The 72,089-nt window shown below is 36.0% G+C and overlaps 6 protein-coding genes and 1 long non-coding RNA gene across 9 annotated transcripts; 6 read left to right on the top strand and 1 right to left on the bottom strand.

The window, feature by feature from the left end:
* Nucleotides 1-13,354: 13,354 nt before the first annotated feature.
* LOC117273879 (uncharacterized) lies at nt 13,355-16,195 on the top strand. Its single transcript, XR_004503899.2, has 2 exons — nt 13,355-15,815; nt 15,932-16,195. It is a non-coding gene; the product is annotated as an uncharacterized lncRNA (long non-coding RNA).
* A 5,053-nt stretch (nt 16,196-21,248) lies between these two features.
* LOC117273877 (vacuolar iron transporter homolog 4-like) lies at nt 21,249-28,839 on the top strand. Its single transcript, XM_070177817.1, has 2 exons — nt 21,249-21,450; nt 22,273-28,839. Exon 2 carries the CDS (start codon nt 28,029-28,031, stop codon nt 28,692-28,694), a length of 666 nt encoding a protein of 221 aa, XP_070033918.1. The 5' UTR covers nt 21,249-21,450; nt 22,273-28,028; the 3' UTR covers nt 28,695-28,839.
* A 1,940-nt stretch (nt 28,840-30,779) lies between these two features.
* LOC104084876 (vacuolar iron transporter homolog 4-like) lies at nt 30,780-31,709 on the top strand. The gene has a single exon (XM_009588834.4). The coding sequence runs from the start codon at nt 30,923-30,925 to the stop codon at nt 31,577-31,579; it is 657 nt and encodes a 218-aa protein (XP_009587129.1). The 5' UTR covers nt 30,780-30,922; the 3' UTR covers nt 31,580-31,709.
* Nucleotides 31,710-34,024: 2,315 nt separating this feature from the next.
* Nucleotides 34,025-34,687, top strand: LOC104084877 (vacuolar iron transporter homolog 4-like). The gene has a single exon (XM_009588835.4). It carries the CDS (start codon nt 34,025-34,027, stop codon nt 34,685-34,687), a length of 663 nt encoding a protein of 220 aa, XP_009587130.1.
* Nucleotides 34,688-37,976: 3,289 nt separating this feature from the next.
* Nucleotides 37,977-41,054, bottom strand: LOC104084874 (glycine-rich RNA-binding protein RZ1A-like). Of its 3 annotated transcripts, none has more exons than XM_009588828.4 (4): nt 40,896-41,054; nt 39,717-39,845; nt 38,323-38,852; nt 37,977-38,231 (listed from the first exon to the last, which is right to left on the bottom strand). In XM_009588828.4, the coding sequence occupies exons 2-3, from the start codon at nt 39,822-39,824 to the stop codon at nt 38,337-38,339; spliced, it is 624 nt and encodes a 207-aa protein (XP_009587123.1). In that variant the 5' UTR covers nt 39,825-39,845; nt 40,896-41,054; the 3' UTR covers nt 37,977-38,231; nt 38,323-38,336. The 3 variants fall into 3 exon arrangements, with proteins under 3 accessions (XP_009587123.1, XP_009587127.1, XP_009587125.1); XM_009588832.4 differs by having other exon boundaries at nt 39,717-39,826; nt 40,896-41,046; XM_009588830.4 differs by having other exon boundaries at nt 39,717-39,842; nt 40,896-41,042.
* An 850-nt stretch (nt 41,055-41,904) lies between these two features.
* LOC104084879 (uncharacterized) lies at nt 41,905-42,312 on the top strand. The gene has a single exon (XM_009588836.1). The coding sequence runs from the start codon at nt 41,905-41,907 to the stop codon at nt 42,310-42,312; it is 408 nt and encodes a 135-aa protein (XP_009587131.1).
* Nucleotides 42,313-63,358: 21,046 nt separating this feature from the next.
* Nucleotides 63,359-69,740, top strand: LOC104084502 (serine carboxypeptidase-like 42). Its single transcript, XM_009588385.4, has 9 exons — nt 63,359-63,741; nt 66,652-66,759; nt 66,875-66,967; nt 67,087-67,179; nt 67,299-67,384; nt 67,480-67,758; nt 68,024-68,157; nt 68,298-68,390; nt 69,188-69,740. Exons 1-9 carry the CDS (start codon nt 63,498-63,500, stop codon nt 69,468-69,470), a joined length of 1,413 nt encoding a protein of 470 aa, XP_009586680.1. The 5' UTR covers nt 63,359-63,497; the 3' UTR covers nt 69,471-69,740.
* The last annotated feature ends 2,349 nt before the right edge of the window (nt 69,741-72,089 follow it).

Raw genomic sequence — 72,089 nt, 5'->3', positions numbered from 1 at the left:
TTCATAACATCATCAAGCCTATGAGGGCTTCCCATCATATCATCTCGGCCACTGTGGGCAAAATCATCAACGTATACCAGCTGATCAGGTGGTGGTGCGTATATAAAGTCGTAACCTTTTCCCATATATATATATATATATATATATATATATATATATATATATATATATATAGGTCAATGTGCATGTATAAATGAATGAAATGCATAAGAAGTACGTTAATAAGATTTCTCATAATGTCACAAGATCAATATACCTTAGATTAATATCATGAAATAAACTTTATCAACTTACGTATTTTCTGAGACCCATGAACAGATGATAGAATAATAGGACACATGGTGAATCAAGAATGTAGGCACTTCTAGTACTTCCATGAATAGAGTCATTTATGAGAGTTATGTATTTGCTCGTTTCATTTATATCGTATGGATCATGACAAAATGAAATAAGGAATAGCCTTAATATACCTGAACCGATTCTCTTGACAATCCCTCTAACGCACGTTAATTGCGACAAAACACGCAACGGCGGATCGAAGTAGAGGAAAATCTGTATGATATTCTTGAGAAAGATTGCACCGTACTCCCTTAGAATAGCAAAATCCCGTTGCTATTATTCTAAGAAGTCTCGTAGTATAATCTTCGGATGAATTTTGCTGAATCTTTATTTGACATTGTAGAGATTCAAAATGAATTTAGAGAGGTTTCTTTAATCTTTTGGGTGTGGGCCCCACTTAGGATGACTAAGCCAAGGAATTCCCTAAATTTTACCACCTAGCCTCATAACTTACTTAGTCACATTAGGCTTGATTAAGCCTTCATGCTTGTTTCCACGTTGAAGGGGTGTCCCCCTGAAGCTTTACCGACAAAATTCAATTTACAAGTTAATCTCCCGCTTAAAAATTCATAATTACCCAATTATCCACACAATTAAAAATTATCTCAAATTACTTAAAATACTACTCACTTTTAACATACCTTATACACCTTACTATCATGGTCATGTGGTACCTTGTATGGCACTAGTCCATAAATATGGGGTATTATAGCTTGGACCGTATTTTATCTCAAAATGTCAAACTTCGACGAAACTCATTTTCGTCGATTCGCTTACCCTCTCACATTCACGAACTTGTTTGAAATAGCATAATACTTATAACCTCAAAAATAATCTCATTCCCGAGCTTACGTCGATTAACTTACGACAAAACTTTAACGTACGAAAATGCGGGTTGTAACATCTCATTTCCGAGCTTGTATCAATTTACTTATGGCATACTTTCATGTATGAAAACATGGGGTGTAACAAAACCATCTCCTGTGAGGCTTCGTATGAATAGTTTCATGCGGATTTGTTCATTCTTGCCTACTCCTACAAGCTTGTCGCAATACGTTCTCAGATGCACTCTCGGATCACCAGTTACATTGAACATTTCGAACTTGGGAGGCTTGTAACCCTCCGGCAGTTCCACATCCGGTTGAATACTGAGGTCCTTATAGTTTAGACCTTCAATGCCTTTACAGCCTTCAACACTCTAAACTCTACTAGTGAGCTTCTTGAGTTACTCCGCCATGTTCTTAATGAGCAGGTCTTTCTCGGTCGATTCAAGTATATATAGGGTTTGTTGCGGGGTATGGGGTAAAGTTTCCACATATATCAGATTACTTTGGTGGACACCGGGAACTTGGGTATAAAGGTGGTCATTGGTTGAGATTTGGGGTATGGGGTAAAGTTCCCTTTTCCTTTGCTTTTGCCTCTAGGATCGCTTGGTGGAGGAGGAGGTGGAGGACCTCAGGATCTAGTGTGATATGCTGACGATGCTAGTATGCACGAACCAACCTTGGTGAATGGGAATAATCAAAAGAAAAGAAAAGGAAAAGGGTAACCAAGTTAGTAAGGAATATTAAAAGAGTGTTTGCAATATTTAAACATATTGCACAAAGTCATGCAATGATTCGCATCCTAATTTGGGGACCTCGTTGTGCCCGAGGTAGGCCTAAGCGATACATAGACTTGGAGAAAATCAATGTTAACAATTGTGTCATTTCATTAATGCAAAAATGAATCAAACTTTTACTAAATCGATAATAATAATAATAAAGTTACTAATACCATTTAGCCTTATTACAATCGAAATCTAATGCTAAGCTAGAAAGCAGTAAAGAACATTATTTCTTAGTCTACTTGGTCCCTGAAGGACCTTCTCCGTGCTTGGATCTTTTGACCCCATCAATCAGGTTCCCTAGATCGCGCATATCCAGCAGTAAGTAGGCCTTTTCTAGATTCCCTCCTTCACTGTCATTCGTGCGTTGACAATCTGTGAGTCTCTTTCTCATCTTTCCCTCAAGCTCCATCAATCCTTGTTTCAAGTATTCCAATCTCTCTGTTGACTTAGTGGCAATCTCCTTCCATTCCTTTATCGCCTCCATGTTCACTTTGTGTTATTCCAGATGTTTAGCTTCAGACTCAAAAATCCTTTTGCGTAGCCTTCTATACTTAACATGTGCCTCAGCAGCGTCATCTACGATCATGTCCTTCAGATTAACTCCTGGCTTGACGTCTCCCGCTACATCATCCTCCAACCATGATAGATAGAAGTAGACATAACCGACATGATACCTGTCTTGATTAATGGTTTCTCTTTCCACAATGATCTTTTGGTTCCACATATGTTATGCCTCGAACTTGAATGGAATGACATCTCCTTTGAAATCTTCCTTGTACTAGACCATGTTGGAAACCTGAGGTATGACCTGTTTTCTTCTCGCTTGTCTCATTACCATTATAGGAGCATAAGGGTAGATGCCTCGCAACCCGATCAGTACCAGATGAGTAGTCTCTCTTGACCTGATGATGAACTCACTGCTAGGAAACCACTCAAACATCCAATGTACCTGCTCGTCCGTCAGATTGCTGAAGAATCGTACCTAACTTACAGCATTTCCAGGTTGTGCAAACCTGTCTAGGATAAACGTCATTTTCTTTGGGTGATGGTAATCTATGTAGTCATTCAACAGCCGTCGTAGAAGCTCTTGACGATACGCTCCCCTCTGAAAGTGTTCCAACAGCCAGACTTGTAGTAACAGATTACAACCTTCAAAGTGTCCAAATCCCTGCTTGCTCTGATCTAGAGCACGGTACATCTCATCTAAAGATCATATGGATAATGGTATAAGTTTGTCCCTCGATGAATTCCATCAAGGTCCTGGCGACCATGGCTAAGCAAGTGTGAATCCTTCCTCCTTTCATTGGAAATATCAATAATCCAAAGAAACAGATGATGAACACATAAACTCGGTGGTGCGTCCAACCCAAGGAAGTAATGGAAAGCTCATCATGATGAAGATGATACGACTTGTTGTGCCCATAACGCTCATAAAGAAATTCAAAAGGGATGTATGATTTCTTTAAATAGAGTAGCTCATCATTTTTCTTAATACCCAACATCTATAGAAAACCGCGGGGGGTGCGATTCTCTGGTACTAGTAATCCCGGACTATCCCATGGAAACTTAGCGAAGCCTCCTATTTCTTCTAGGAGAGGAGTCATTTCTATATCACCAAATCGGAAGATGACTCTTTTCTCATCCCAGAACATTGTAGCGGCCTCAATCAATGCCCTATTTAGTTGAATGTTAAACAAGGATGACATGTCACTAAGTACTTTTCTCACATGGTTCTTGTCGCAAGGTGCAAGATCTTTCCACCAGTCAAGTAGCAAAGGTGGGATGTTTTAGATCATACCGAACTTAGGGACTTCGTGCTTCATTTTCTGCAAACAAACAAAGGTTAGCCCTTTTCCCCTCCAGATTTGACTATTTATGCAATAATGATCAACACGTTGGCACATTTTCTCCAAGTAATGCACCTAATATGATAGTTTCCATTGGGATTGTGGAAATTCCATCGGACTTTGGACAAGGTTCATCTTAGCGGGTTGTTACGTTAATAACGCTCTAACCCGTACTAGGTTTAGCATGATGCATGTACATTTCAAGTTGGAGTAAGGTTTCTAGAATGGTCTAAACTGGTACTCCCAAGTGAACAACTTGAGAGGGAAAGGCACGGGACCATCGATTGCACCGCTGATCGACTAGTCTACCGCAAATAAGCCTTTCCGAATTAAAAAGGGTAATATTTTGGAAGAACGTGGATACTCATCAAGCGTCGCTATGTTGATAATTGGCATAAGTGGAATATGATGTAGAACATGCTTTATGCAGAAATAATAACATGTTGCCAAGTATTTGCATGATAAAATATGCAAAAGCAGTAAATAAGATAGCAAAAGTAAATATGGAAAGAATAGAGAAGAAAGACAAAAGGAAGAAGTCAGTTTAGTTCATAAAATATATGCGGGAATGTAATAACACAGGTAAGGAAGTAGGCATGATATAGCAGTTTTAGGCAAGATGAAGAGCGGTCATAGAAAATAAAGGTGAATAGGAGAAGGGATGTGCATGTCACAACAGATTTAAACAAATAGAGGTGAACAGGGGAAAGGATGGGCATGTAACAAAGAAAGTGATCCACATAAGCCAAGTTCATTATGGTAAGATCCTAAGTGTAAATCCCCAGCAGAGTCGTCATGCAATCGCGCCCCGTTTTCTCACAAAAACGGGTTTCGGCGTATGAAAACTCTTTTAAAGGAAGTATTAAAAGAGGAGACTCTCCACCTAATGATTTTTAAGGTGAGTTAGGGAACCTATTTGCAAATAACTCTGTTTGACTAGTCAACGCCACCAAAGATCGGGTAAGGGCTCAAATTACCTTAAAGAGAAGGTGTTAGGCACTCTTCGAGGTCCACAACTGCGGGTCCCGGCCGAACTTTAGACTATGTGGATTATGTAATTAGGCTAGGTGATCAAATAAAAAAAAATATAAAAGTCGTAGAGTCTTATTATAACACATGAGAATTGGTACAAATACTTAATGGTTACAACGGTCAGATACATTGGTCTATGTTAAATGACTAAGTTTAAATAGCAAGTATATAAAAGGAGGGAGTCCTAAGTTTTTTAGATTAAAGGATCACCTCGTGCAACATAAATAATACTTCGCAACTTCCTTTAGATAGGAGTTGCTCATATTATTCAGCGGGCACAGACTATCATCTCCTGCTACCCAATTACTATGTTGAAGTTGTTACTTAAAGGCGCTCTAATTCAATTCTAAATCGTATCTTATGCGTACACTACCTGTCCCATGCCTATGGTCCAGGAGGCTTTGGACCTCTATTTGGGTGGTTCTAGACTTACTTAGGTTGCTCACAAATGATAAAACTAATCGCGTATTCAAAATAAATAGGACTGCACATAATAGCAAAGAGTGGCTCATGTTAGCCTCCACACATAAACAAGGAAGCACGCAGACTGATTTCCGGTATTAGGTAGTAGAACATCTCAAAATTAAGACTTAGAGTCCTTTAGTCCTATAGGCATGATCTCTATATGATTCCAGTATCAAACAGGTAATGCTGCATTTTCTAGGCTAACGTATGGGCAGAATAAATCGTTATAAGTCCTATAGACATGGTTTCTAAGTGATTCTGATTTCCAGTATTATATGGACAGTGCATCAATTTCTGGATTAACACATAGGCAAATTGAATGTTGCAAGTCCTGTAGACATGATATTTAATCATTTTGCGTAAAAAGTTAGTGAAAACAATCATAGTTCTGAATTACTAATACTGGTTTTATAGGCATGCATCTTAAACAGGCGACAGTGTAATAGAAAACAACGGCAACAGTCGATTAGTGTATTAGAACCCTATAGCCATGATATCTAGATGAGCAGTACACTAAAAGTAATTGAAGCAATTGATAGATTGATTATTTGAAGTCCTATAGGCATGGTATCTAGGTAAGTAAAAATATTGCATTGATGCGCCTATAGACATGTTATCTAAGAGTGCACAGTAGTGGAAACATGTACAACAAATACTTGAAATAACATGTTTTGACAAGTTAAGTGATGTGTGTGCACGTGACTCCTATAGACATGCTTTCTACACATGAAATTAAAAGCGTGTAAAGCAAATAGCAAATAAACCACATAGGTCCTATAGGCATGCTTTCTACCCATTTATGTGAGAATTAGAGTACTCTACCCCCTTTTTACTAATTCCCTCATCTGTTTTGTTTGTAAATTATTACAGGCCCAAAATAATGAATACAAGTGCAAATATTACATATTGAAAGACTACATGCCCAATAAACAGAGCAGGCCCAAAAGAAGAAATAACCTAGTAACACCTGGGTCTTCACAAAGCTCCCTTTTCACACAAACAGTAGACCCAGATCCAAGCACACCTCAAGCGTGAGAGTGTATCAATTACACAACCCACCACACACGAACTCGCACTAGGTTAGAGGGAGGGACCATACATGGCAACAAATTGACAACTCTAAAGTCTATTAACAGTGATACCTCATAGGGGCATGATTACATAAACATATTATCATTCTTAGAAGCAAAGGGAAAATATTGGTCAAACAAGAGGGCTTGAACATGCCAACTAGGTGGACAGCTTTAACATAGAAAGTTTGACATAAAAAAACTAACACCATGTTGAGCAATCATTCAACAAAGGAAAGGGTGTAGCATGCTGAACACAGTCACACATTAAGAGGGCTTAAGAAACAGGTCTATTGAGTTAACAGGGTAAACACACACATGCTAAGTCTTTAGAAATCAAGTTTAGTGCAAGATATTAGCCAGAATTAGTCTGAAAAGCCTTTAAACGAGTGAGCCTTATTCAAGATAATTATAGTCAGAGGGATATCCAATTACACATGAAGATTTCTAACATGGGAGCCTAACAGTACTGCAACAACCTATTAGCATGGTCTACAACAGGCCACAACAGTGCCAAAACTCATCAGAATATGTACCACTTAAGAGGAATAGGACAGGCGAGCATAATCATTCATACTAATTACCTTGAAATAAGAGAAATTAACATGGAAATTTGCCCTAGGAGCAATCCTAAAGACATAAGATTAACAAATCAAACATATATTAGAACTTAAATGGCATGAAAATATACTTTAGCTAGTCAATACAGCCTCAGAAATTTATCATGTTGGGCAAGAATAACTCAATGTGGTCTGAAACACAGACATATAGATATAGGAAGAGGTAGGGAACACATATTAGTTTAGTAGCACTTAAGAAGACTGGAATCCATTCCCATAATGAAAGTATATTACCTGTACTGAAGCCTACTGAATTCAACTACTAATGAACATGGAACTACAAGGGATTGTTAAAACAATATAATAGCAGTAAAGAATACACCATCGGGGATCCATGAATAGCAAGAAAAACTGAATCATGCTTACAAGAGTTTAAACAACATTGGCACATAGAACACACATATCATAGACAAAGAGAAATGAAAATAGTTAAAATTGTAAGAGTCAAGGACACTAACCAGTAACAAAGTTAAACGAGCAAAAGAGTGAGGAGTTTAGAATATTGGTAATGATTCAGTAGCAGCAATTGAAAGAGAACCCTAAATCCCCGATGCTTCAGAGTTCACAAGAGCCTCGAGAAGAGCTCCGAGCAGTGCTTGCACTGAAGGAGGTCGTTTTAACAGTATTATAGCCTTGGCTTTCAGCCGGCCAAGAATTCAACGATTTCAGAAAGTATTCGGTGTATCAGAATAAGTGAACGAGTGAAAGAAGAGAATAGTGAGAGTAATAACAGTAATGAAGTTCGTTCAAAAGGGAAATTGGGAGAGGTTTATATAGTAGCCAAAATCAAACATCCAAACAAGGAAACATAATAAATCAAATACAAATAAGGAAAGAAAGTATGCAAAATCAATTCAAAATCAATTTAGGAGAAAACAATCGGGTAAACCCTAGTTCAAGAAGGAGAACACAAATAGTCAGAGATTTCACTGAATAGGAAGCATACAGCATGGTAATGAGTGTATATAGACGAAATGTTGTCTGGATCTAAATAAAATGGAGCTTGATTCCCTCGATTCGGACACTTGCCAAAAATAGGCGAGTACAATGTGATACCAAAATCGTGTAAGAAATAATGAGACAAAGCATAAATGGAAAGGGAATCATGGAGTGATTCCATGTTGAGGTCGGAGTTTGGACAGAATAAGAGAGGAAGCTGCTAGGGTTTGAGAGGAGAGGAGAAGAGAAGATTTAAGGGTGGCGGTCTTAGAGAAATGGTAGGATTTTGGGAGGGTTTGGTTAATTAAAGAGGGAGAGTGAACGGGGACCGTTGATCTTGAGAGATCAACGACCAGGATTTAAAAATGAACGGGCGGGGTCATAAAATGGGTGCCAACCGAGTATATTAAAGGGTCGTTTCGTTTGGACTGAGGGGCTATTGGGCTAAGGATTTGGGCCAAATTTGGTCCGAAAATTACTTAAAACTGGGCTATCTTTTAAATACACAAAAATTATCAAACAATAATTTATAAAAGCAATTAATAAATAATAAAATAGTATTTATGCAATAAAATGATTTAAAATAATAACTTAACATTATAAAAAATATGAAATGCTATTTTTGGCACAAATAATGTAATAAAAACATAATTATGCCTGAATATAGGCTATTAATGCAAAATTACGTAAATAGCTAAAAATACAAATGTAATTATATAAAATGAAGTAAAAATATTATTAAACATATATATGGACGTAAATAATAAATTTGGATGATTAAGTCATCACAAAAAAATTTAAAGGGATAATTAATAAATATTTAAGTAATTTAAATACAAGAAAATTAATTTTAAAGCTCTAAACATCGTAGAAAAATTATAAAAATATTTGTATAAATCTTGTAAATTAAGTAATGATGCAAAATGATATTTTGAAAATATATATACTATTTAGAAAAATATGAGGGCAAAATTGGGTATCAACACTTAATAGGTTAGTAGATTTTAACTCGTTTTCTTCCATTTTAATAAAATACCCATTGATTTCTAACCTTTAATCTAAGCTCTTTCATGGTAAAAATTAGGGATTTAGGTAGAAATTGGAGATTTTGAGAAAATGAGATTTAGACCTCAAATTCAGGTCGGATTTCGAAACTAATCATATAATCGGGCATCGGGGGTGAATGGGTAATTGAGTTTTAGTCCGAATCTTGGGTTTTGACCAAGCGGGCCCGGGATTGACTTTTGTTGACTTTTTTCAAAATCATTAAAGATTGAATCTTTTTCACTCGTGGGTAGTTTCTAAAGCTTTATTTGAATTCTTTGAACTATATTTGGTTAGATTTGATTGGTTTGGAGGCGAAATTTAGAGGAAAGGCCCCGATTGAGCTTTGATTTTATTGCAGAGTAAGGTAAATGTTGGATATAACCTTAACTTGAGGGAATTAGAAATTTTCGAACTATGTGTTGTGTGGATTATGTGACAAAATAGCGTATATGCGAGGTGACGAGTGTATATATGCCGTCAAAATATTTGTTTTCCATATTTTCTTGTTATTTCATGAATTATCCTATTCCATGCCTTAATTGTTACATGATTTAATTGCTTTCTGTGCCGTAATTTGCTATTTGTCATTTAGTTATTCTTGTATTGAATTGTCCATCCCTTCCATGACTCCGTGTTTATTTGCTATTTGCCTTAACTGTTTTACTTGCACACCTTAATTGTCACATGCTTTACTTGTCCTATTGCTTTTGTAATATTTGTTATATCCTTTGATTATTATATGGTCCCTTTATTGCCTTGCACTCATACTCTTTGATGTAGAAATCCCTGTAAATTGAGTTATTGGATTGTTTATGTTATCTGAAATTGATTGGGGATCAAGTTGCATGCCGCAACAGAAATTGAAAGATAGATGAATTGAAACGGTGGAATAAAGGAAGATACTTGATATTGATAAATGATGTTATGGTGGGGATCGGGTTGTGCACCGCAACAGATTGTATACGGGATATTTGATATTGATTAATGATACTATGGTAGAATAAAGGAGGATACTTGATATTGATAAATGATGATAAAGTGGATTAGATTGTGTGCTGCAATGGATTGTATATGTGGTACTTGATATTGATAAAGGATGTTACGGTGGGATCGGGTTGCGCGCCGCAACGGATTGTGTGTGTTGTATTTGTTGTTGTTGTTGTGTTAGTTTCAGTATTTTTATATGAGATTATGGGGTTTGTTATTCAGGGCTTTTTTTTATAATGAGGTTTGAATTCATTTTCATGAGCTTTACTTTCATTTCCTTTTTTTCCCTGTTATTATTATTACTACTGCGCATAGGTTATTGTAAGTAGCCGCTTAGCCTCGTTACTACTTCGTCGAGGTTAGGATCGACACTTACATAATATATGAATTGGTTGTACTCATACTATACTATACACTTCTTGTGCAGATATCAGAGTTGGTCCCGACAGCGTTCAATGAGGTCGCATGGATCTAGCTACTAAGGGAGACTTGAGGTATAGATGCACGGCGTTCGCAGCCCTGCAGTCCCTTTCTATATCATCTTAGTTATTTATTTTGATTCAAACAATTATGTTTTTAGTCAGACTATTGATTGTAGTACTCTAGATGCTCATATATTCGTGACAACAATTTTGAGATTGTATTTGAATTTTGTCGTTTATTAGTTTATCACCTTATTTCAGACTATTCAGTTTTATTGTGCTAAATTGAATTGGATTGTTAAAAATGGTTAGTAATTATATCTAACGTTGGCTTGCCTAGCAAGTGAAATGTTAGGCATCACGGTCCCGAGGGCAGAAATTTCAGGCCGTAACAAAAATATATAAAAAGAACGTCGGTTAGTTTAGCTGCGCTAGGGGTGTCAATAGTTCAGTTCAACCGGTTATTTTATAAAATTCATATCGTACCAATATTGATTATTCTACTATGTATAATCAAAATTAGACTTTTCGAAACCGCCGCAACCATGTCTATTTCTTTTCGTTATTAGTACGGTTCGGTTAATTTTAGGTATTTTTTTAAATGTCATGTAAAAGTCACTAGTAGAAGTAGAAAGCAATAACATATGTACTTTTATAGGACTTAGAAAAACTTTCTAGAAGTTTTTACTGTTTAAAGGATGTTGAATTAAGAAAACATGAAAGATGGTCAGAGTGTAGATTCACCAACTATTCAACAGCAGCGTAAAAGAAATTAAGCAAAGATAAGAAAAATATAATTCACACGAGTAGAAAGATATTAACCAAGCAAAGACTCAAAATAAAGTCTATAGAAGATTAAATATTTAAAAAGATAAATCTAAATCATACGAAAGGAAACATATCCAATATATCGTAGTTTGCTACTCATAATTGCTAGAATACCTTGTGTCTTGCTAGTGAATATGTTGTAATTAATTTAGTTTTAATAGGAGTAACATAATAAGTTTGATAATTAAGATTTTGAGTTTTAATTACTTGTTGGCTTGTAACCATTTTCATAATTCCAAGGCGCAAGGAAAAAATTAATGATTTATTATTTTTAACTTAGTATATAAATATATTTTGCACTGTAAATTTATTCGGTATGATTCAATATTTTTCGATTTATTTTTATAAAATAAAAAACCTAACTATCAGTACAATTATAAATTTATATAAAACATAGGATTTTATTTTTAAAATATCTAAAAATTGATTAAATGCGGTATGGTTTGTTCGGTTTAGTCCGTATTTAATAGCCTGTTTGTCCAAGCTTTTGGGAGGTCAAAAGTACTTTTTTTCTCCAAAAAAGTACTTTTGACCTCCAAGAGCTTGGCCAAACAGGCTCTTAAACACGGACTTAAGTACTTTTTAAAAAATTTAAGTTGTTTGGTCAAGACGAAGAAGTACTTTTGGCCAACAGCAGAAGCAGTTTTTTCTGCTTTTGGGAAGAAGCAGAAAATTCTAGCTTCTTCCAAGAAGCAGAAGCGGGAGCAGAAAATTAATTTATTCAAGAAAAACTATCCTCATCGTAAATTTATATTTTTCAAATTATCCCTAACTAATTTAATTTTTTTTCTTTTTATTTTGTTTATAATTTCTACCATTCTTTTAAAATTAGAGATATCATATATACTAATATATTGTAACTTTTCAAAATAAAATTGGCTTTTCTTGTTTTTGATTTTTTCTTTGTGTAATGTCTTGTAACTTTCTAAATTATCTTCTTCTTCTTTCACACTAAAGCAAATTATCTATATCCTTCTTTGGATTATCAATTCTCTTCCTACAAATACTCATTATAATTTCTTCTGTTATAGGCTATTAATTCTCGAATCTTTAAAACAATAAAAGTACCTACAAATAGGTAATAAAGTTACAATTACATCGCATAATCCATATATTATTAAAAGAAGAAGAAAAAGCCTCTACATCAAACCAAGTAATAGTCTCGCAATATGTCACTTGGCAATTTAAGACAAAGTTAGTTAGGTTGGGTAATTAGTTTCTTTTTTAATTTAAATTTTTAAAAATTAAATTATACATTATCTGTTGTTAATAATTAGTTACTCTTTTTGAATTTGAATTTAAACATACTTAACCTTTTTTTTTTACTAATACAATAATTTTTATATATTTAAAATTATTTCTATTTTACACCCAATGCAATCTTTCAAGTTTGACACTCAAAATCATCTTGTTGCAACTACCATGGCTATACATAATTTCATCCGATGACATTCTTCTATCGATAAGGAATTCAACTATTATGTTAATGAAGACATTACTGCAGAGATTGAGGAAAGAAATGGGTCTTCTGGTATTCCTTTAGAAATATAAAGCAAGTCTTCTACTAATATGGAGGCGTTGTGTGATAAAATTAGAGATGAAAGATGTTGATAAATATTATTGTGTGTGAGTGACTTTGCTTATTATTTCATGGTAGATTATCAATATATTGTAGTTTATGGAATAGGCTTTTAATTCATATCGAATGATGACAATAAGTAATTATACTAGATAATATTATATGCTTTGGTATAACTATATATGTTATATTGATTTAAATCTTTAATATGTTTATTTACTTTATGTTTAATATTTTAATTAAATAAAATAAAAAATAATAAAAGTCTTTTACGATAAATATTTAAGTTTATTTTTCTCTTTAAAATAATTATAAGACATTAGTACTATCCTTTTTGGTAATTTGACACTCAAAAGTACTTTTTAAAAAGATTATCCAAACACAATTTATTTATTAAATGTTATAAAAAGTACTTTTAAATGAGTTGACAAAATACAAACTATTTTTTTTCAAAAATACTTTTTCAAAAGTACTTTTAAAAAAAATACTTTTAAAAATAAACAGTTTTTAACACCTTGACCAAACAGACTCTAAATATCCATTGACACCCATAGCTGCACCTTTAAAAAAAAAAAAAAAAAAAAGGTTTTAAATTTCCCAACTTACCCCTTTGTTGGTAACTTGGGTTGTGAACGAAGGCCCAGCTGCCTCTTATATATGTGCGATAAGCGAGTGCGAGTAGTAGAAGCATAGAAAGAGAAAGAGAGAGAAAGAGAGAGGTTAGCAAAATGAGGTGTCACTATGTATTAGGGGAGTGGGCTGGGGAGAGATTGATGTCCCTAGGGTTCGGATTTGCGGATGTTCCTCATCTGATTAGTCTGCCTAAGAGTCCTGCAACACCTGCTGATCTTACACTTGAGTTTGTGAAACTGGGAATGTCGTTCCCATTCTCTTACTGTTAAGGCTGTTGGCTGAAGAAATGTTTGCTAGGGTTAGAGTTGAGTGCCGCTGCGGTTGCCGCGAAGAAGCTCTGGATTTTGAGCGAAGAGTGGCGGCCGCAAAGTTAAAGGAACGTAATTATGATGAAATCGAAGACGAAGAGGAAAGGCTGCAGAAGAGACTAGAAGATTTCTTCAGAGATGATGATTTAGAAGATGTGGACCCTGATTTTCTTAAGGCACTCAAAATATCTGGTTAATTAAGGGAGTCTCTATGTTTACTTATTCTCGTTGATTGGCTAGTTGTTTTCATGTTTAGCGCACCAGGACTCTAGAAGTATCTATGTCTGTTGCTTTTCTTTTAACTTGTTCTAAGTTATCTTCTCTCTGTCCTTTTTCTTAATCTCTTCTCAGTTCGTCATATTCCGTTGCTTCTTATTTTTCAAAGTTAGCATTTGGAGGAATTGGTTCTTTTTTAGGCAGAAGTCCTATGGTGAAATCTTGTGCTAGAGTTTTAATTGGTGGTTGGATAGCGATGACCATTTCCTTTGGCCTCACCAAGCTTATTACTGAATACTTATTTACGAAGGATATACTAGGCATCATCAACTGTATTAATTTAAACCTTTCATGAGCTAAATCAATCAACTATGCCTCAATCCTAATTAAAGTTGAGGTCTGATATATGAGTAGTCTCGTCTCTAACTATTCATCTCTATTCGATTCAACATCCCAACAAATTCACTAACAAAAAGATTTAACAGACTATTTTACACTTGCTGTCAACCTTGTTGTGTCTGCAAACTTAGATAAAAGCATAATTCATCAACTCTATTCATGAGAATCAGAGACAAGGTAAGGATAGTCAGCCTTGACTAGCTATTGCCTATCAGTTTTGAGTTTGTGTGCAACTGCCTGCATTGAAGGTAAAATCTCGATATATTAGCTTTCCACATAAATCACTTTCAGACAATTGTCCCAAAGCACTGCAGTCCCTGACAGAGTATGTCAAGTCTTTTGACTGGACATTGATCTTTTACTTCTATGTGTGACAAGCTAGGAGAATTACAATGATGGCAAGTCCATCACTTGTCGTTATATCTGATCATAAAGGTCCCAATTTCCTCATCCTGCAATAGCTTGAATTCTTACAGCCTTTGTATACACCTTTTTTGGTTAAACAGATATATTTGTATATAATTACATGGTTGGCAAAATTACAGATGTTGAGGCATTATTGCCCCCGATAGTGTTTGAAACTACAGTGTTGTTAGTAACACAGATGTCTGCCCCAACATGTATTTAAGCAGACATTGGAGGAACTGCCAAAACTACTGGATTCCCAAAAAGTTTTTGTTTTACCGCCTCCCTTGCCAATGCGTCGACTACTCTATTCTGCTCTCTGAAGGTGTGCCTAATCTTCGGATATCCCAGCTGCTAAATCAGTTGCCTGCATTAATAAACAACGGTTTCATACTTAAGCTTCCCTTACACAGCATATTAATTACCTCTGTTAAATCTGTTGCGATTTCTAGTGGTAAAGGTTTTGTTGGGCTGTATTTTTTGAGTCCCTGCATAAGAGCTGATAATTCTGCCTGGTTGTTAGTAACATGAGGTATAAACCCCATATAGCCAATGATCCAATCACCCTGACAGTTTTGCCACCTATGCCTCCAGTCCTTGGGTTCCCAATTGATGAACATGAACCATCAGTATTCAGTTCAAATGACCCCCCCTCCCAGGAGGATCCCATTTTAGTGTGATCTTGGTGATGGTTTGTTTATCTCAGCTGTTCTTGATGATATGTTGTGCTTCCATTACTTTGCCAATGGTGTTTGTAGCATATGTATTGTCATGCTTGTGATTGAACAAGTTAGTGTACCTGCCGCAGATGCCAAAAACAGTGTAGCAGAAGTATTTCCCAAGTCAGTGCATGATTGAAAGCCTTAAGTCTCAATCTTATTCCATGTTAAGTCTCAAGAATCAGAGTTAAAGACCAAGTGTTGTCTACAACTATCATTAGTGCATAATTGCTTTATTTTCTGTCAGAATAGGATGTCATTAGTGCACTCAAAGAAGATGTATGGTATAGATTCAGAGGCATTACCGCAGAAGGAGCATGATGGAGGGACGTTAAGGCCTGTACCATTAAGGTATTGCCCAGTAGGGAGCCTACCATGTTGAGATAGACATAAGAATGTTTTGATCTTATTGAGAAACTTTTTATTAGAATGGGAAACTAAATTGCTGGCATTGCTGTCCTCACTAGATGCAAGGAATTGATAGCATGAACTTGTAGAGAAGCTTCCATTACTGGTTAAGCCCCAAAGGAGTTTGTCCTGGTTAGGGAAGGAAAGTGGGATGAAGGTGTTATGCAGGATGTCCAACACATTCTGGGGAAGTGCAAAAGATAGAGTCCATATTAACGAGTGATTAATGCTTGTCATTGTAACGAGAAATTTGCCGTATCTAAGGTTCACAAAACACAATGCTAAAATACTTCTTTTCTTGCATGGAACAAATTTTAGACGAATTTCACTTTCCACCATGTATTTGTTCCAACTCTTATAAGACTTCCACATATATAATTTGTCCAATCTTGATTTGGCCTAAAAGCCTACCAGACTTGGGAAATCTTGATTTGGCCTAAAAGCCTACCAGACTTGGGAATAATCTCTGTTAGATTAGAAGGAAGAGTACAGAAACATTGTGAAGTTGGTATTTTACTAGTGGATTTCAAAGTACAGAAAAGGCCTATATTTGTCCCTGTACTATTAGACATTAGTTATATGAATCCTCTGCTATACTATTCAACACTTTCTACCCCTACCGTTAACCATTTAAGGCCTCATTTGTTTGCATTCAATGGAGGTTTGAATTTTAATCATTCAGATCTCAAACATTAAGTGCGTTTGTTTTCAAAGTCTGAATCTTAATTATTCAGATTTTAATCGTTAAGTGTGTTTGTTTTTTTTATTTCACAACCACTTAATGGGTCTGAATAGGTCTGAATAGGTCTGTATCATTAAGATCTATAACACAGACTTAATTTCATTAAGATGCTATCATCCATATTCATTATTAACTGCCGCCACCGCCTGCTATTATCAACTACCACCATGCCACCCACCACCACTATCATCCTCAATCATAGCCGCCACCATTGTCGACTACCACCACCTACCATCCACACCACTCCCACCACCATCATTAACGGCAACCAACACTCATTCACCTCAACTACCACAACTGACCACCCCATCACCATCAACACTATAACTGTCACTACCCATCATTACAAACTACCACCACCCACCACCATCTTTCTCAATCACAACAACCACCACCACCACCATCCTCAATCATAATAGTTACCACTACCAATCACCACTAGCTACTACCCTAAACTACCACTAACCACCGCTTTTAGTCGGCATTCACAAGCACTACCGATAGCCATCACCACCAGCAACTATCATATTTTAAAAAGTTATATATTTAGTGATGTAATATTAGATTAATTAGTATTTTATTTGAATTTTATGTTTTTTAATTTTCAAATAAACGTAAATTTTATACATTCAGATGTTAAAAATCAAACATTCTTAATCATTTAGTATTCAGATCTTAATACACATCTTGGCATTCAGATGTGTATTCAGATTCAGATGTCTTAATCTTAATACACATTTTGATATTAAGATGTGTATTCAGATTCAGACGTCTTAATCTTTTAAAAAAAACAAACGAGGCCTAAACATATTTACCCTCTAACCTAATGGACCCATTCCTCCACACACGTGGCTGCATTTTAAAACCCCAACCTATACATATAAGGATTTAGAGGGTGTTTGGCTAAACTTGTAAGCCGGTCAAATTGGCTTATAAACACCTTTTGATTTATTTACGCGTTTGGTAAATACCCAAAGTGCTTATAAGTCAAGTGCTTATAAGCTAATATTAGTCATAAGTCATTAGTTGGTCACCTCCAATTTATGGCCTTTTAGCTTATAAGCATTTTTAGTTTGACCAAAATTTTTACTAGTTTATCCTTAATAATATTTTCTAATTCACAAAATATTTTTCCCAAAATAAATTTTCTAACTTTCTTTTCATTCCATATTCATTGTTCATCTTTTTCTTTACAAATAAACTTTTTAATTTATAATCTTTTGTAAAGTTTTTAAGAATATTTTAGTCATTATAATAAAAAAATAATTTATCAACACTTTTTTACCAAACACATCAACGGCTTGTTTCAGCACGTCTATCCAAACACGTAAATGCTTATTTAAAATATCAGTTTTAGCGCTTAAAATGTTTTTCAGCAATTCGAGCTTATATCTATTTACAATTAGCTAATCCAAACGGGCTCTTAGAAATGCCATGGCAACCCTTCAAGCTTCAAGTTACTTGAGCTCATTTTGTTTTACTTACTCATCGTCATCTTTCCAAAAAGAAAACATTACATCAAAGATCACTGACGAGAACCCCACAAGTAGAGACAACACAAATAAACACCTCTTTTGGTTTTGATGAGAATGGATCTGAGGAGTACATCAGAGAATTTGGAATTGTGAATTTATCTTTTATTATGTCTTATGGAGTGACTGAGAATATATGGTGATGATGAAACTTAAAGGACATCATCTGTGGAGGAACTCGAAATTCGAGTAAAGCTCTGTAAAGGTTGCTCTGGGTGAGCACCCTCCACTTTCAACCAAGAGGTTGCGAGTTCGAGTCATTCCAAGCGCAATTTGAAAAGTTCTTGGAGGGAGGGAGCCGAGAGTCTATTGGAGTCACCCCAAGCGTAATGTGGAGAGTTCTTGGAGGGAGGAAGCCGAGAGTCTATTGGAGTCACCCAAGCGCAATGTAAAGAATTCTTGAAGGGAGGGAGCCGAGGGAATTCTTGAAGGGAGGGAGCCGAGGGTCTATTGGAAACTGTATCTCTATTCCAGAGTAGGGTAAGAGTTGTTGTTGCTGTTGTTGGTTCCAAGGAATAGTGCAAAGAAGAAGAAACTTTGATTAATTTCCAATAGAACCCAAAATATAGATACCCATGATTGTGTGTATCTTCTGTGAGCTTTGAATTATTTTTTTTTGTTTTAAAGTGAGTTGTGATTTTTTTTTTCAAGTGACGTGTGAATTGTAGAGTATGTATTGGTGAGGAAATTTTGAATTTTTTTTCAACAAAATCCAATCGGCCCTAGGTCTTTTGCGGGTGTCGGAATTGATGGAGGTAACCGGAGACTAGCAGGAAAAAATTAAGGGAATGGGTGACAAGATTTTCGCTGGTTCTTATCTGCCGGAAATCGAGAAGCTTTACGCAATCAAGGAGGCGATAGAGTGGAGATGCATAGGAATATTGGAGAACAAGAAGCCAATGGAGTAGTATGCTTTTGACATCCATTAATGGCATAACTCTGCAGTTGGTACCCTGTATTAGGGATTGAAAAAGAGAAATATGGGTTGGGGTTTTAAAATGCAACCACGCATAGGGATGAATGGGTCCGTTACATTACATATAACATATAAATATGTTATATGGGTAACGGTAGGGTAGAAAGCGTCAAATAGTATTACGGGGGTTTATATAACTAATACTCCTATCTAATAGTACAGGAACGGATATAGACCTTTTCCGTTCAAAGTAATCATGGTCTAATGAAAGTAACTTTAGATAAACAAACCAATAAATATTTGAAGGGCTTGTGGCCTTTGAGTGAGTGGCACACCTCTTTGGTATTATATTCTAATATATTTTGGGGTAACCTTATTGTCGAAAGCACACTTCACTCAATTTTAATTACTATTAAGAAATATATCCTACGTGGGTTCGAGCCCTGAAAGCGTCGTACGTGCATTAAGTTAAACTGTTTACATCAGATCTTCTGGGATGCAATCCTTCTTCGGACCTTTCATGAATACGGGATACTTTGTGCACTGAGCTATACTTTAAATATTTCCTATATATCTGTTCAAGCAATTTTAGTGCTTTCCTATACATCAATACATCCTCACAAGCTCCTTTTCCCAAGTTTAATTGGACTTTTAAAAATTCACACAAACTCAAATGTATTAATGTGTTGTTTTACTTTTTCACGCAAAAATAACGTTGAAATTTGTACTACATAAATAAAAAAAATATTATTTTTTTGTTGAAAAAGAAAGTACTTTTTCTACAACATGAAAAAATACTCATTTTGTTATGAGAGAAAATACTTTTTCTACATCTTGAAAAGAAAATAATCACTTTGTTGAAATAACAGAAAATATTTTTTACTATATCATTTTGTTGAAATAAAAAAAAAATTCTACATCATAAAAAGAAAGTACTTTTTTGGTTTAAATGAAAGAAAATACTTTTTTACATCATGAAAAGAAAATACTCATTTTGTTGAAATAAAAAATAATAATTTTTCTACATCATGAAAAGAAAGTACTTTTTTTTATTAAAATAAAAGAAAATACTTTTTTACATCATGAAAAGAAAATACTCATTTTGTTGAAATGAAGAAAATACTTTTTACTATCATTTTGTTGAAATGAAAGAAAATAATTTTTTCATACCATGAAAAAAAATTACTCACTTTGTTGAAATGAAAGAAAATACTTTTTCTACATCATGAAAAGAAAGAATTCTTTTTGTTAAAATGAATGAAAATATTTTTTTATATTATGAAAAAAATAATACTTATTTTGTTGAAATTAAAAAGAAAGTACTTACTCTGCAACATGAAAATAAAGTACTTTTAATAATATTTCTATTTAGGGCAGGGTTGGAGGAGGGGTGTGTAGGTATGGTGGGGTGGGGTAGGGTAGGAGGTTAGTGGGGATGGGGAATAGGACGAGGAAGGTTGAAGAAGAGTTTTGGAAAATATTTTCACTTCTTTTGATAGGGAAAAATATTTTTCTCTAATTAAAAAAAAATGAGTTCACGAGAAAAATATTTTTCAAAACATTTAATCCAACTAAACATGAGAAAATTAAAAAATTTCCTTCTTGCCAAACACAATCTCAGAAATTTAATGATATGTACCACCGAATTTGGATGAGATGAAAGCAAATAGAAATTGACAACATAGGAAGAAGATAAAAGCGATTTGTACAAGAAGGTATAAATGTGAAATTTTTTAATTTGTGCTTTCATACAAGTGATACTAGTTGTGTGAAGTCTCTTTTTTGGGGTGAAATTTAAAAATAGTCAGATTTATAAGTGGTAATTGAAAAATAGTAACAATTTCAAAAATAATTAAAATTTACCCATTTTTCATGTAAAGATAAATTTGAACAAAAACACTGTTCAAAATCAGAAAAATATTTCAGCTTAATATACTGGTCCAATATAATATGTTGTAAGTTCATACGCAAGTGCTCCAATCTCTAGTATATTATGCTGGAACTTTCCGTGTGTTGGAAATCTAGAAAAAGTGGCTATTTTTAATGACTTTGCAAACGCTAGCTATTTTTTAATTATCAGTTCGAAAACTAGGTAGCCCGTGCTATTTTCGCCTTTTTTTTGTCTCATAATTTTGTGGATCCAAAAAAGTAAGATTTTGAGTCCACAAATTTGTGAGAGAAAAAGAAGCCTGGATTAGAGTTGTGTGAGGGTTACAGTTGTGTCACACAACTAATGTCGCTTGTCTGAGGGCTAGAGTTGAGTGCCGCTGCGGCTGCCGCGAAGAAGCTCTGGATTTTGAGCGAGAAGTGGAGGCGACAAGGTTAAAGGAAGAGGAAAGGCTGCAGAAGAGACTAGAAGATTTCTTCAGAGATGATGATTTAGAAGAGGTCGACCCTGATTTTCTTAAGGCACTCAAAGTATCTGCTTAATCAAGGGAGTCTCTATGTTTGCTTATAGCTACTTGTTTTCATGTTTAGAAATATCTCTGTCTGTTGCTTTTCTTTTAACTTCTTCTCTCTGTCCTTTTTCTTAATCTGTAGCTAGTTCTTCATATTCCGTTGCTTCTTATTATTTTTTCAAGTTATCCTTGTCTCCATTGTGGTCTGCTATCTGTCATAAAGTTATAGATGAGAGAATTAGAGATAGGCAAACCAATCAAAAAAAAAAACGAAAAGAGAAAAGAATAAGAGGTATTAATTAGTACAGAATCATTTTCCCTTCCGATGGATTTCCCTTTTAATGTTTGATAGTGAGTTAAAGTTTGGGATTAAGTATGGATTCGCTAGGCTAGTTTCTACATCCAGAAACATCATAGCTGGAGAAACCTGGAACTTATTATGTTAACTAAATACCCACAAAATGGTAGAAAAGGGAGAAAACTGAACCAATATGCTTTGCCAAAGAAACAACAATCTCCTACCAGAACACTCAAAACCTCCAAGAGTATTACGATTAAAGGCAAATTGCCAGCAGTAGTAAATTGCAGTACTTAAAACTAGAGCAGAGAGGGCAGATATGAAGATGAAACAAGGCACTGTAAAAGGACCAAGTAAAAATTGGCAGCCAAAAAGAAGGGGAAATTAAATTCTGGAGAAAAAATGACAAGTTTTTCATACACGACTAAAGTTATAACCCTGTATCCTTCATGCCTCATCTCCTTTATAGAAGAGAGCAACACCTTATCCACCACATTTCTTTTCTTTTTGCAGAAAAAGAACAAACATGTGTGTATAAGCAATGGCACAGACAAGATCTAATATTACATAAGGCTGATTTATGAACTATAGACTATTAGACTGCATGCATAAGGGAAATGGATCAGAAGCTATAGTCAGATGAAGGAGTTCCCACCACAATATAGAGACTGCAAATCAAGGGGAAAAAAATATTCCCAGGTCCAAAACAATCTCTCGAATGTAAGGCAGCCAAGAATGTGCACAAGTAGAAAGAAAAAGAAATATTAAGACTCAAGACACATATCACTCTTCAATGCACTGGCGACTCAAAATAGGCAGAAGTCTCCAACTGGAGTTCAAAAGCAGAACTATCTGCCAAGTAGAAAGAAAAGATACTAAGAACCAGGAGCTTATTGGCAAATGAAGTCTTGCTGTATTGGTTTTGCACTCATTTGGATCTTGAAAACAGACACCAGAACCGTCCCCGCGAAATAGAAACACCAAAGCAGAACAAATTAGTGGACCCATATTGCTGAACCCTCCAAGAGTATCTAAACATGTCACCATCTAACAGGAAAACTAACTCTTCCACCAACGATATTTCCATGCAGAAGCATTCTCCCTCTTCAGAATGCTTTCTCAATTATGCACCAAAACTAGCAAGAGAGCCAATCATGTACCCAGAAAAGGACAAAGGAACAAAATAGCCTGCCAAAAGGTTAACAGCATTAATATAATTTAACACATTGTGCTTACTCTGTTTGAACTTTGAAATCATGTACCAAAACCTATGTGTTGCCATTTCAGTAAAGCATATGAAAACTTACGTGGGACAATATATTTTTGGTTATAGAATTAGCTAAACATAATTACATTCATCATTGTTTAAGAACTAACACTTTCCCTTTTTAATTTTTATTATAACTCACAATACATTTGTAATAACATTTATATCATTTAAAAAAATATATTATTCATGACACGTGTCACACGCGCATCGCGCGTATCCTTAAGACTAGTTACATGAAAAATATAAGAAAACTGATAGAAGATCCTAGGAAGAAAAAGGACTAATGGATGATGTGGTGTTGAGGTTGAATTAAAGGCGTGTCTGAAGTTAGAGGCGCAGGTTTGATTCCTACTTGACTTGTGACTAAAAATCTTTTTTGATTTTTTTCTTATTGCGTTCGAATAATTGTACACTTAAACTATCTACTTGATAGCAACTTTATACTATGTAGTTGCTAGCAACTTTATGTTAAAGGAAGTGAGCACCCACTATCTTAAAATTTTGGATCCGCCACTGGATACAAGGAAGAGTGCAGACACATTATGAAGCTGGTTCCTGGTGGATTTTAAAGTCATTATGGCCTAAAGAAAATAACTTTAGATAAAAAAAATTAAATAAATGAAGGGCTTGTGGCCTTTGTGTGAGTGGCACACTTATATATGCATGCTTAACCTTAGTGTTGAAAGAACACTGCACCCAATTTTATTTACTAATAAGAATTAAGAAATATCTCCAATATATCTATTCAAGCAATTAGTGCTTTCCTATACAGCAATCCATCCTCACAAGCTCCTTTTCCAAAGGTCAAAAAGCCATCTGAATTCCCTAGATTTCAAAATTAGGCCATTTAGAAGTAAAACACGCACACACAATGCACGAAATATAAAAGAAGAAAAGAGAAAAGCAGTAATCCAGTGATCCTTATCACTTTCAAATTTAAAGGCATTCTGTATATATGAGACATTTGCTCGAAGTTTTAGTGTAAGTAAGTGACCACGTGAGAATATAAGCAAACTGGTTTAAATCCCAGCGGTACAAATTAGCATGCAATATATGCCTAGTGTCACAACTCACACTTTGGAGTTGTGATTTCGGCCAAGAACTGGTGAGAAAAGGCTCTTCTGATTGATTGTCTGACGTAGAACTGTCTACTTGGGCAACTTGGGCGTTTTAATTTTAAGCATATATAAGGGGGTATAGGTGATGAAAGCTCCGACCTGCCTCCCCCATACGTGCTGCCACCAAGCCGTATCGAACGAGCTACCTTGGGGGCAACCTCAAAGGCCTGCCTAGATGACTCAAAGGAGTGTCAAAGGTATCTATACGAGTTTGGGAACTCTATGAACGGCGCAACGCCTTCGGGCTAGCGTTGGGCATCAAAGTGGCGCTGGAGGCTCGATGTGTGGGACGGCCAGCCCCACGGGCTGCCAAATGTTGGAACGAGACCTCTGTGCCGATTGGATACTTGACGCACCTGTCATAGGGGCATCATGTGTCGACTTGTGAGCATAGCTTGGGTTCAACCATGCAAGCAAGGGTCCGTTGGCCTAAAGGTGCAATTGAGGGGCGACACTGCACTATTCGGGATGGAAGCGTGTCGCGAGGGCAATGTATGGGCATGACACGAAAGACGCGCATGGCAATGGTCAAGGACTAAAGGTTGTCTTACTCGGACGGGGCACGAGCTAGTCGCGGATGCACTAGGCGAGTGTCAAGCTTGAGGATTGGGCTGTGCACGCGGGAGTGATGCTCAGTCTTAGGCGAAGGACAAAGACATGTCCTAAGCCAATCCCCCAGGGCGCGCATGAATTGTGATCCTAAGATGAAGCGCTACGACATGTCTAGGGCCAAGGGCCTAGACATCTTACGGGCGGCACAAGTTGGGGCGAGCCTACAGGCGAGTCCCACCAACAAGCACAGGATCGTGCTTGGAATCTTGGGAAAGGAAACAGGCTGGCCTGCAGCGAGGGAAATTGCAGGTGCCGCACGGGCGAGCAGGTGCCGCTACCCAATGTAAGAATTTGGGCCCGTGACACTTGGTATCAGAGCTGATTAAGGCCATACTATGCCATGGCATAACGTCAAGGCAAAGGGTGGATATGGCGAGCGCATTTTGGATGTCAGTGCAGAGATCACGTCAAAGCAGAGATTGATGTTCATATGCCACCAGAGATCGAGAACCCGATACTAATGGTCGAAGAAAGAAATGGGTGATTCCATTGTCTTTCGAGAGTCTAAGGTGCTACTGAATGAGGTGATATGCCGATGAGTTGGATGGTCAAGAGAAAGCCATGTTTGCCAGGTCGTGCAACCATATTGCGAAGAGTGGGAGCCATGGACAATAAACTTGGGCATGATCATAGCGGAGATCTTGCCAAGGATGCGTACAACGCATCGGTTGAGTGTCTTTCCTTCGGGATAGACTTGTGAACTGCCTGAGGGCATTGCCAAGGTGAGGAAACAGATTCGAGGGTATAGCGAAGCTTCAGAATTGGGCGAATTTCCAAGTTCGAAGGTGTCATTCTGGAAAGAAGTACGTCGAATGACCGGGGACCGTTGAGAGTCCAGGTGCGAGGCACACCGAACCGGGAAGTCGTGCTAGCAGGACCAAGAGGGTACCTGTCTATAGGGCGAGTATTGAAGTACTACCGGGAGCATTGGCTACTTGCTGAGGAAGTAACAGTTGGAAAACAAAGAGCTTTGTTCGGGAATGCGGCGATGCTATGACTTTGGGAATGTAGTACTCACCAAAGGTCGTCCCAAGAGCTGGCCGAATGCCAAGTGGGACGACAGAGCTAAGATGTATCCTCCACATTGAGTGTGGGAGGATCCCGCCTATGCAAGAGGCATATGGGCGAAGTTGTGAGTCCCGAAACCAACACATCTTCAAGGTAGTGAGGGCAAGGAAAAGCTACGGGAGCAGAAAGCTACGAGAGCTATGCCAGAGGCATTTGAAGGCTACGTGAGCGATTGAGCTACTAGAGTCGCGCTAAAGAGCACATTGATGTGCTAACCTGTGAAGGGAAAGCTTCAGACGGACATGAAGGCCGTAAGGGTCATGGTGTGATTGACTAGTGTGGGTCAATCACAAAGTGAGACACCAGAGGGTGCAAGTACGGAGGCACTTTCCAAGTGAACACCGGAAGGGGGTGAAGTGCAGAGGCACGCTTGGAAGATACTTGGGGGAGAAGTGCATGGGGCACGACTCCTTTTGAGAAAGGACTTCGAGAAAGTCCAACCCACAGGACAAAGGGAGCTGAAATGGGCATACCTGAGGGGGCAGACTCCGGAATGTCTTAGGCCATGATGTGTCATCGGGGACGATGACATTATGAGTGTGGGAGGATGTCACAACTCGCACTTTGGAGTTGTGATTTCGGCCAAGAACTGGTGAGAAAAGGCTCTTCTGATTGTCTGACGTAAAACTGTCTACTCGGGTAACTTAGGCTTTTTAATTTTAAGCATATATAAGGGGGTATAGGTGATGAAAGCTCCGACCTGCCTCCCCCATACGTGCTGCCACCAAGCCGTATCGAACGAGCTACCTTGGGGGTAACCTCAAGGGCCTGCCTAGATGACTCAAAGGAGTGTCAAAGGTATCCATACGAGTTTGGGAACTCTATGGAAGGCGCAACGCCTTCGAGCTAGCGTTGGGCATCAAAGTGGCGCTGGAGGCTCGATGTGTGGGACGGCCAGTCCCGCGGGCTGCCGAATGTTGGAACGAGACCTCTGTGCCGATTGGATACTTGACGCACCTGTCATAGGGGCATCATGTGTCGACTTGTGAGCATGGCTTGGGTTCAACCATACAAGCAAGGGTCCGTTGGCCTAAAGGTGCAGTTGTGGGGCGACACTGCACTATTCGGGATAGAAGCGTGTCGCGAGGGCAATGTATGGGCATGGCACGAAAGACGCGCATGGCAATGGCCAAGGGCTAAAGGTTGCCTTACTCGGGCGGGGCACGAGCTAGTCGCGGATGCACTAGGCGAGTGTCAAGCTTGAGGATTGGGCTGTGCATGCGAGAGCGATGCTCAGTCTTGGGTGAAGGACAAGACATGTCCTAAGCCAATCCCCAAGGGCGCGCATAGATTGTGATCCTAAGATGAAGCGCCACGACATGTCTAGGGCCAAGGGCCTAGACATCTTACGGGCGGCACAAGTTGGAGCGAGCCTACGGGCGAGTCCCACCAACAGGCACAGGATCGTGCTTGGAATCCTGAAAAAGGAAACAGGCTGGCCTACAGCGAGGGGAACTGCAGGCGCCGCACGGGCGAGCAGGTGCCGCTACCCAATGTAAGGATTTGGGCCCGTGACACTAGGCTCTGTAGAATACTGCATGACAATAATGTGTTTTCTCAAGCAAGACAGAGGAGAATGAACCTTTTTTTTTTTTTGCTCTCTTTGATATTTTCCTTCCATTTTTCTGGAGTCCTCTCATTTTCAGGGTATTTTCAAGAATAGCAGCTTTACCATTTAATATTGATAATCCAGAAAAAGAAGGAATGAATGATGCATTTTTCAGAAATAGTAAAACTAACGAATTAAATTATGGTGAGATGCATTCATTCTGAAAGATTGTACTGATTTCTGAATATAGAAATGCAAGACTTCAGAGAGCTGGCAATCAGCAACCACTATACAGAAATGAAGTGTATAGTTCCGTATAAAATATAACATGATGCTACATGAGGCTCTTTCAAGAACATCTAAAATGTAACTAATACCACCCACAAGAAAAGGGTAAAATATAAAATAAAATTTGATAGAGTGACTACAGGATATTCTGTTATATGGGTAGGTGTTTTTTTAGTGGATTCTATAAAGATTTTGGCCTAAAGAAAGTAACTATCTTAAAACTCTGGATTTAAAAAATGAAGAGCTTTGTAGTCATCCTACTCTATAAATAACAAAGATTGAGTCTTCATTAAACACCCATCTTGAAAGAAAACAATCCTCCTCCTTTAGCTGACAGTTCCTCACAAATTATATAACTTTCTTAATGGCTGCTCAAAACCAAGTACAAATTGCCATCCCTAAACAACATGATGACCAAAACCAAGCCCCTGAAAAGGATTTTGACTACTCTCAAAGAGCACAATGGCTTCGAGCAGCTATATTAGGAGCCAATGATGGATTAGTATCAGTTGCATCTTTGATGATGGGTGTTGGAGCTGTCCAAGAAAACGTTAAGACCATGATCCTTACAGGCTTTGCAGGGTTGTTTGCCGGTGCTTGTAGCATGGCTATAGGAGAGTTTGTTTCTGTGTACTCTCAACTAGACATAGAGTTAGCCCAAATGAAGAGAGAGAAAACAACAGGAGGAGGACAGAACCAAGAACATCAACATCAACATCAAGAAGAAGAAGGTAACAAGGAACAGCTGCCAAATCCATTTCAGGCAGCCGGAGCCTCGAGTATTGCATTTTCATTGGGTGCCATAGTACCAATTCTTGCTGCTGCATTTATAGCAGATCATAAGGTGAGGCTAGCTGTGATTGTGGCTGCAGTGAGCTTAGCATTGTTAGCATTTGGAGGAGTTGGTGCTTTTTTGGGCAGAAGTCCTATGGTCAAATCTTGTGCCAGAGTTTTAATTGGTGGTTGGATGGCTATGGCCATTACCTTTGGCCTCACTAGATTGATTGGCTCTATGGGCTTGGAAATGTGATGGGGACTCTATGTTCTGTTCCCTGTCCTAGCTAATTTAGTTTTATCTGCTCAAGAAATTGATGTTGCACGTCAAATAAATTTCCTTTTGTGTAATGACTCTGGAGTGAAATCTTAAGAATGTATTTATGATTTTATTACTGAAAGCATTAGCTACTCCACACAACCTTCAGGTTATTCATGATAAACTAGGCATCAACTGTCATAATCTAATATTTCAATGAACTAAACAATTATATGAATTTTCTGTAACTGCTTAACTTGTCTATGTTTACTTTAGCAATCAACCTTCTGCAACTGATCTTCTGTAACTGCTTCTACTAGTACCCAAAGTTCCAACAAATTCGTTAATAAGAATTAAGAAGATTCATCTTGACCTGATAATGCTTATCCACCTACCGCAACACATAAAGCAACTCTGATCAAAAAATAATAAGATCGCATTAAAGCTAAAACCTCGATATTTCAGCTATCCACATAAATCAACTTTGAGCCAAGACCAATACTCCTATATTATTTAAGCACTTCAAATCTATTAAGTATGGATTTAGTTATATGCACCGACTGTAAAGATTTTGTATAATATCAGTGCAACGTAACCAGTAATAGCAGATCAATTATCATTTTTAACAGATTACCAATTTATACTTTATATTTACTTGTAGTTACCTTGTAAGTACCCGATTGTATACATATTTTTATGTCGTCTATGCATAGAGCTCAATCATAATCTATGCATAGAGCTCAATCATAAGTACATTTGTTCAAAAGCACTACAGTCCTAATTCCTAATATCGCAATGGCTTGAAGTCTGCAGCCTTCTTATGCCCCATAATCCAAAGTAGACTATAAATACTAATTGTTGTTTGTACCTGTGATGAAAAATCATATTATGGTTATTTAAGGACTTAAAGCACAATGCTAAAGACTACTCTTGTATGCAACGAGTTCTACACGACCTTCAAGCATATAAAATTTCAAACTCCTCTATTTTTACATTTCCAAAGGACCTCCACAGATCTCAATCTTGACATATAGTCTAACAATCCATGAGACCTAGGACACAGTGACGAAGCCAGAAAATTTAATAAGAGTGTTCAAAATTTCAACACTCTTAACTTGCTAGTGGTCTATGCCAGGGTGTTCAAAGTCTATTTGTGTCCCTTCTACGACAAATATCTATTTGACTGTCAAAGAATTAGTACTGACACATTATGAAGATGGGATTCGTTAGTGGATTTAAACTTTTATTTATGTCTAAAGACAGTAACTTCCACTTCATTCTGGATCAGAAAAGACAAGAAAATATTGAAGAGCTTGTGGCCTTTGTAGGAATGGCACACTTCTTGGTATACTCTAATATTTTGCTTTAATCTCTAGTACAGAAAGCACACAGCACCCAAAATTATATAATGCAAACAAATATTTCCATATCTATGTTCAAGGAAGTGCTTTCCTATACAGCAATGCATCCTCATTTGCTCCCTTTATTTTGCAAAGGTCAAAAAATCTATCTTAAGGCTTCTAGCTCCTAAAAATTAGGTCACCTAAAGTAAACACACACACACTCACAAAGAAAAAACAGTACTTGATTAATCCTTGTGACATCTTTCAATCTGTTATATGAGGTAGGTGTTATCTTATAGTGGATATATTTGGTCTAAATGAAGTAACTTTATTAAAACTATGGATTTAAAAAATGAAGAGCTTGTGGCCTTTATATGAATGGCACACTCTCTGGAATACTATAATCTTTGCCTTCTCAGCCTTAGTGTGGAGAGCACACTCTGCCCAATTTTAATATACCAAAGAAAGTATGTCCTGTGTCTCTATTCATGCATGCAAGTGCTTTCCTATACAGCATTCCATGTTCACAGGCCACATTCTAGGAATTGTCTCTGGAAATGAGGTTTGACCAGAAAGATGGCGAATCAATGGCAAATATGAAACTGCACATTCATTTGCAAAGTTAGAATTTGTTAATAAACAAATGCAAGATTTTAGCAAGCGTGCAATCAGCAAAAAGAGATAAAATCCATAACTGCATGATACCGGGCCTTGTGCTCACCACACTACTATTATTATATGGCACCACTTACTGTTCAGGCTGATTATCTATTAGTCATCCTGCTCTATATATAACCATCAGAGGGAAGATTGAATCTTCAGAAACAAAAAATCCTAAACAAGAAGTCATCCTTTCTTAAATAATTCCTTAAAACTTTCTTCATGGCTGCTCAAAACCATGTCCAACTTACTGTCCTTAAAGAACATGATAACCAGAACCAAAACGAAGTACCTGAAGAAGAATTTGACTACTCCCAAAGGGCACAATGGCTTAGAGCTGGTATATTAGGAGCCAATGATGGATTGGTTACTACTGCATCTTTGATGATGGGTGTTGGAGCTGTCCAGAAAGACGTTAACGCCATGATCCTAATCGGCTTTGCAGCATTGTTTGCTGGTGCTTGTAGCATGGCTATAGGAGAGTTTGTTTCTGTGTACTCTCAACTGGACATAGAGCTAGCTCAAATTAAGAGAGAGAACACAATAAGAGGACAGAATCATGAAGAGCAAGGAGAAGAAGACAAGAAGGAAGGACTCCCAAATCCATTTCTGGCAGCCATAGCTTCAGCTGTTGCATTTTCATTGGGTGGAATAATACCAATTCTTGCAGCTGGATTTATATCTAACCATAAGGTCAGAATGGCTGTGGTGGTGGCTGCAGTGAGCGTGGCATTGTTTGTATTTGGAGGGGTTGGTGCTGTTCTTGGCAGAACTCCTGCAGTGAGGTCTTGTGCCAGAGTTTTAATTGGTGGTTGGATGGCTATGGCAATTACCTTTGGGCTTACCAAACTGATCGGCTCTGCTGGCATGGAGATGTGATTGAAACTTTATGTTCCTGTCTCTTTTCCTAGTTAGAGTCATCTGTTTAAGAAATGTCTGTACTGTTGGACTAAATCTCCTGGATAAGACTTGAATAAATGAAAGAAATCTTTGCCTTATGGTTCTGATATGAATGCTGAAGAATGAAATTTACGCGTTTTCTGAATTATGTATACTCAAGTCATATGTAGGACCTGAAAGACTAGCAATAACAGAAAACCTTACTCCTTTAATATGCTTGGCATCATTAAATCTTGTTGAATTTATTTTTTTTGTAGCAGAGTTGCAGTTCAAGGTTTAAGTGACAAACTAAAGAAGAATTTTATCTGAAGAACCAAAAACTAACTTCTCAATGGAACCACAAGCATCTGTGACTAAGCAATGAGACATATCAACAATTAAAGTAAAATTGGCAAACATAACTTCTAATAAAGCATATGGATGATCACCGGACTCACTGACTGTCAGGGAAATGGATCTGAAACTACTGTCAGATAATGGAGTTTCCTGTACAAAAGGAGATGCAATACAACAACTACACCTCAATCTCAAGCAAGTTGGGGTCAGCTATATGAATTGTCACTGACCAAAATTGTTTCATGCAAACTGATCTCCCAGGTGCTTTCAAGAAAGGAGAGAGATGGGAGCCAAGCAAATGCGCCTGAAAAAATATAAGTTCCAAGATAGATATTTTGAAGAAGCACTTCCTTTAATTGATATTTCCCATATCTCTATTCAAGCAAACTGCACCCCAATTTTATCTACTACTAAGTATATTTCCTGTATATCTGTTCAAGCAAGGGCTTCCCTATACTGTTGCATCCTTACAAGCCCCTTTCTCCAAAGATCAAATAGTCATATGAATGCTTTAAGCTTTAAAACCTATGTCATTTTGTCCACTTATAAAAGGAGAGGAAGAAAAAAGAGCAGTCCCGGTAATCTATTGGTTTTGAAAGCATTGTCAGAATCATTTAAGACATTTGCAAGAAGGCTCTACTTCTTAGTTCAGAACATAACATTAATGTGTGACCATGAGAGGACAAGGAAATAAACTGGTTTAACCGCCAGTGGTACCAAATTAGCATGCAATATATGCCTAGGCATCTGTAGGATTTTGTATGACAAAATTTTGTTTTTTCAAGCAAGACTTGTGAAATTGGGAGCTAGTATGTATTTCCTTTATATATTTCTCTTTTCCTCCCATTTTGCACTCATTTAACGTGTTGTCAGAAGAAGCAACTTTTTACAATTAAGGGATTGATACTACAGAAAATGAAAGAATAAATGATGCATCTTTCGTGAAGAAATTAAAATATGGTTCGGGTATTGCAGACATGGTATTTGCTGCAGTTAGCATGGTTCTTTGCAGTTGCAGTGAAGTCTTCTGCAGGGCTGCTGACAGAAGTATTATCTTTGAGCTTGTTGCATTATCATGCTTATTAGTTTTGGGGAGTAGACTCATAAACTTATTCAAAGTTTTTACTGGCATTTTCAACTTTCTTTCAACTCCAACTTGCTTAGAAGTAAATATCAACTTTGCATTCACTTGGAATATTATACTGATTTTTGAATATACAAATGCAAGAATTTAGAAAGCAACCAAAGCTATCTGTATTATACTCCGTCATAACATAAAAGAAAGATGGCATATGAGGGTCTTACACGTTACAACAACATGTAAATTGTGTAACCAATACTACCAAGAAAAATAAAAGGAAGGGTAAAACATAAAAAAAGAAAAAAGGAAATTGATAGACTGAATGCAGGGATCTTTTAGATGAGTTAAGGTGTTATCTTACAGTGGATATATTTGGTCTAAAGGAGGTAACTTTATTAAAACTATGGATTTAAAAAATGAAGAGCTTGTGGCCTTTATGTGAATGGCACACTCCCTGGAATACTATAATCTTTGCCTTCTCAGCCTTAGCGTGGAGAGCACACTCCACTCTATTTTATAGTGATTTCCTATACGGCATTCCATGTTCAGAAGTTCCTCTTTCCAGAAATCATGAAGCCATTTCATTCATAATCAGTAATGGAAATTAAAATACAGTACTTAGATGGCGTCTAGCTCTCAATCTCAGGTTTTGACTCTTAAAAGAGAACCATCATGTTAAAATACTACAAGATAAAAAGTACTATTTATTACCAATTATACTGGGAATTGTACTGCATATTTATTTTGCAAAGTTGGAGATGTGTGAATAAACAAATGAAAGGTTTTCCCAAGCATGCAATCAACAAACAAAAATAACAACCAAAACTGCCACCTAACCTTGTGCTCAGTGCTCACCACACTGCTATTTTTTTTATGGCACCACTTTCTTCTTAGACTGATTAATATTTAGTCATCCTCTCCTATATATAACCATCAGAGGGTAGACTGAGTCTTCAAACACAAGAAGTCCTCCAATTTCTCAAAAGACTTCTTTAGAAAATTTCTTCATGGCTGCTCAAAACCATGTGCAAATTGCCATCCCTAAAGAACACGACAACCAAAACCAAAACCAAGTCCCTGAAGAGGACTTTGACTACTCCCAAAGGGCTCAGTGGCTTCGAGCAGCTGTGTTAGGAGCCAATGACGGATTGGTTTCAACTGCATCTTTGATGATGGGTGTTGGAGCTGTCCAAAAGAATGTCAACGCCATGATCCTAACCGGCTTTGCTGGGTTGTTTGCTGGTGCTTGTAGCATGGCCATAGGGGAGTTTGTTTCTGTGTATTCTCAACTAGACATAGAACTAGCTCAAATGAAGAGGGACAAAACAACAGAAGGGCAGAACCAAGAACATCAACAACAACAAGAAGAAGGCAACAAGGAGCAGCTGCCAAATCCATTTCAGGCAGCCGTAGCCTCAGCTATTGCATTTTCACTAGGTGCCATTGTGCCAATTCTTGCTGCTGCATTTATAGCAAATCATAAGGTGAGGCTAGCTGTGATTGTGGCTGCAGTGAGTTTGGCATTGTTAGCATTTGGAGGGATTGGTGCTTTTTTGGGCAGAAGTCCAATGCTGAAATCATGTGCCAGAGTTTTAATTGGTGGCTGGATGGCAATGGCCATTACCTTTGGCCTTACCAAACTGATTGGTTCTACTGGCATGGAGACGTGATTCGAACTTTATGGTTCCTGTTCCTTGTTCTAGTTTCAAATTATCTGTTTAAGAAATTTCTGCTGCACTGTTGACTAAATTTCCTGACTAAGACTAGAATAAATGCAAGACATATCTGTGTTATAATTCTGCTGCGAATGCTTAAGAATGGTATTGCCGCGTTCTCCGAATTTTATATCTGTTGGAACGGAAAGACCAACTATAACACAAAATCTTCCTTCTGTATGCTTGGTTGAAGTTTTTGGTAGCGGCTTGCAGTTAAGGTGAAGTAACATGTTATAGAACTTTTGAACCATGTTGCTATACTTCTATTTTCTTTGGAAACACACTTTCTACCATCACTAGGTAGGGGTAAAGTATGCGTACACACTGCCTTCACCAGACCCCACTTGTGATAATATACCGGATTTGTTGGTGGTGGCGTTGAACCATGTTGCTATGTGCTAGATGAGACATCATTATCACCTGTGACAATCTAAAATTCAATCGCTTAAGCACTTCGAAAACACTTGGAGGTAGTATTTTATAAAATTTGAAGTACTCTATTCCATAAGCACCACGATCCCAAACATTGCTTAGCTACTTGATGAGGAATTCAGATGACAATTCCAAAAACAGTTTTTGGACTGGATGTTTAACATTTACTTCTATGTATATGGTGCAATATAGGAATGCTCAAGTTATGCAATAATGACTAGGAGCTCCTCTATTTTACTGAAATGAAAGAGAACCCTATCAACTACACTTCATTATCGGAATAGAAAAATATTGCCAAAGGTTCCTTCAACTTCCATTCCATCTTGTTCTCAATATTATGTCTTTATATCTTGAAATATAAAAGAAGCTATATTGTGTAATGAAGTTTACAAAAACTTCGATTGGCAGATATATAGGGCAGAGATCAAGATGAATCAAGGCACTTTATAAGGACCACGTCAAAACTGGCAGCCAAAAACACGATTATGTACTAATTAATACACCTACCTCTTATTCTTTTTCTTTTTTTAAATGTTTTGCATACCTCTAATTCTCTCATCCATAACTTTATCACAGATAGCAGACCACAATGAAAAGACAAGGATAACTTGTAAAAATAATACTTCAAGAAGCAACGGAATACGAAGAACTAACTAGAGATTAAGAAAAAGGGCAGAGAGAAGAAGTTAAAAGAAAATGATTCAAGAAGGGAAAATGATTCTGTACTAATTAATACCTCTTATTCTTTTCTCTTTTCGTTTTTTTTTTGATTGGTTTGCATATCTCTAATTCTCTCATCTATAACTTTATGACAGATAGCAGACCACAATGGAGACAAGGATAACTTGAAAAATAATAAGCAACGGAATATGAAGAATTAGCTACAGATTAAGAAAAAGGACAGAGAGAAGTTAAAAGAAAAGCAACAGACAGAGATATTTCTAAACATGAAAACAAGTAGCTATAAGCAAACATAGAGACTCCCTTGATTAAGCAGATACTTTGAGTGCCTTAAGAAAATCAGGGTCAACGTCTTAATTCTATATCATCATCTCTGAAGAAATCTTCTGCAGTCTTTCCTCTTCGTCTTCGATATCATCATAATGACGTTCCTTTAACTTTGCGGCCTCCACTCTAACCCTAGCAAACATTTCTTCAGCCAACAGCCTTAACAGTAAGAGAATGGGAACGACATTCCCAGTTTCACAAACTCAAGTGTAAGATCAGCAGGTGTTGCAGCACTCTTAGACTAATCAGATGAGGAACATCCGCAAATCCGAACATCAATCTCTCCCAAGCCCACTCCCCTAATACATAGTGACACCTCATTTTTTCTAAACTTTTATACTTCTATTACCTCCCACAGTAACATCTTGTTTGGATGGTTATTATGTACGTAATATATTGCTATCTCAGAAAGCCCTACTTCGTGCAATGAATTGTTTCTAATAAGTTTACTAGAATATTATTAATTGTTTTAAATGTTAAATTTATTAAGAATTACATTTAAGAATGATTTAAGGCAAATTGCCAGCAGTAGTAAATTGCAGTACTTAAAACTAGAGCAGAGAGGGCAGATATGAAGATGAAACAAGGCACTTTAAAAGGACCAATTAAAAATTGGCAGCCAAAAAAAAAGGGGAAACTAAATCCTGGAGAAAAAATGACAAGTTTTTCACACAAGTTATAACCCTCTATCTTTCTCTTTCATGCTTCATCTCCTTCATAGAAGAGAGCAATACCTTATCCAGCCCATTTCTTTTCTTTTTTTTGCATAAAAAAGAACAAAAAATGAGTGTATAAGCAGTGGCACAGACAAGATCTAATATTACATATGGTTGGTTTATGAACTATAGACTATTAGACCGCATGCATAAGGGAAATGGATCAGAAGCTATCGTCAGATCAAGAAGTTCCTAGCACAATATAGAGAACGCAAATCAAGGGGGAAAAATATTCCCAGCTCCAAAACAATCACTTGAATGTAAGGCAGCAAAAGAATGTGCACAACTAGAAAGAAAAAGAAATATTAAGACTCAAGACACATATCACCCTTCAATGCACTAGTGACTCAAAATAGGCCGAAGTCTCCAACTGGAGTTCAAAAGCAGAACCATCTGCCAAGTAGAAAGAAAAGATACTAAGAACCAGGAGCTCATTAGCAAATGAAGTCTTGCTGTATTGGTTTTGCACTCATTTGGATCTTGAAAACAAACACCAGGACTACAAGAAAAGAACAAGAACCATCCCCGCGAAATAGAAACACCAAAGCAGAACAAATTAGTGGACCCATATTGCTGAACCCTCCAAGAGTATCTAAACATCTCGCCATCTAACAGGAAAACTAACTCTTCCACCAACGATCTTTCCATGCAGAAGCATTCTCTCTCTTCAAAATGCTTTCTCAATTACAAATTTAAATGTGCACCAAAACTAGCGAGATAACCAATCATGTACCCAAAGAAGGACAAAGGAACAAAATAGCCTGCCAAAAGGTTAACAGCATTAATATCATAAAAGTTGAGAACTTAGAACGGACTAATAGAGGGTAAAATGGAATAAATTACCCGGTTAACTCCCATTAACTGTTAAAGAGATTTTATAAGAACACATCAAAGGCCACTCCTAATCCAGCTCTAAAATTCAATTAGACATGAACACCTGCTGGCCCAGATTTTTGATCACCAGTACTAAATTCAGACAATTCATCAGACCCATCAATCACAAGGCAAAGTTTCAGAGGTGCGATTGTCATGCAAGAAATCATAACAAATCCAGCACCAAACAATGGTTTTCAAAATTCCAAACCAAGTGAGCAAATAACTAGCAACCATAGTGGCATTCGAAAGTGTGAGGCCATAGTCAAATTTGCAAATTAAGCAAGCATAAAGATCCCGATCAAGCTGTAATATCAAACATTTACGGACATAGAACAGTAGTTTATAAGAGCCAGGTTTCATGAGCTCAAACGATTCATCCATTTTGTTGGCTCAGGCCAGGGGAACAGCACCAAGTAGACATACATCAAATCACTTGCATCCAGCTGGTAGGACTTCTAACTCTTCAGCTGCATCAGAAATAATCAAAATTTAATCAGCTCAAAAGTAAATGATACCCTGAATATTGGATAACTGAAAATCAAATAGCCTAAAACCTACCACAACTTAAAGCATCAGCCAGCTCGAGAGCCTCCAGAACTGCGACGTTCGTATGGCCCAGAGCGATCACGGCTAAACCGTTCACCTCCTCCACGACCACCACCATCTCTGCTGCTGCGGCTTCCATATCGATCTCCGTTCCTATCGGGTCCATAGCCACTGCTTCTACTACCACCACCTCCGCCACCATGCCGACCACCTCTACCCCCTTCACTAGGGCATTCTCTGGCAAAGTGTCCTGGCTTACCACAGTTAAAGCAGTCTCCACCACCACCAGATCCCCGCCCACCTCCATAATCACGGCTACCACGATCGCGATCGCGACCCCGATCTCGGTCACGGTCACGAGGTCGATCACTATCAAAATCTCTACCTGAACCTTTGTCAGGCTGGGCTTTGTCTACAGTAATATCACGACCGTCTAAGTCCACTCCATTCATTGCTTCAATGGCATCTTCCATTGCTCTCTTTTCATCAAATGTAACAAAACCAAATCCACGAGATCGGCCAGAGAACTTGTCAAGTACAACCTGAGCCAAAAAGGATAGAGGCATTGGAATATTGAAATTTAACATCCACAAAAAGGAAAGATAGAGTGGGAAATGACATAAGAAAAAGAGGAGAAACGTAGGTAGACAGTTGCAATTCTAACTCTTGTCATAGACTTCACAACACAAAGAAACCTTCTAATGAGGTTCTGTAGTGAAGTTTGACAAAAAAAATTCACAATCAAGTCTATTCTCGCATCTACACCTTGATTAAGTTTGGTGGTAATACCTATGTGATGTAGTACCTTAAGCTACATTTTCATGAATTAATGGACTAATCTTCCTTAAGAGGTTTGGGGTTTTCTTTTTGGCTTGAAGAAAGCTCAATGGAAGCTCCAGATTTACAGAACTTTTGGTGGGCTAGCAAGAGGATTAAAACCTTTTCCAGAATCCCCTGACGATGTATGTGTGCATTCAGGGAAAAAAGATACTGATTTACCTTCATATTCCTCATTAGAAGTTGGGAGTGAGGTCAGGACTGAGGATTACAATGATATCAATGAAAGTGCAGATGTTGTAGCATTCACAGAGCAAGAGTAAGAAAAATTACTCAAAAGGTTTGAATTGTTCACGTAAAGAGGTTAAAAATAGGTGCATTGAGAGACAAGTAGAAGGGAGATTGCACTAAAGTGGTCAAAACCCTCACTGTCACTTGAAAGGGAAGGAGGTTTGCAGGTAAGAATGGTCTAATCCTAGTCTAAAGGATGGGGAAAACTTCTTTGCATAAATGATCCACCCAGCAAAAACACACGAAAAACAACAAAGAAGAAAAAAGTGAAGCACCAAAAAAAAAAAATCATTGACAAATTAACCAATTCGAAAACCTAAAAAATAAACCATCCTTACCTTTGCATCAACAAGATTTCCAAACTTCTCAAATGCATCTTTTAATCCTCGATCAGAAGTCGACCATGACAAGTTACCAATAAAACAGCGATATTCATCGTCTGCCATTTCTGAAACAGACCACTGCTACTGAAAAAGAAGACAGAACAAGAGAGATGGGAGAGAGAGAGAGAGAGAGAGAGTCGAGAGACACAAAAAGTGCACCGAAAGATTAATTCCGTTATGATAATAGGGCCTGCTTATGTGGATTATACTATCAGATCCATTTTCTCTGCCCCCAGACAACAATAGCATTAGACAAACAAGCCAAGCAATCAAAATAATCATCAACCGTATATGATTCAAAATACAGTTCCACTTAACAAATATAAAACCACACTATTTTTACTACTATTTTAGGTTTTATCAAAAAAGAATATCACTTCATCATACTCCTCTATGCAGTCTCTTCAATACTAGTTTACTGCTTTTTGTTACAAAGTTGTGGGGTTTGAAACAATTAGTTTATGTGTTCTAATTGTGAAATCAACAATATAATTCAACAATCTAAGCAGAAAGCTCATCAACCAACAAAATCATACTGTAAAACCAACTATTTGTTAGACACCAAGAAACAAACTGACCCCTGCCTAAGCATGAAACAGGGATGATTTTTTTAAAATGTGTACAGAATAATCATATGCAAACATGAAAATAATTCACAAGCCCAACCATTCAATCACCACCCCCAATTCAGTTAAAAATAGCCCATCCCCATTTAACTACATTAAGTATTTAGTATACTTTCACCAAATTAAATTATGCACAGCACAAAATAGCCAAAAATATATAACATTAAAAGAACAAAGATATTTGAGACATTCTTCAACTTTAAGCATGAGGTGGATGCTTTATTTAATGATTAATAAGAGAAATCCATTAACTTTTATCGACTCATAAAGTACAAACTGAAACATAATAACAGTACAGAAAATTGCTTCAAGAGAATATATATCAAGAAAAGAACATGGGTCTGTCAATTTAACATTTTCATGAAAACCCAATTCATCAATTGCCCCAAATAAGCCATTATAGCTTCAGAATTCACAAAACGAATTAGATCTTCGAGACAGTCTATGCGAAAATTAAATAGTAAGAAACAAAAGATGTAGATACTGGATAACTAGAAATAAATGTTACCTTTGGAAATAGTGAAAATTCGGAGATGAGAGAGCGGCGACGCTACGAAGAGATGGAGAAAAGTTTTAGTAGCGTTTACTCCAAAGAAGAAAAGCCAATCTGAAGGGAATATTAGGGCGTGTTATTATTTAAGGATAGAGGCGAGGGGGCTCACTGTGTATTTGTGGGGGAACCCTACCTTTTTTTTCTTTTTTTCTTTTACTAGGCACCCTACTTTTAGCTAGCGTTTGTACATAAAACTTGAAAAATAAATTTTTTAATATGTATTTAAAATAAAATTAAAAACTGCTCTATAACTATTTTAAAATTTGAAAATTTTGTTTTTAAAATTTGCCAAGAAATGGTTACAATTTATAAACAAAAAAAAAAGTCCCAAATTTTATTGCGAAACGGAAGTCTAATAACGTTAATGAAAATATTTTAGTCATTCGTTGTTGTTTGATTTTACATAGAGGATGTTTTTTTCTTAAAAAAGGGAGCAATAATTTTTTAAAATTATGAAATCATCTTCTTTTTAAGAATCTTAATTTTAATTTCATACAGTATTATTTATACTAACTACACTTAGATATCATTATTTATCTTAACCACACAAAATATTAATCAAACACTCTCTGGTTTGACTTTTATAATTTATAATGCCTATTTTTTTCTAGCCAGTTTGTATACTAGCTAGAAAAAGTAAACAACGAATGAGCTCGCTATTTGTATAAAGATCCCATCAAAGAATGTCCTTTCATTTACTTTTAATTTCCATCCTCTTCCTGGAAGTGTTTTCACTAATTCAATTTTGTGCGGATCAACTAAAGGGGTAAAACACTCAATATTGAGATGTTCTATATATTCTCATAGCTCAAATCCGAGAAATTTATATATGTGTAATCACTTCCTTGGCTATTGACTGATACTCAAGGACGGAGCTAGGTGGGCAGGAGGGGTTCAGTCGAACCGCCTTTGCCGAAAAATTATACTGTATATATAAACCAAAACAAGTTAGAAGGATCGAATTATGTTGACTGGAAAAAGGAACCTTGATATTGTCCTAATTGCTGAAGTTTATAAATTTGTAATCACTAAGGAGTGCCCAGAAAAAACTGATGAAGATGCCACTGATGATCAGGTTAAGGCCTATGGCAAATGGGTCAAGGTTGATGAGATGGCGCGATGTTACATTCTTGTCTCTATGGCGAATGTTTTGCAACATCAGCATCTGTCTGTGGGGTCTGCTTATGACATGCTCGAAAGTCTCAAAGTGATGTTCGGTGAGCAAACTCGTGCGGCTAAGCAGACAGCCATGAAAGCCCTTTTGAACACCAAAATGGCTGAAGGATCATCGGTCAGGGACCATGTTCTGAAGATGATGTGTCTTCTAAATGAACTGGAGGTCCTTGGAGCTGTGACTGATAAGGAATCTTAAGTTGAGATGGTCCTGCAGACTCTACCTGACAGTTTTTAACAATTTCACTTGAACTATAATATGAACAAAATGGATTTGTCACTGGCGAAATTGTTGAATGAGCTGCAAGCGGTAGAATCTATTATCAAACATCAAGCTCCAGTTGTGGTACTGAATGTTGAGAAAGCTTCGGTTTCTAAGTCAAAAGGTGGTAAGAAAAAGAATAAGGCTCAAAAGGTTTTGGCACCTGGAGGTGCGACTCTTGTGAAAAAGCCCAAAGGAAAGTGCTATCATTGCAAGCAACCTAGGCATCATAAAAAGCAATGCCCTGCCTATCTGGCAAAGTTGAATAAGCAAGGTAATTCGAATTTAAATGTCGTTGAAACTTATTTAGCGGTTGTCTCTACCATGTTTTGGTATGTAGATTCAGGAGCCACTAATCATATCTGCACTACTTTGTAGAGGTTTCAGGAAATGCGGTGGCTAAGTGAGAATGAAGTTTGCATTTTTCAAGCCAATGGCGAGCCAGCACCAGCTTTAGCATTAGGAGATATTAGAGTTTTGTTTAGTAGTGATAGAGTTTTAGTTTTGAAAGATGTTCTCTATGTACCTTCTATTAGAAGGAATTTGATTTCAATTTCGAAAATAATGGATGTTGTTTAAAATATTTATTTTGCTAATAACTCTGTTGTTATTAAGTTTAGTAAATGTTTTATCTACACTGCTGCTAGAGTACATGACCTTTTTATTCTTGATATATCTCCTCGTGTGCTACAACCAAAAGAATCAAATAACATTAATCTTCCACATAAAAGAAAACGTATTTCTGAATTGAGCCAAATTTATTTGTGGCACTTACGTCTAGGTCATATAAATCTAAATAGGATCTCGAGATAGGTTTCTGATAGACCTTTGAGTTCATTGAAAGTGGAGGCACTGCCAATATGCGAATCTTGTTTAGAAGGTAAAATGATCAAGAAATATTTTCCCCCCAAAAAAAGGAAATAGAGCCAGCAATAAGTTAGAATTAATTCACTCTGATTTGTGTGACCCTATGAATATACAAGCAATAGATGATTTTGAGTATTTTGTAATTTTCACAGATGATTACTCAAAATATGAATACATTTATCTGTTGCGTCGTAAGTCTTAATGCTTTGAGAAATTCAAAAAATTTAAGACAGAAACGGAGAAACGACATGATAAATATATCAAAACATTACGAACTGATCGTGGTGGTGAGTACTTATCTACGAAATTCATTAAATACTTATCAGATTATGGAATTACATCTCAATTATCTGCCCCATGAACACCACAACAAAATGGTGTGGCAGAAAGAAGAAATAGAACCTTTTTTGTAAATGGTTAGATCAATGTTAAGTTATTCTGATTTGCCTTTTTCCTTTTGGGGATATGCCTTAGAAACAGCAAATTACATTCTAAATTTGGTACTTTCAAAGTCAGTACCTTCAACCCCAGCAGAATTATGGACTGGGCGCAAGCCAAGTTTACGACACATTCAGGTTTGGGATTGTCCAACACATGTGCTGAAAGGGAAAGCGATAAATTGGAATCGAGAACAAAAGTATGCATATTCATTGAATATCCAAAAGGAATGGAGGTTTATTTTATTGTCCCAAAGAAAAGAAGGTAATTTTTATGACAAATGCCAGATTTTTAGAAGAGGATTATTTAATGAACCATATTCCTATAAGTAAACTAGTTTTACAAGAATTAAGTAATGGAATAACTAATGACTCATCTTTGGAACGTATCCCGAAAGCCAGTATTGATATACCACTGCATTATCGTAGTGGGAGAAATATTAATAGGTAACAGAACGCACAAGAGCAATTGCCTGATATCTCACAACCCCAAAGTAGTGGGAGTAATGTTGAGCAACCTCAGATTGTTGAGCAACCTAAAATTATTGTGCAGCCTGCACTTCACGAAGAAGTTAATGATATCCCAGCACCGCAAAGGGGTGGAGGATAACATTGAAGCTTCAATTCTGAAAAATGATGTTGTGATTCGACAACAAAATCCAATTGCACCTGTAGTGACTAGTAGTAGTGGGAGAATTATTAAAAAAACCTCTCCGGTTTGCGCTCTTGGGATAATCTTATGATAGAATCCCTGAAGAGCATAATATAGAACCTCTTAATTATGACGAAGCACTACAAGATACAGACGGTGATAAATTGGTTGTTGCTATGAAATCTGAAATGGAGTCCATGTACTCCAATCAAGTCTGAGATCTTGTAGAATCACCTACTGGAGTCAAACCCATTAGTTGTAGATTGATCTATAAGAAAAAGAGAGGAGTGGATGGAAAAGTACAAACTTTTAAAGCTAGGCTTGTTGCAAAAGGGTTTACTAAAAACGAAGGAATCGATTATGAGAAAACCTTTTCGCCAGTAGCCATGCTTAAATCTATTAGGATTCTCTTATCCATTGCTACTCATTACGATTATGAGATTTGGCAGATGGATGTCAAGACATCTTTTCTTAATAAAAGTCTTGATGGGTGCATCTATATGGCACAACCAGTTGGTTTCATAAAAAGTGGTAATGAGCACTAAAAGTACAAGAGGGGGGGTGAATTGCTTATTTTAAAATTAATTATTATAAGTTGACTGGTTTTTCAATTAGTCGACTAGATGTAATAGCGATATAATAAGAAGTGCAGAATTAAAATACAGAAGTAAAGTGTAGGAATTAAAGACACTGGAGTTTTTATACTGGTTCAGATTCAATGTGAATCCTAGTCCAGTCCCCTTGGGTTGCTAGGAAGTTCTCTTTCAGTGATTGAGTTTCTTGATACAAAGTGAATGGTGTAGTTTACACCAACAGCTCAGTTTCTATGTCACTCGTCTTTTCTTAATACAATGCCTCACCAGTATTTTTCTCTCTTTCTTCTCTAACTTGTTACACAACAGATCTAGTAGAGCTACAATGTTTGTTTGAATTAGAACAAAGAGAGGGTAATTGGTTTGATCAAAGTATGTCTCTCTAAGACTTAAGGTTGCGTATAAATACTTTGTAGGAGACCGTTACTGAAGAGATTTGCCAACCCAAGAGATTTGATCCTTGGAAAGAAGTTGATTCTTTCCAAGAATAAGGTTAATTCCTGTTACTCTTCCTTGATGTGTGGACTTTGACAGCTTTCCATTTTTAAGTCTTGATAGCGCCGGATTTTCTCATTAATTCTGGGTCCTTCCAGTAATAGCTACTGATTGATTATCTTGCCGGATCTTCAATGCTTCTTTTCCTTTTTAACTCTTCAATCAATCTCGGATTAATTATCTCGCCGGATCGTCAGTGCTTCGTTTCCTTTTGAATGCTTCAATCAATCTTTGATTGATTTCTTCCTTCAGCTTTGATTGTTTCTCTTTATGCACTTCGATCTTGGTTTATTTTCTTGAGTCCCTACACCAAAAGCAATTATATTATTTTTTTATCATTAAAACTAAAACCTAACAATCTCCCCCTTTTTGATGATGACAAAAAAATAATATATGTAAACATCAGTTAACTTCCCTGTATTTTAATCCCCCTCAATGAGTGCAGTTGAATCCCCCTTAATAGGTGTCGTTGGGACTACTCATTTTAGTCGACTTCTCCTGTAGTATATATAGTCGACTCCCCCTGTAATGGATGTACTTGCACGAATATATGTATAGCCTTCTCCCCCCTTTTTGACATCAATAAAGAGGGGATAAAAACAACAATACACCAGATACTAAAGCAGAATTTGTAGCATGATATGCATGCAGAGTTAAAACAAAATCATCCAACGACTGGTTATCCAGTCCAAAACAGCACAGCAAAAAAAAATTGTTTGAAACTTCCACACTAACGACGCAAGAAATAAGTAAGAGTATTGCAAATTGCCTCCTTCAGTTGATCAAAGCTAGCATTAGCTGAGACAGTCACTCCATCAAGCATGTCGTGTACTTCCTTGAATGCCTAGACTGCGTTTTCCCTAACTCTGAGAATTGCAACCCTTATCTTTGAAACATCAGACCCTGTCTCTTTGGAGATTGCATGAATGTCCCCAACAGTGGACTGAGTGCCTTCAATAAGATCTTTGATGGTGGTCAGTTGGTTGTCAATGGCAGTCAGTTTCTCAGCAAGGTCAGGATTACTAAGACTGTGATGGAAAATAGAGGCTTTGGTCTTGGAATCAGGTTGAACATGCTTGACCTCACCTTCCTGTTTCTTAACCCAGGAGCCCTTCACACACACACACACATATCCCATATTAGCAAACGCCCTAGAATTGTAAGATTTTGAAACAGAGACGAATGGATATTCAGAGATAGAGATATTATGAGCCTCCAGAATGTGAGTGATGGCCATTCCATAGGGCAGACTGGTGGGATCATCAGCACTTTCAATCATAAAATTTATGACCTAGGAGGACAGTTTGATCTTGAGTTTGGTCATAAGGCAATAGACAAGAAAGGTATCTCTTTGAGAGAAGGTGGAGAAGGAGCCAGTACGAGGGAGCAGAGTAGTTGCAATAATGTGGGCTAGAACACGAGTTTCAAAGCTAACATCACTTGGACCTAACTAGTTCGAGAGGGATTCAGATGAATACTCAGCAATACAACATTTTGCTTGATCAAAGGTGATTTCAAAATCATCAGGCCAAGAATTTTTGAAAAGCATGGAAAAATCAGAACACTTACACTGGAAAAAATTGAGTCAAACATGGCACAATCAAGAACAATGCGCTTTCCTAACACTAAGGATTCCAACTTGTCAGACTTACTAGAGCGAAGATTGGCATAAAACATTCTTACTAGGGGTTCATAGAGTTTAGGAGGGGGAACAAAAAAGAATTTTGACCAGTCTTGATAAACAAACAGATCTTTTACCTTACAGTTTAGGGCTTCTATGTCATCAAGTTCGACTACTCTACCATGAGCGATTGGCTTGTATTTCAGAGCAATAAAAAAATCTTTGTTTGAAGAATCCCAAAAATTTAGGTCAGACTCTAAAGAACTTGAGAAATCTATTTTTGATTTCTTTGAAGTAAAGGATTCAGGAGGTTCTTCCAAAGGTCTTTTTCCTAGGGCTTTTTCTCCTAGAGGGTGAGAATGATCTGAGAGTTTTACCTGATATGAGGCAAAGCCTTCTGAGTGGTCGGACCCTAGGTCTACTTGTTCTGGAGGCTGGAAAAAAGGTTTTGCTCTGGAGCGAGCACTTTTCCTGGTGGAGGCTGAGGGATTTTTAGAGTGTTTAGCCATGGAAGAAATTGGTTGAAGAGAGTTTCAAAGAGGGTTTCTAGGTGATGGGAATGATGGAGATTGGAAGAGGGTTTCAGAGATTAAAAGAAGGTGTTTCTGACGATTGAGTACAGGAAAGGAAAGGGTGTCAGTTGAACATACGTGATGATTGGTTTTCCTTTCTTGAACGCTGAAACTAATGTGAAAAGAGAGAAAAAAAGAGGAAATTCGGAGGCGCTATTAATGACTATGAAAAGACAAAGTTTAAACATTAGACATACAAAACATAAAAATATCATATGGGTCCTAATATTAATGATCAATGGAAATAATACCAAGTAATTCTCTTTAAAAGCAAAATTTGTCTTCAAGTAAAGGTTTAGTGAAAATATCTGCTAATTGATCAGTAGTTCCAACAAAAGATAATTCTATATTTCCCTTAAGAACATGATCTCTAATGAAATGATGCTTGATGTCTATATGCTTTGACCTAGAGTGATGCACAGGATTTTTTGAGAGACATATAGCTCTAGAGTTATCACAGAAAATTGGAATGGGTTTAAAGAATAGTTCATAGTCACCCAATTGATGAGACATCCATAGTAATTGTGCACAATATTGTCCAATGGCGATATACTCAGCCATAGTTGTGGATAGTGCAACTGATCCTTGCTTTTTACTGTTCTAAGATATCAGTGTTTTTCCAATTAATTGACATGTTCCACTGGTATTTTTTCTGTCTTCCTTATTACCTACAAGATCAGCATCTGCAAAACCTTCTACTTTAAAATTGTTAGAGCGTGGATACCATAATCTGTGAGAAATAGTTCCAATGAGATATCGAATATTTTTCTTTACTGCAGTCATATGTGATTCTTTAGAAACTAATTGAAACCTGGCACATTTACAAACACTAAACATAATATCTGGCCGACTAGCAGTTAGATAAAGAAGGGATCCAATCATTCCACGATATTTAGTTTCATCAACAAGATTTCCCTGTTCATCTTTGTTAAGACTTGCTGAAGGACTCATTGGTGTGCCAATAGCCTTAGCATTACTCATACCAAACTTCTGAATCAACTCCTTTGTGTATTTTGTCTGACATATAAACGTTCCTTCTTCGGATTGTTGAATTTGAAGTCCAAGAAAGAACGTTAGCTCTCCCATCATACTCATTTCAAACTCACTTTGTATAAGATTTGGAAATTCCTTGCACATAAGAGGATTAGCACTACCAAAAATAATATCATCAATGTAAACTTGAATAATGACATTACCTTCCGATGATATTTTAATAAAAAAAGGTAGTGTCTACAGTTTACTTTACCTCTTGTAAATTCGTGATCAATAAGAAATAAGCTGAGTCTTTCGTACCATACTCGTGGAGTTTGTTTAAGTTCATACAATGCTTTGGTCAATTTGTACACATGGTAAGGAAAATTTGAATCTTCAAATCTAGGGGGTTGTTTTTACATATACCTCCTCCTCAATGAAACCATTTAAAAGGGCACTTTTGATATCCATCTGGAAGAGCCTAAACCTTTTAAAGGATGCGTATGCAAGAAGAATTCGTATTAATTCCAGTCGAGCTACTGGAGCAAAGGTTTCTCTGTTATGAGTATCCTTGAACTACTAATCTGGCTTTGTTTCTCACAACCTTTCCATCCTCATTTAGCTTATTTCTGAAAACCTATTTTGTTCCAATTACAGGAGCGTTTTGAGGCTTAGGCAACAATTTCCACACTTGATTTTTGTCAAATTGATCTAGCTCTTCCTGCATTGCTTGTAACCAGCTTGAGTCTTTCAGAGCTTCCTCTATTTTCTTTGGTTCAATCTGGGAAATCAGTGCTATGTTTGCTTTCTTCTTGAGAGCTCCCCTGGTTTTCATTCCTTCACTTGGGTCTCCTATGATAAACTTTTGAGGATATTCTGGTTCACCTCTCCATTCATTTGGACAAATTGTACTTGTATGAATAGTTGACTCCTTCAGAGATTCTGATTGACTGTTGCTAATCTCATTAGTTGACTCCATTACACGATCAAGTTTATTAGTTGACTCTTGAGATTTGCTTGTCTCCTGGATTTTTTGAATTCGATCTTCATCACCTGCAATATTTCCTTTCTCGGCCAAAGTGTTATTTTCATTAAAGATAACATGTACTGATTCTTTTACACACAATGCGTGTTTATTATAGACTCTAAAGGATCTATTATTTAATGAATAACCCAGAAAAATACCTTCGTCACTTCTTGGATCGAATTTTTCAAGATTGTCCTTACCATTATTGTGAATGAAGCACTTGCTTCCTAACAGATGAAAGTAACTTATATTGGGTCGTTTACCTTTTCACAATTCATAAGGAGTCTTATTCAGGATGGGTCTTATGAGGCATCGATTGAGAATGTGACATGTTGTACTTACTCCTTCTACCCAGAAGTGATTTGGCAATGAATATTCTAGTATCATAGTTCTTGCCATATCCTATAAATTCCTATTTTTTCGCTCAACAACTCCATTCTGTTGGGACGATCTTAGAGCAGAGAAATTGTGTGTATATCCTTGATCATTGCAGAAATCTTCAAATGCTCTGCTTTCAAATTCTCCTCCATGATCACTTTGAATTGTTGTAATAAGATAGCCCTTTTCTCTTTCGGCCTTTTTACAGAAGATCTCAAAGCTTCATCTTTGTGAGATAGAAAAATCACCCAAGTAAAGCGTGAGTAATCATCAACAATAACAAAGGCATATCATTTTTCTCCTATGCTAGCAGTTCTAGTGGGTCCATATGAAGCAATTGCAAAGGCTTTAAAGTAGATAAAATATCTTTGTTTTTAAAGAGTTTTTAGTTTGTTTACCAATCTGACATGCATCGCATACATGATTTCTAGAGAAATTGAGTTAGGTAAACCAATAACTAAATCATGCTTGGAAAGTTTCTCTATCACATGCATGCTTGCATGACCAAGTTTCTTATGCCATAACCATGGATCATCAGATATGGATGTTAAACAAATATGGCCATTTATATTTTCAAAACCATCAAGAATATAGACATTTCCATACCTTTTACCTGGGAGGATTATTTTACCTTCTCATCTTCAATAGCAGAGCCTGTTTTCTTGAACTTTACATCATACCCTAAGTCGCATAGCTGACTTATACTCAGAATATTATAGTTAAGTCCGTCAATAAGATAAACCTCAGTGATATCACAGTTATTATTGAAAGGAACTGTTCCGGTACCGACTATTCTTCATTTTGTGTCATCACCAAATTTGACACTTCCTTCGTCTATTTTTGTAACTTCTTTAAACAGATTTTTATTACCTGTCATGTGACTAGAACACACACTATCTAAGTACCATTTTTCTTTATGACTCCTTCTGTGGTATTCCTGCAAAACATAATTATCACTTCCTTTAAGGTACCCAAGCTTGCTTGGGTCCTTGTTGGTTAGTATTACTGGACTCATGATTATTTTTGAGTTTCCAAATCCATCTTGAGACATTTGATTTACGAAATCGACAAAAAGAATATTTATGTCCACTTTTGTTACAGTAGTGACACGTAAGTCTTGGCCTTTTTTTGGATCTTTCATTTGTGTTAGTACTAGTGGACTCTGTTCTGGCTGGTCCTTCTCTAGTTGACTTGTAAGTCGCTTGGTTCGACTTGACAGAACTATGACTGGTAGATTTGCGCATGCCATTGAGTTGCATTTGCAATTCCTAAAACTCATCTTGAAGTACTTCTTTTTCAATTTCGCATACTCCAAGCTTGAGTTTCCAGTCTTTTACTTCTTTGTTGAGTCTCTTTAGTTCATTCATCATTTTTTGAGACTCTTTCAAAGTAAGGTCAAGAATATTCTGCAATTTATTACATCTTTCATAGTTATAAGATCTTACTTCTCCTGTTTCACCTCGCGCCATGAAATAATTCTCATTGTAATCTTTGCATTTATCATCTGAAGTGTCCTCATCTGTCCAGCATCCTGAGAGTTTGTTCATGTCGTTTTCCAGAATTGTCATGAAACATAGATTTGCTATCTATTCGTGTTCTGAATTGTCTTCATCACTCTAGCTTTCAAATGATTTATTCTTGTTAAAGCCTCTGGAAACCTTTCTTTTAAGATCAAGACACTCAGCTTGAACATGCCCAGATCTTCCACACTAAAGCATTTGCCATCATTTTTGTCTTGTTCGTTATATTGCCTAGTTCGCCTGGGTAGTATCCTACCTCTTCTTGTATTCCTGTATCTCCTCATTAAACCATCCATGTTCCTTGATACCATGGCAATTTCTTCTTGAAGAGCTTCAAGGTCATCATCAATATCATTGTCTTCTCTTTCAGTTGTAGCCTTGAAAGCAACTGTTTTCTTCTTTTCTTCTTGGTTTGTTTTCTTGAGATGAGTTTTCTCGAAGGCTATAAGTTCTCCTCGAAGTTCATCGTATGATAATTTTTTCAAATCCTATGATTCAAGTGTAACCACTTTTGTCTGCCAAGTAGTGGGTAGACTTCTCAAAATTTTCCTAACTTGATCACCATTTGAGTATGGTTTGCCAAAAGCTTTTAGATCGCTAATGATTTTGCTAAATCTGGCAAATATATCTTCAATGGATTCTCATTCTTTCATCTAGAAGAGTTCGTAGTCATGAACCAACATGTTGATATGTGTTTCTTTCACTTTACTGGTTCCTTCATAAGTAACTTCAAGTTTATCCTACATCTCTTTGACTGTATCGCAACTGAAGATTTTCTCATATTCCTCACCACTTATAGCATTATAAAGCAGATTCCTTGCTTTAGCATTAACTTGCACAACTTCCATTTGTTTATCAGTATATTCATCTATATCTTGAGGATGCGCAGGTGGTTGAGTAGCAGCCGGCAAAGGATAGTTCCCCTTTTTGATAACTCGCCAGACCTTGACATCATAAGACTTTGCGTATATTTCCATATGCACTTTCCAGTGAGAGAAATATTGTCCATTGAAATAAATTGGCCTTACTTGCGATGTTCCTTCTTGGAAGAGTGCTCCGATAATAACTTGATTAGCCATGATCTTTTCTCACAAGCTATTAAGCAAAAGAAAAAGGTGAGCCTTGCTCTGATACCAATAGAAAGTACAAGAGGGGAGTGAATTGCTTATTTTAAAATTAATTATTATAAGTTGACTGGTTTTCCAATTAGTCGACTAGATGTAATAGCGAGATAATAAGAAGTGCAGAATTAAAATGCATAAGTAAAGTGCATGAATTAAAGACACCGGAGTTTTTATACTGGTTTGGATTCAATGTGAATCCTAGTCCAGTCCCCTTGGGTTGCTAGGGAGTTCTCTTTCAGTGATTGAGTTTCTTGAGTACAAAGTGAATGGTGTAGTGTACTCCAACAGCTCAGTTTCTATGTCACTCGTCTTTTCTTGATATAATGCCTCACCAGTATTTTTCTCTCTTTCTTCTCTAACTTGTTACACATCAGATCTAGTAGAGCTACAATGTTTGTTTGAAGTAGAACAAAGAGAGGGTAATTGGTTTGATCAAAGTATGTCTCTCTAAGACTTAAGGTTGCATATAAATACTTTGTAGGAGACCGTTACTGAAGAGATTTGCCAACCCAAGAGATTTGATCCTTGGAAAGAAATTGATTCTTTCCAAGAATAAGGTTAATTCCCGTTACTCTTCCTTGATATGTGGACTTTGACAACTTTCCATTTTTAAGTCTTGATAGCTCCAGATTTTCTCATTAATTCTGGGTCATTCCAGTAATAGCTACTGATTGATTATCTTGCCGGATCTTCAATGCTTATTTTCCTTTTTAACTCTTCAATCAATCTCGGATTGATTATCTCGCCGGATTGTCAGTGCTTCTTTTCCTTTTGAATGCTTCAATCAATCTTTGATTGATTTCTTCCTTCAACTTTGATTATTTCTCTTTGTGCACTTCGATCTTGGTTGATTTTCTTGAGTCCCTACACCAAAAGCAATTATATTATTTTTTCATCATTAAAATTAAAACCTAACAAGCACATGTGTAAATTAAAGAAATCCATTTATGGATTGAAACAAGCTTCTAGAGCATGGAATACTTGTTTTGACTCATCGATTAAAACCCTCGGTTTTGATCAATGTGAAAACAAGTCTTGTGTCTATAATAAGTGGGATGGAGATAAAGTAACAGTTTTGGTTTTGTACGTAGATGATATTTTTCTCATAGGAAATAATGTGAGCATGTTGAATTCAGTAAAGGAATGGTTGTCCTCGCGTTTTGATATGAAAGACTTGGGACAAGCGGCACATATCCTTGGGATCAGCTTATGCGAGATCGCAAGCGAAGGATTTTAGGCTTATCCCAAGTACTTTATATTGATACTATTCTCACCAGGTTTAGCATTCAAGATTAAAAGAAAGGTTTTCTCCCTTTTAGGCATGGAATCTCTCTGTCAAAAGATCAGTCCCCAAAAACGACTGATGAGATAGAAAAGATGAAGGCGGTCCCTAATGCTTCTGCTGTAGGGAGTCTCATGTATGTTATGCTGTGTACTAAACTTGATATCTGCTTTGATGTTGGCATGATTAGTAGATTTCAGTCTAATCCTGAACGAGAACACCAGACTGCCATTAAACATATAACCAAGTACCTGAAAAGGACTAGGGATTATATATTGGTTTATCACTCAGATGATCTTGTACCCATTGGCTATACTGATTCAGATTTCCAGTCAGATAGAGATTCTAGAAAATTCACCTCAGGATATATTTTTACCTTAGGAGGTGGAGTTGGAGGAGTATCAAGCAATCATGTGTTGTTGATTCCATCATGGAAACGGAATATGTGGTTGCATTTGAGGCAGCTAAAGAGGACGTTTGGCTCGGGAACTTTCTAAAAGAGCTTAATGTAGTTCCTTCGGTTCAAGCACCTATTGTACTTTATTGTGACAATAGTGGTGCAGTTGCAAACTCGAAGGATCCAAGAAGCTATAAAAGGAGTAAGCATATTGAGCATAAATATCATTTAATTCGGGACATAACTCGGAGAGGTGATGCAAGAGTGTTGAAGATTGCGTTAGAGGACAATTTGACAGACCCGTTTACAAAGAGCTTGCCACAGAAGATTTTTGACAAGCATGTAGAAGGGATGGGTGTTAGAGTTGTAGACACATGGTTAAGAGTCTAAGTGGGAGATTGTTGGGATATACTATTAACCATGCAATTTAGATATAGTATTATATTTTATACTTTATGAAATAATTATTTATTTAATTTATTCAATTCAATAAAGTACTATTTTAAATAGATCATTTATTACATGTGTGTCCTTTAGTTATATAGTAGACAATTTAGTATATGGAGTCTTAGCTCATGCACAGAAAATTAAATTATCGGTTCTCATAATTAATAAACTATGTTCACAATCGAAGATGTTATTGGGCAAAATATTTTGATGGTTGTAGCACAAGATTATAGTATAATTTGTCTTGATTATGGGAGTGGTTTTACTCCGACTTCTTGTGCTAGTATACTTAGTGTATATTGAACGGACCAAGTAGAGAAAAAATATTTTTGTACTGAATATATATAAAATATTTTCTCTAATTCATTAAATGAGCTTATACTCCTAATCTTGATATAATTATTATGATCAATGTGATTTGTTTATTGTTTTGATTTATCAAAAGGTACAACTCTATTCAGAGTTAGTGTATGCCTAATAGATTGGACAATAACGAATAGCATTTGTGAAATAATAATTAGTTGATAGAATCCATGACTCAATTTTGAGTTTGATGATACCCCTTTATGTAAGCTTATAAATTTTCATGTGAAAACCCGGCCGGTGAATTTTGTATCCGTCACATGAAATAGTTTAAGTGGAATTATAGAGGATTTAATTAGTTGATTAAATTAAATTATCAGTAATTTAATTTAATTAACTGATATTTATGATCTTAACATGGGGAGTTAAAATAAGTGTTAGTGAATTTTTAAAATTCATATTGAGTAGTTCAGTTACAGTTTTTTAGTGAAATAAACTGCAATTAATTATAGTATGAATTAATTCATCCAAAATTTTAAATTAATGCTATAATTGGTAGCCTCTTACTATTTATGTGGTCCCTGCTATACCTAGTAAAAACCTGGGCTGACTTGGGTAAAAAGTGACTTGGGAGAAAAGTCATTATGTAGAGTTAGAGTATGATTCTACTTGCACAAGCAGAATCCTACACGTTTTTAGAGCCCTTTTTGGCTGAAAAATGAGTCTACATAAGGAATACACATTTCACCCAATAACTCACCTTTTAGAGTTGTATTGTTCTTGCCCACTCAAAGCAATTTCGTCCAAGGTCTTACTATGTCACGACCCAAACTAACACTGTCGTGATGGCGCCTATCGTGGAACTAGGCAAACCGACTCATTTCCAAAACAAACCGATATTTTCATTTCAAAGATAATTTCAAGGCTATCTAACATAAAAACCTTCGTAAAGGAGTTCAAATTAAAATAAAAGTGCGGAAAGAAAAGCCCGACATCCGAGTGTCACTAGTCATGAGCATCTACTATAATTTATCTGACAATATCGAGACTAACATAGTCTAGAAAATAGCTAAATACAACTAAAGGAAGATAAGAGGGAGAAGAGCAGGGCTGCGATCGCCAGGCAGCTACCTTGTTATCTCCGAGAAAATCTGCAACCGGAATAGTCAACAACCGCTACCGTGTCCAGCTACACCTGGATCTGCACACAAGGTGCAGGGCGTAACGTGAATACGCCAATTCAGTAAGTAACAACAATAAATAAAGGCTGAGCAGTAGTGACGAGCAATAAGCATATAAAGTTCATATCATGAAATCTCAGTAAAATACCACATGATTTTAAATCAGGGTTTGAATCAAAACATATCATTTAAACCTAGTTCCAGTAAAATCATTTAAAGGTATTTTTCAACAGTTTTCAAACAAAGGCTCAATGCAAGGTAAGCAAAAATGATGAAATCATAAACAGCCCATCGGGCAAAACATCACTCATATACAGCCCCTCGGGCAAACCTCACAATCACTCGTATACAGCCCCTCGGGCATACCTCACAATCACTCTTAAACAACCACTTGGGCATACCTCACCATCACTCATGCCTCCCATTCACTCAGCACTCGGTACTCGACACTCGGCACTCGCACTCAGTAGGTACCTACGCTCACTGAGGGTGTGTACAGACTCCGGAGAGGCTCCTTCAGCCCAAGTGCTATATCAAGCCAAATCATGGCATAAATCACTCAGGCCCTCGGCCTATATCAAACATGCTACGACGTGCAACCCGATCCAAAAAATATCTTCACAAATCAGGCCTTCGGCCTCACTCAGTCATAAACCTCTCAAGCCACTCGGGCTCTCAGTAAAACAGGGTATTCAGCCCAAAACAACATTTATATGCATTAAAACAGAGTAATAAAAACTGAATTATGCAGTAAACATGCATAACCATGAATGAGTATAGATTTACAATCGAAAACAGTGAGAGAATAGTAAGAAAAGGCCCCTAAAGGTCCAAACAGCATTGGCACAAGGCCCAAAACATGGCATTCAACCCAATTTATAGAAACTCTTTCTAAAACTCATAAGTATCATATAGTTTCAACAAAATATGCAACTTTACAGTTGCTACGGGACGGACCAAGTCACAATCCTCAATGGTGCACGCCCACACGCCCGTCACCTAGCATGTGCGTCACCTCCAAATAGTAAAATGATACGAAATCCGGGGTTTCATACCCTCAAGACTAGATTTACAATCGTTACTTACCTCAAACCGATCAAATCTCTACCCCGTGGTGCTTTTGTCTCTCGACTCGGCCTCCACATGCTCTGAATCTATTCACAATCAGTACAATACCATCAATATATGCTAATGGAATGAATTCCACAAGAAAAACTACCAATTCAGACCAAAAATCCAAAATTGGCTCAAACCCGCCCCCGGGCCCACGACTCGAAATCGGGTAAAAGTCACAAATTACGAACACCCATTAACTCACGAGTCCAACCATACTAGTTTCACTCAAATCCGACTTCGAATTGACATTCAAATCCCAAAAATTTATTTTATGAAGTTTTTATAATTATCCCCAAATTTTCACCTCAAAGTACTAATTAGATGATGAAATTATTGATATATTCATGTATATTAATCAAATTCGAGTTAGAATTACTTACCCCGATGAATTTCTTAAAAACACCCACGAACAATCGCCACAAACCGAGCTCCCTAGGTCCAAAATGTGAAATAATGCCCTAAACCTCGTTTATATAGTGTACCCTCTGAACTCCCACTAGGCGGTTCGCAAAATTCCAAGCGCGGGCGCGCCTCCTAGGTCCTGCAGTCACGAAAAAAATGGTGCGGCCGCACTTTTTGGTGGCTGCACTGCCAGGCTTTAGTATTTTGGCCATTACTTTCTCTACAGATGTCTAAATGATGATTTCTTTACCTTTCTGGAAACTAGACATGAAGGGCTAAAACTTTAGTTTTTGAATCATCTCAAAATTTCTTGTAGATCAAAAGATACAGGCTTCCGAAGTCGGACCAGCGGATCTGCAGAACTTTTCCCCGGAGTGCGGCCACGACAGAATTATGCGGTCTGCGAAATTCTGCTGAGGTCCGTGAAATTCAAAGCACCAGAACCATACCTGAGTTCCGAAAGTGCCCGAACTCGCTCAAAACTCACTCCAAAACACACCCGAGGCCTCCAGAACCTCAACCAAAGGTACCATCAAGTCCTAAAATACCATACAAACTCAATCGAGCTCTCGAATCACATCAAATAATAACAAAAATATGAACCGCATACCAATTCAAGCTTAATGGACTTGAAACCTCAAACTTCCACAACCGATGCCGAAATCTATCAAACCTCGTCCGAATAACCTCAAATTTTGCACACACATCACAAATAACACTAAGAATCTTATCCAACTCCTGAAATTTCATTCCGACTTCGATGTCAAATTTTTCACTGCCGACCGGAAATCACCAAATTTTTAATTTCGCCAATTCAGGCCTAATTCTATCACGGACCTCCAAATTACATTCCGGATACGCTCCTAAGTCCAAAATCACCTAACAGAGCTATCCGAACCATAAAAATCTAATCCGAGATCGTTTACTCATAAGCCAACATCCGGTTGACTTTTCCAACTTAACCTTCTAAATAAGAGACTGGGTGTCTCATTCCACCCCGAAACTACTCCGGACCCGAACCTACCAACTAGATACAACACAACACAGCTGAACAACACATAAAGAAGCAAAAATGGGAAAAACGAGACTATAACTCTCGGAACGACCGATCGGGTCGTTACATACTGGGACTATAATAGAAGACTGGAGCCCTAGATTCTTGCTCTCAGGAGGACATGTGCAACATTTTCAAGAGGTTAGTGGTTTCTAATCTTGTAATTATATCATTGTCTAATTTACATGTATTTGATGCCTGTATTATATGCTTGCTTCCGCTGCGCATATTTTAATAGTATCTAAATTTCTGACAATCATGCCCTAGAATGGGGGAGTTTAGTATGCTCGAAAGAATTTCATATCTATTCTGACTACAACTAGTTGAGGCAACATAGCTAGCGTTCTTGGTTTTGTGAAATCCCAAATACAATAATCATATCATATCATACTACATTATAAGTGTGAAGATCATATGTCAAAGTTAAAAGACTAAAACGGTCATGTAAAGCTGAATGACCATTTTGTCCTTCAACTAAATATTACTTTAGAAACATTTTTGTACAAACATGTAAATTCATATTCTAATAAAAATAATAAACAAAAAAAGTTTAATTGGGTAACTAATAACTTCTGAATTCTTCAAACACATGAAATTAAATTTGAACCTGTCATTTATGCAATATTAACAAAAACAGTTTGGTTCTCTTCCACTTCCCAAATTTATGTTTATTAATATGCATTAATTCATTATAATTCAAGGCAAAAGACTGCCAATTATGTATTATAATTTAGACAAAAGACATCGCCGGCTATCTTTTTCTCTTCCGATCCTCGAAGAACTCGGTCATCTACCCCCACTTTACCAACAGTTATGACTAATCCTTGTGCTTCATCTTGTAAGGTTTATTTTTGGGACTATATGTAAAATATTATTGATTCTTTGTGGATTATAATTCAAATATTTTGCAATGTCATTGATTTATTTCGGTGATTTCGGGTATATTAAGTTTTTCAAGGGTGATATTTTGACCAAATTTTGCTTCTTTGCGGGTACGTCAAATATAGAATACTTCGAAAAAATATTCTCTGCAGAATTATATGTAGCATGAATCTATTAGTAAATTCTGGGTTGTTTAATTACATTGTTACCTTCAAACACTATAATTCCAAAAGGTAATCGGCCTATAACTTGATGCGTTTTTGCAAGCTCTTGATGATAGTGCTTGTACACTTATTAATTAGTACTCATATTTTTGGGAAAGTTTGCCTCTGTTAAAATATTCTTAATTAGTTGGTAAAATTCCCTTTACATATTTTTCTGCAACATTATGAAGCATTTTGGCAATGAGTTTCATTTTTAAACTTCACTTATTTGAATTCACCCATTGATCTTAATCGATACAAATTTTAGAATTACATATAAGCCAACATATTTTGCCTATTGGTTCTAACTTCTACACAAAAATATACAAAAAATCATAAAACTAAATTACAATATGGATCGGAATATCCAAAGGACTTCACATATAAGGCAGTATTTCTTCCTCTCTTGACTTAGCTAGAATGAACAACTTATCATTTTCAGGAATTCATATTTGATTGTTTTATAACTAATATCTATGTCATTTTTAAAATTTTGTATTCACTGATAAGGGGTACACGCGCAACGCGCGTGGCCCGAGACTAGTTTCCTGAAAAGTGGGTAAAAATTTATTTTTTTATTGGTGTTTAATCATCTGTTATTCGAAACTCACTTGTCCGATTAATTCAGATTCATAATGCCAGTGTTACCTATCAGGGGTACTTTCTCTATTCTCAAGGTTCAAACTCAAAATTTCTCATAAGGGTGAACTCATAAGTGGTGGGTAACATTAGTTATTGGATACATTGTCTTTCTTTAGTCATATGGTGTCTTATTGCCGCAATTAGTGCAAATGATTGTCATTCTGTTACACATATTATAGAAATGACCTACTCTCTCCTTCTAAGCAGAGCAAGGATTTGAACCTTATGAGTTCGAAATTTTAGTCAGCTTAAATTACTGGATTCTTAATTAACAATTTATATATATTCCATAAATTTCTTTTAAGGTTTGAACCAAAGTTATTGGTATTGCAAAGCAACAATTGAATTGGGGTGGTCAACAGATATTCTGAATCATATAATGAACAAGAAGAAGGGAAGGTCTTTGGAGGCAGATTCTGCCGAATAAGTTATAGGGAACTTTACATAACTGTCATAATTTAAAAGAAATATAACAAATTCGTAGCATGAAATCCAATATTACAGTTATGGCAGGAAAATATTTATATTTATAGCACACAGTTCCATTAAAATAGGAATATTAATTATTAATCTCTAAACATAAGCAATTTGAATGGAAAGTCAATAATTCTTTGTACAAAAATCATGCTTTTTTTCTCTTTATCTATTAGCTTCCCTTCCTTTTCTTCATCTTCTTAATTTTATTTTCTGCCGAAGCCAATATATTTTCTAAATTTGTTATATTCATTTTCTTTTTAATTATCTTTCTTAAGTTTTTCTCTTCCTTCTTTCTTCCTTTCTTAACATAAGGATCTTACTTCGATAATAATATACGTTAATATATACAAAATATATATAAAAAAAAATATTGAATTAACACATATAAAATATACAAAAAATATATCTTCAATTAATATGACACTTAGACATGTGAAATATACATAAAAAAATATAGCTTAAATTTAATTAAGATGGCATATAAATATACAAAAAAAGAATATATAAAAAATACATCCTGAATTAAAATGGCACTTGACATATAAAATATATTTGAAATATACATTAAAAATACATCTTAAAATAAGATGGCACTTCACAAATAAATATACAAAAATTATATACATAAAAATATATTTTGAATTAAAGTGATACTTGATATACAAAGTATAAAAGACATATAAATCAATACATCTTGAATTTAGGTGGCATTCACATATGCATCAGATTTTAAAAAATGGAGTGAAGAAGATGAATGTTGGGTTTAATTTTTGCAATATGCTAATAATGAAAAAAAAGTACTCTTTATAGAATAAACAATAAATGATGCTATTTTTTTAAAATAATAGTTAAAAAAGGATCAAGTGTGTAAAAAAACTCTAAGTTATATGCTATAGAGGGAAGATGACAAAAGAGATTAAGATTACAAAGATACCACAAGAATGATGAGAATTGAATAATTCTTCTAAGAGGAAGTTACGTTACAAAGGGATAATTTCATCCCTCAAATTATTGGTGAATTCTGATTATGGCACGTATGATATTTAGCTAAGCGTGATTTGACCTTCAATTAATTAAAAGTTAAAATGCCTATTTTTATCCCTTTAGAAAATATATTATTCTTTAAATTATTTCTAGAATTATATGTTACTACTATTAAATATGAAGTAATATTACAAAATTAACATAACATATAACTAATTCAATAATTTATAAATATTCACCTGCAAATGGATCGAAAGTGCATATTCTCAATTAATTAATGATTCAACCGTTACAACTTGTTTGGATTGTTGTTATGTATTGTTTAATAATATATCGTATATGTTGTATTGTACTGTATCGTTTTGATGTATACAATATTTGGATAAATTGTATTTTTTTCCGTCATTTCACGATGTCATGCCCCAACAATATGAAAAATAAACTTGCAATATTATATTTTTTTTTTAAAAAGGTACGAGGTAACATTATTATATAAAAAGATAGGGTAAAAGATAAAATAGGATTATTTATTAATATGGCAGGGCAAGATGAGAGAAAAAAATAGGGGAACGACGCGACCATACCAAATCGATCGTTCCATAAAGTAGTACTTGTCGTCGTTATGTAACGACTGATTTAACGATACGATACAATGAAATTTAAATAACAATCAAAATAAATATTATATTTAAAATAACAATACGATACAATACAACATGTAACAACCATCCAAACAAGCTGTTAATCAAATATCACAAGGACGAACAAAAATCCGAATGTGTACCTACTTAGAATAAACGGTTAAGATATTATGATAAATTAAATCTTAATGATAGTATAAAAAAATTATTACCCTTAAGTATTCTCTATATCTTAAATCCATTACACAAATTAGTAGGCTCGAATATGGTATATATACCAAAAACTTACTAGTAGAAAATAGGAGTAGCTGATTTAAGAAAGAACTGATTTGACCAAAGAGAATTCGGGAAGCCGGATGCATGAAATCTTATTTTTCTATTTAAAAACCAGTATACCTTTTCACTTTTCAGTACGTTCAAAAAAAGAATAAACAAAATGAAAGAAAATAGTATAAAGAAAAAAAACACTTAAAACACAGATTTATTTCCAATCTGGAAAAGTTTTTTCCTTTTGTATACAAAAGGGAATTCATTTTTAAAAAAAAAGCAAAAATACAGCTATATATGAATATGATACTAATTTCAATATCTGAAAGCGAAAGCAATTCCCGAATTCACGTGCCCTCTATCATCAATAGAATTTCAAAGTCATAAAAACTCTTTTAAATTTTCTTATTACCATGACTTTATCTTTACTTTATGTTCTTCAAAAAGCCATTCTTTATGTGCATGCATGGGTTATTAATTTTTCTCTCAATATAATAGTTAAAGGGGTCTCCTTTCTGCCATAGGTATCTCTTTATATATTTTACTTCTCTTTCCACTTCAACTTAGACCATACTTACAGAAGGAAATGCAAATGGGATTTCATCATCTTCTTCTTATAGGATTTGGTTTTATTATTATCTTGAATAATGTTAATGGACATCCAATAGAAGATCTGGTGGAAAATTTACCAGGACAACCAAAAGTTGGGTTTAGACAATACGCTGGATATGTGGATGTAGATGAAAAGGCAGGGAGAAGTTTGTTTTATTACTTTGTTGAAGCTGAGAAAGATGCTGATAAACTTCCTCTTACTCTTTGGTTAAATGGAGGTTTGCTTTTTCTTCTTCTCTCTTTATTTGTGATTATTGTTTTTAATCTCCTTCTTCTTTCAGTATAGCCGACCCCCAGTTTTTTTGGTACTAAAGTATAATTGTGATTGTTGTTGTTGTTCTAATATTCTTGATTTAGTTGGAGTCTTTGAGAACTAGTTGGAGTTTATGTCAATTGAAAGGACAAAAGTAAATTTATTTTATCAAAGTCGGAAATTTTCTTTGATTTTCAAAGATTCGACGTTTGTAAGTAATGATATTGATCGAAAATCATTAACTATGGAATCCTTGTTCCAAAATGTTTATTTATATGTGTATTTTTGTCTCTTGCTTAATGGAGTTCTATTTTGCTTGTATGACAATAGGCGATTAGTTTCTTTTTCTTTTTCTTGTTTATTTGGAAAAGAAATCTAAATCTCTTTTAATGGTGATTCGGTTTAGTTGATCTGCATGTATGATATAGCCTTTATTTCCTTCACGTTGAAGGAACAGTTTCCCTCTTTGACCCACTCCCCCCCCCAATTTTTTAATGGCACACTGAAAGATTTAATAACTATGTGGGGAATAATATGTAAGAGCATTCAACTTTCGACTTTTCATTAATCACTACCGTATATATATGTTGACGATATATACTCTGGACTGTACTAGTGGACATACACCTTAATAACTTGGTTGGTTGGTGATATTTGCAGGGTTGGGACCAATCTGTTTAATGATTTAGCTCTTCAAAACTTGTGATCATTTTTAAAGCATCTTATATATAACAGAGGTAATAAAACTCATCTTTAAAAAATAAAAAAGACAGTTTGGTGGACGAAGTACCATGCGTTCACACATGAGGAAGAGCCACACCTTAAGAAGATATGACGTAGGCAACCTATATTAGCACAAAGTATTAGTGGCCTATAAGCAAATTAGTACAAAAGTTAGCCAATTCATAAAATATTATCAATATTAGTCAAATGCTATCAATATTAGCCAATTAGCTATTTGTATGGAAAAAAGTCTACTTTTTGCTTTCTTTTGAGAGGGTGTTGTTGGAATAGATTGGATACATCTTAAGGAGTTTGAATCTCAGTTTTGGGATGATTTGGTGGAGTTTAGAGGTGGTTTGAATTGAAAATTTAAAGTAGAAGATAAACATGGAAATAGATAATATGTGTATCATTTCTGTATCACACATGTATCATATGTATATCAAATGGGTATCACATGGATATCCATGTATACCCGTATGTTAGATACATGCTTGATACATGTGTCGCAAAAGAATTTTTTAAACTCGATATTAACTCCAAATTTCAATACTAAATCAGTCCAAATTACCTTCAATTTTCCTAAAAAAATTTATATTGACTCATCTATATGTTTTCAATGAACTTAAACCATACTCATTGAAAAATGTCCCTTTTTGCTTAAGTTTTTGAAATCTTGTATTTTTTTTACTTTGTGTTTCATCACATTGTTTGCACCTCATCCATAAAATTTCCTTTCCGTCTTACATCTAATGTTGCTGATCAAGCTTAAAAATATGAAAGGAGATCTTTACGAATGATTCTTGGAGAGAAAGAATCCTTATTTATCTAGTTTTCAATTTTTATATGTGTTTGGCTAGTTTTGGCAAGCCTGTAATTAATGGCTAAAAGTTGATGAGTTCTGTAAAATTCTCTTAAGAATATTAAAGAAGAATTAACCCAAATAGCCGCGCACTCAATCGCTTAAACTAAAAATAGCCGGTGAAGGTATAATATATGCATAATTTATGTATTATATATGTATAATTGTATATAATTAATATATAATATATGTATATGAATAAAAAAATAAATAATAAATATGGCCGGCTATTTATGTAAAGATACCTTAAATAGATATTGTCTTGTATTTGCCGCATGTAGGTCACCTGAGGCTAGAGGACAAATGGACCGAATTATTATACCATTTTGAAAGTCATTTGGCTAATACTAATTAATCTATAATAGTCAAAGATCTTTGAGTTGGGAGTTGTGTGATATTTTCTTTCTCTATCTCAGATATAGATCAATTCTTTACAATTTCACTTTGATCTATGTTGTAGAGTTATGATTTAAAACACTATGTACATATGTGCTGCAAACTGAATTTTGGAGAGATAAAGTGTATTTAATTCTCTCATCAACAATAAGTCTCTTGCTTGCTTCAGCAGTGGCGGAGCCAGAATTTTCATTAAGAAGTGTCAAAATATATAAAAGTAAACATATCAGAAAATTAAGGGGAGTCAATACATAATATATTTACATATAATTTATTTTTTTAACTAGCTACACATTATATTTTTCCAGCAAAGGGGTGTCATTTGACACCCATTCCTATAAGGTGGCTCCGCCACTATGCTTGAGGACATGACCTTCATCACTATAAAGTATAAACTGATTATTATTCAATTTCTATTTTTTATCGTTCCTTTTTAGAGTTAATTTGATCATTTATAGTGAAATTGAAAGTGAACTAGAATATATACCTTTCCCAAATATATTTTAGAATAATTTGGAGTACCCCAAAAGTTGTTGTACCTTGTTTAGAAACAGAAAGAAAAAAAAAATATTAAGAGATACTCCGTATATATATCATTTTGTATTAGTCCTCCACAAACGAAATACTTGTATATATATGTTTAATTTTACGCAAATTAAAGCTCCTCATAAGCTAATCAAACTACACCGTGCTTGGTGTATTTTATTATGTCAAAAGATGTTAAAATTAAATTCACTAGTATTGTTAGCAATGATGACTCTCATACAATGGAGCAATCAACATCATTACTCAACATTTGAATTAGAAGCTTTTAAAAGAAATCTTGTAGTAATTTTGTATATGAAGGGTTATTTCTTAATTTCGTCAAGTCATTAATAACTTGATTATTTTCAGGTCCAGGATGTTCCTCAATTGGAGGGGGTGCCTTTACAGAACTAGGACCCTTCTTTCCTAGAGGTGATGGCCGTGGTCTCAGAAGAAATACTAAATCTTGGAATAAAGGTATACTATTACATTACCTTAATTTTTATATTATAAAATTCCAATAAAAAAAATGTCAATATTTGATTCTTACCATTTCAATTTCTGCAATATTTCTTTGTTTTGATTGATACAGCATCAAATCTTCTATTTATTGAATCTCCTGCTGGTGTTGGATGGTCTTATTCAAACACATCTAGTGATTATACTTGCGGAGATGACTCCACTGGTATATATATCACTTTGACCTTTACACTTTCTCCTTTAATTTTGTTAAAAGTTTGGTTAACAGAAAAGAGAAAAAAAAGAAAAATTAATGTTATCATTTGTTGTTGTTGTTTTTTCCAGCTAAGGATATGCTCACTTTCATGATCAGATGGTACGCAAAGTTTTCAGAATTAAAATCTAAGCCTTTGTTCCTTACAGGTGAAAGTTATGCAGGTACTAGATATATATCACATGTGCAATATGTTCATTATTTTTATTTTATGCTGAACATGTGCAATTTTTTTTAATTTTTTTTGGCTTACTAGTCCATATTTATTCTGGTGATATGATAGGACATTATATACCACAGTTGGCAAATGTCATACTAGACTACAACAAGCAGTCCAATGATTTTAAGTTTAACCTAAAGGGAGTAGCTGTAAGAACACTCAAAACCATATACTACAGTATTTCCTCTAATTTTTGCTCTATATATTAAAATCAGCCCTTCTAAATTCTAAGTAATTTCTACAGATTGGAAATCCACTTTTGAGACTAGACAGAGATGTTCCAGCAGTGTACGAATATTACTGGTCACATGGAATGATATCAGATGAAATATATTTGAGAATCAAAGAACACTGCAATTTTGATGATTATGAATTCCCAGTTCCTCATAATGAGCCAATCTCATGCAACCAAGCTATTGATGAAGCATATAAAATAATTTCTGACTATATTAATGTGTACGACGTTATTTTGGATGTCTGTTATCCTTCTATCGTTCAGCAAGAGCTGCGTTTACATAAACAAGTAAGAATCATAGCTATTGAACTTGTATGGTGATTTAAACTTTTCCAATATAACAGTGCCAACTGAACTTTATCTAATATAACAGTAAAGTCACAAAATTATTACTTTAATGTGACAAAAATGATTTAGTGACATTACTGTTATGATTGTGACTTTGCTGTTATATAATAATTAAAGTTCAGTAGTCATCCTATATAATTAATTAACTCTTTGAACATGTTTAGATGTTTGTAACATTTGATTTTGTTATTTTGTTGGATACTAGGTTACAAAGATGAGTGTTGGAGTTGATGTTTGCATGACATCAGAAAGATACTTCTATTTCAACCTTCCTGAGGTTCAGAAGGCTCTTCATGCTAATCGCACTAATCTACCTTACGAATGGAGCATGTGCAGTGAGTATGTAATCTTAATTGTTTTGAAATCTTTAATATTGAAAATAACTATACTAAAATAGACAGAATTAATACCATATATTTCAGGTTTTTAATTAATTAATACGATCTTCCTTTTGGTGGTGTTTAATTTGTATGAGACAGTGTGCTGAATTACTCTCAATCAGATGGTGACACTGATATGCTTCCATCCCTCAAAAACATTATTCAACATGATGTTCCTCTTTGGATATTCAGGTAATTAAACGTGTTATTTCCCTCGCATTACAATGACTGCTAGGAATGACAATGGGCTGTGCGGATTGACTTTTCCAAAGAAAATCCTCACCTAAACATAATATCGAGGAAATAGGTCTTGAGGGTTGTTTACAATGTTAAATTAAGAAAGTAGTTTTTTTTAGATCTCTTAGATGATCTTTTTATGCGTAAAAACAAATCTCCTACCCGTAAAATAGAAATGTGGTCATAAATTTACTAAAAACAAGTTTATAATGGGACCACAAAATTATTTGACCCCGTAATGTCGCATAGGATATGAATCCATAATATTAATATATATAATATAATACTAAATTACCGAGTGTCACTATTTATTTGAGACAATCATGGGCGGATTTATAGAGTAGATTATGGGCAAGTCAACCCATGGTCTCTCCTCAAAATTAGATATTTTATGTACATATTTTTTAAAATTGGTATAATATTAACTATTGACACACATACTCCAAGAAGGATGAATGATTCACTTGGTTAAAAGTTGAGTTATTTACCAAGAAGAATAGTTAAATGTTGAGTTATTTACCAAGAGGAATAGAGATCAATTCTCACTTAATACATTTTTTCCTCCATTTTTTATTAGTGCACCCATGTACTGAAAATCCTAGATCCACATCTGACTAGATGAGATAATAAAATTGCCATCCGGCCGCCCATTATCATCTAGGACTCAAAATCTTAAATTCATTAAGTTTAAATCTTGAATATAATTCTCTTTTGTTGTCCTTCGCATGATTCTGGGCTATTGTATATGACAGTGGAGATCAAGACTCAGTGGTACCACTAATAGGGTCAAGAACATTAGTGCGTGAATTAGCTAATGATTTAAATTTGAAGACAACAGTAGCATATGGAGCATGGTTTCACAAAGGGCAAGTAGGAGGATGGCAAGTTGAATATGGTCATAAACTCACTTTTGCAACAGTAAGAGGAGCTGCTCATATGGTTCCATATGCACAGCCATCTAGGGCTTTGCATCTTTTCAGCTCATTCGTTCATGGAAGAAGATTGCCTAATGCCACTCGTATTCCCATTGCCTGATGGTCATTGAATTTGTAAATTTAATTTTCATCTGTCAAAAGTATAACTTACTTTCATTTTTTCACTTCCTTTCAAAGATTTGATGTGCAATAAGTGAACTCTTGAATTGGCACTTTGGTACACAAGGTATTCTTCATTCATGTAAGATCAGGAGAAGGGTCGTACCCTAAGGGGTGTGATGTAGACAGCCTACCCTAATGCAAGTATTAGTGGCTAGTTACACGGCACAACACATACCTATAAACTCTTGAGTTGATTGTTTTTATCTTATATCAAGTTGAACCCTTGAAGTTGATTCTAGAGGTTGTCTATCTTTGCAATTTATATTGTTGCGCAGAAATGTTGAAATGAATTGGACCCGGACGAAGATGAAATGGATACATAAGTTTCATATATATAACGTACTCTAATTAACTTGAATTTGAATTGTAGTTATTGATATTAATGTTCAAAAATATTTGGATGTCTCATACGTATCATGATATTTGTATAAGGGTAAAACCGAGATCGATGCTTGATATCGAGATTCGAAGTTACGGATGAAACCGAGCTCGATATCGAGATTCGAAGTTCGGCATGGTCAGCCAAGATCGGAATATGATATTGTCGGACTAAAAAGCATCGTCAAAACAGGCCATCGAGACCATCAGATTTGCCCTCAAGTTTACCGAAGGCACGACCGATCCTGCTTCTAACGGCCTCGAAGAAAAGCTTCGCCAACTCATCCGACAAGGATCCGTGATTCTTGCCATTAACCAATCATTATAGCAGAAATCACGAGATTAAGTCAAAAAAGAGGCCAGCGGTCTACAAAATCAAGGACTTATATTTTTTTTATAAAATGATGTCTTAAAAGGAAGATCTCCCTTAATATATAAGGGGAATTCAGTAATGCATGGGCAAGCATTGCAACATACTTAAAAGAACAACATACTATTGTTTCTATCTTTGTTCATACCATTCTGGCTCCAATAATATTATATCTAAGGGTCGAAGGAGATTAAACTTATAAGGCCTAGGTTGTTCAACTTGCGTGCTTTGCAATTATCTTTTCATTGATTACTTCCACATTAAATCTGATTTCTCGCTTTGTATCAAATATATCACGTATCCTTAAAACTGCGTATAAATTCAATTGTTATCCGATTTTGAGGGTAAACAGTTTGGCGCCCACCGTGGGGCTAAGGATAATAGTGGTTATTTGATACAAATCTCCATAACACATACTGCTTTACACTTGCTCTTTGAAATGTCTTTGATTTCAGGATAAAAATGACAAACTCTTGATTAGCGCCTCTACATATCGACAACGAGTCCGGTCATCAAGGCGAGAATAACAACATGGCGCCCGATAATGCAAGGCCACCCGCTGATGTCGTTGGAATTCGGACCGCGGATCCGATTGATGTAAATTCGCATATGGCCATCAACGCAAACTTGCCTACCGACCTTGAAAATAACGTCCGTTGTGGAGCCCGATCGGCAGCTCGAAACACACAAAACACTGAAGAAGACGGGATCAGCCTATGCATGATCTTCAAAATACTGCAAGCTCAACAAGTGGCGATAGCTCAGTTGCAGAGCCAAACCCAGGCACCGAGCAGGGTTGAACCCGATCCGACCCAAGAAGTCACTCGCAGAACGAAACTGGCCGTGGTAAGATCGAATGAACAAGAGTCGGTGACTAACCCCGAAATTATAAAAATACTCGAGTAGCTGACAAAACGGGTAGAATCAGGGGAAAAGAAGATCTAACCAAACGATAAAAAGGTCGAAACCTATAATTCCAGGGTAGATCAAATCCCAGGAGCGCCCCTGATATTGAAGGGACTGGATTCTAGGAAGTTCGTGCAAAAACCTTTTTTTCCAAGCGCAGCCCCAAAACCGATCCCCAAGAAATTTTGTATGCCCGAAATACCTAAGTACAACGGAACAACTGATCCAAATGAGCATGTGACCTCTTATACATCTGCTATCAAAGGAAACGACTTGGAAGACGGCGAGATCGAGTCTACTTTACTGAACAAATTTGGGGAGACCCTGTCAAAGGGAGCCATGATATGGTATCATAACTTACCTCATAATTCTATTGATTCATTTGCTATGCTTGCAAATTCTTTCGTAAAAGCACATGCTGGTGCCATCAAGGTCGAAACCAGGAAATCATACCTTTTCAAAGTTAAATAGAAGGATAACGAGATGCTCAGGGAGTTCGTATCTCGTTTTCAAATAAAACGAATGGATCTGTCGCCAGTCACTGATGATTGGGTTGTTTGGGCTTTTACTCAGGGACTCAATATTCGAAGCTCGGTGGCTTCGCAACAATTAAAACAAAATCTGATAGATTACCCTGCTGTTACCTGGGCCGATGTACACAATCGGTATCAATCAAAAATCAGAGTCGGAGATGATCAACTCGGGGCACCTTCAGAGTCTATTTATCCCGCCATAACTCTCGATAGAGTCAAGAGAGACATCGATCGTAATCCAGGATCAAACAGGGATCAGTATCAGCCATATAAGGGAGATCGGATGAGCAGTTTGTCCGGGCGGAACCCCATAAGAAACGAAAAAAGAAATGACCAAGGTCGAAGCAACTGGGGGGTTAATGACAAAAAA

Source organism: Nicotiana tomentosiformis, chromosome 1, assembly GCF_000390325.3.
Source record: "Nicotiana tomentosiformis chromosome 1, ASM39032v3, whole genome shotgun sequence".
Taxonomy (NCBI): domain Eukaryota; kingdom Viridiplantae; phylum Streptophyta; class Magnoliopsida; order Solanales; family Solanaceae; genus Nicotiana; species Nicotiana tomentosiformis.
The sequence above is the reverse complement of the archived record's forward strand: the minus strand, read 5'-3'. Positions and strand labels throughout refer to the sequence as shown.

What these genes read in the sequence shown, in the direction of transcription:
- LOC104084874 (XM_009588828.4), bottom strand. Translation starts at nt 39,824, where the DNA reads ATGGCAGACGATGAATATCGCTGTTTTATTGGTAACTTGTCATGGTCG. An exon ending in GAAATCTTGTTGATGCAAAG is followed by an intron (nt 38,853 to 39,716) that starts GTAAGGATGGTT and finishes TTTTTGGCTCAG; the next exon opens with GTTGTACTTGACAAGTTCTC.
- LOC104084502 (XM_009588385.4), top strand. Translation starts at nt 63,498, where the DNA reads ATGCAAATGGGATTTCATCATCTTCTTCTTATAGGATTTGGTTTTATT. An exon ending in TACTCTTTGGTTAAATGGAG is followed by an intron (nt 63,742 to 66,651) that starts GTTTGCTTTTTC and finishes GATTATTTTCAG; the next exon opens with GTCCAGGATGTTCCTCAATT. An exon ending in TACAGGTGAAAGTTATGCAG is followed by an intron (nt 67,180 to 67,298) that starts GTACTAGATATA and finishes GTGATATGATAG; the next exon opens with GACATTATATACCACAGTTG.
- LOC104084876 (XM_009588834.4), top strand. Translation starts at nt 30,923, where the DNA reads ATGGCTGCTCAAAACCATGTCCAACTTACTGTCCTTAAAGAACATGAT.
- LOC104084877 (XM_009588835.4), top strand. Translation starts at nt 34,025, where the DNA reads ATGGCTGCTCAAAACCATGTGCAAATTGCCATCCCTAAAGAACACGAC.
- LOC104084879 (XM_009588836.1), top strand. Translation starts at nt 41,905, where the DNA reads ATGTTGACTGGAAAAAGGAACCTTGATATTGTCCTAATTGCTGAAGTT.
- LOC117273877 (XM_070177817.1), top strand. Translation starts at nt 28,029, where the DNA reads ATGGCTGCTCAAAACCAAGTACAAATTGCCATCCCTAAACAACATGAT.